The sequence below is a fragment of the Urocitellus parryii genome, chromosome 3 (genome assembly GCF_045843805.1).
Source record: "Urocitellus parryii isolate mUroPar1 chromosome 3, mUroPar1.hap1, whole genome shotgun sequence".
Taxonomy (NCBI): Eukaryota; Metazoa; Chordata; class Mammalia; order Rodentia; family Sciuridae; genus Urocitellus; species Urocitellus parryii.
In genome coordinates this window covers 183886147-183958235 of record NC_135533.1, presented here as the reverse complement: position 1 = coordinate 183958235, position 72089 = coordinate 183886147, and the positions used below count along the sequence as shown (strand labels likewise).

The 72089-nt window shown below is 35.5% G+C and overlaps 2 protein-coding genes across 3 annotated transcripts; one reads left to right on the top strand and one right to left on the bottom strand.

Annotated features, from left to right (window-relative positions):
- Positions 1 to 9620: 9620 nt before the first annotated feature.
- Oxsm (3-oxoacyl-ACP synthase, mitochondrial) lies at positions 9621 to 16293 on the bottom strand. Its single transcript, XM_026405823.2, has 3 exons — positions 16217 to 16293; positions 14421 to 15419; positions 9621 to 12239 (listed from the first exon to the last, which is right to left on the bottom strand). The coding sequence occupies exons 2-3, from the start codon at positions 15386 to 15388 to the stop codon at positions 11837 to 11839; spliced, it is 1371 nt and encodes a 456-aa protein (XP_026261608.1). The 5' UTR covers positions 15389 to 15419; positions 16217 to 16293; the 3' UTR covers positions 9621 to 11836.
- A 4254-nt stretch (positions 16294 to 20547) lies between these two features.
- On the top strand, positions 20548 to 71805 carry Ngly1 (N-glycanase 1). 2 transcript variants are annotated; one of them, XM_026406103.2, is made up of 12 exons: positions 20548 to 20711; positions 26691 to 26805; positions 32244 to 32489; positions 43200 to 43365; positions 52081 to 52303; positions 54766 to 54887; positions 55992 to 56137; positions 57465 to 57575; positions 58791 to 58955; positions 62967 to 63152; positions 70317 to 70494; positions 70895 to 71805. In XM_026406103.2, the coding sequence occupies exons 1-12, from the start codon at positions 20581 to 20583 to the stop codon at positions 71068 to 71070; spliced, it is 1965 nt and encodes a 654-aa protein (XP_026261888.1). In that variant the 5' UTR covers positions 20548 to 20580; the 3' UTR covers positions 71071 to 71805. The 2 variants fall into 2 exon arrangements, with proteins under 2 accessions (XP_026261888.1, XP_026261896.1); XM_026406111.2 differs by lacking the exon at positions 70317 to 70494 and having other exon boundaries at positions 70895 to 71053.
- The last annotated feature ends 284 nt before the right edge of the window (positions 71806 to 72089 follow it).

Sequence of the window (72089 nt, the reverse complement as noted above, 5' to 3'; positions counted from 1 at the left end):
AGGGCTGGGATTGTGGCTCAGTGGTAGAAAGCTTGCCTAGCATGCATGAGGCACTGGGTTCAGTTCCTGGTACCACATAAAAATAAATAAAATAAAGGTATTATGTCCATCTACAACTAAAAATAGATACTAAAAAAAGGTAGTGACAATTCAGAATATATTTTGAAAGTATAATCAGCTGGAAGTGCTGCATGATTAAGAAAAAGAAAAAGGAAAGGGGATGAATCCAAAATGACTTTTACCACTCTATGATCTGAGCACAAGGTGACAGCTGGAACAATTTCCTGAGATTTATCCATTTGTTGGTTCAACACATGTTTATTGAGACCAATTTTGTGCCAGGTGGTACTGTTCTATGCAACAGAAATGACAGCAGTGAAAGAATTAAGCTAAGGTCCCTATTCTGGTAGAATTTACATTCCAGGGTTAGAGAATAGGGAATATTAAAAAAAAGAAGCAAGGAATTTGGCAAAGAAGTTGAAGGCCATCAATTACTCAATCCTGCTGGGTTTTACCTGCTAAATATTTCTTGCAGGAGTTCAAGCTAAAAATGGATGGCAGTTTACATTATAGTAATATCCATGGATAGACTGGAAAGATAAAGTGAGGGAAAACATTTCCAGTAGGCAGAACTACATCTGGTCACTCACTTTGTACAGCAGAAGTGGCCCAAGAAGTAAGAATATGTTGAGAGCCACAGTTTAGTCAGAATGACGCTTGGCATTTTGCTAGAGGGAATGGTTGAAAGGTGACCCTGCTCCAGGATTAGGGCGGCTCCGGGATTAGGGTGGATCCTGGGGGGGGGGGGAATAGGGTGGCTCTGGGATTAGGGCGGATCCTGCTGGGGTTAGGGTGGATCCTGCTGCCTCCGGTGCCTGCTACTTTGGGTTCTGAGAGAATTGGCATGCGGAGCGAGTGTGTTCCCGGAAAGTGTGCATAGAGTGCAGTTAGGGAATAAAGAGTTGCTGTTTGAACCTACAAGGCTTTGTGGCGGCTCGGTTATTTTGTGCCCAGCCAGACTGCGGCAAGAATATATAAAAATTTCTGGGAAGGGTCCAAAGGTCTGGTGTTTGGTCAGGAGCCTAGAAGGGCAAGGACTGAAAGAGCAGAAGAATATTTTGAGTAGAGGCATGTGGATGGACATAGGCATTTTTATGAAGGGTAAAGACTTGTGGATGCTCTTAAGAAGGCATTTATCACAGTAGAGGGACTGAACAATCAAAGTGATAAAATGACTGCCAACTGACATGAACCAGGCTTTGTCCCCAAATTTGCACAAAGATTACATAAAACTTGCATCTGACAAAGAAAAATGGTAGAAATGGAGGCTACACATGAGTCCAACAATATAGAGTCTCACTTATCAAGATGGATCTAGCTTCTGATGCCTCTCAATGTCCATTCTACTCCAGAGGAAGTACCAAAGTTTTATCCTCACAGTTATATAACTTATTTCAGGTATGGGTTTGCCTTTCTTTCCCACAGAGTCTCAACCAGTACCACTATCTTCAGGCCTATGGGATACCTAATTCACAGACATGGAATCCCTTATAACATAGCATCTGACAGAGGAGACTATTGCACAACAAAAGGAATAGCCGATGGGAGTAGGGTTATATCAGCCCATGGGATCCATGGGTTGTATCATATATTGCACCATCTAGAAGCAACCAGTCCCAAAGAAGCTAGAAAAGCCTTCTGAAGCTACACATGAATCACCAGCTCAGATGCAACATTCCAAGTGGACATGATGCCATCTTCAAGATAGAGCACATTTGTAAATCAAAGACCTCTGCATGGGGCTGTCTCCAGTAAAAATACATGGGTTCAAAAATCAAGGATGTTGAGAAAGAGGAGTGGCCCCATTTACCATCACTCCTAATGACCCAATCAGGAATTTTGTGCTTTTGACCTTTGCAACTCTGGACTCCGCAGCGTTTGAAGTCCTGTCTTGCAAAGGGTACACACTCTTGCCATGGGACACAGCAGGTATGACACTGAACAACATGCTATATGCCATTAGAACACTTTGGATTCCTGGTGCCCAGGAACCAGAAAGTCAATATACTAGGCTATGATATTTGACCCTAATCAGCTGGAAAAGGGAATATTGTATTCACACAGTTAAGACAGAGAGAATACACATGGAATCCAGGAGGTCTTCGGGTACCTCCTGGTATTTCCTTACCTCCAGATTGCAGTGCTCTACAACAGAGACAGGCAGCAACCACTGTCTGAAAATGATGTAGTTTGATCACCAAGGGCTCATATTCCACAAGAATGAAAGCCTGGGTCACACGACCAGGGAAGCCATCAAGGCCTGCCAGGATGATATCTGAGGTTGAGAATGAATTATGGATTCAGGAGAAGATAAGTACCAATTGTAGACCTTGAACCAACTGCAACAACACAGGCTATTGTTTGCCTTAGGAATTTCCATTTTCTAAATTTTCTCTTAGAAAGAGAGGCCCACAGGAACCACAAAGTAGCTGCCTCATCAAGTCTACTTGGAGAAATAGATATCTGTAGTGCAGAGGGTGGCTTACCATGGACATGAAAAATATACAGATCTCCAGTTGTGCCTGGGCAACTCCCAACCAGTGGCCAAGCACAGTGTGGGTAGTAGAACATACCTATGCCTAATGTAGAACTCCTTTAATGAAATATTTTGGATCAACTCCCCAAAGCCTGGCCAAAACATTCTTACAATGGCACTTCAATCTGAGACCCTGTCTGTCTAATTCTTTCATTCCTGTATCATTCACAGGTGTCAGAATTTTATCATAGTCAGAAGAGATCTCTGCATTCGGCTAGCTTCTCCTTTATCCTACACGCATCTTATCCTAATAAATTTATTGGGAAGAAAATTCTGTCAGCTTCCCAAAGGACCTGAACTAATGTAAGAGCTAATTATATTGTCATTTTTATTTTCTTACATTCTTTTTCTTCTTTAAATGTAAATATCCACGTAAGGGGTGGGCTATTTCGATTTGAAACTAATCATACACTCTTGGTGCTAGACCCCCACAAGAAAGTCTCAAATTTCTACCAATGCTTGTAGTAAATCACAATAAATTTTATAAATGTTTGTGTATGTGAATCCTGTGAAATCCTTGCAAATTTCCTATTTTCAGGGGAAGAATTCTTTGCTTTAATATCCATTTTTATTTTATAATTTTTATAAGAGCATTATAGTTATTCCTGATAATTGGGTTCATTTTGACAAAGTCATGCATTTATGGAAGTTGATTTCCAAACCTGTTCTCCCCACTTTCCCCCTTCTCCTCCCTCTACTCTATTTATCTTCCTTTCATTCCTTTATCTATTTATTTTTGATTGATACTTTTTACATATACACAAAGATAAAATTCCCTGTGGTATATTTATATATGCCTATAACATAATTTTGTTAAATTAATTTCATATTTCCTCCCCTTTATCCTTCCATTCTTGCTCCCAATATACTCCAGTGATATTCCCTATATTTTTGTAATATATATATATATATTACAAAAATATAGGGAATATATATATATATATATATATATATATATATATATATATATATATTATGCACATATATATCATGTTTGTTTTCTTGATCCATTCATCTACTAATGGGCATCTGGCATGATTCCATAATTTAGCTATTATAAATTGTGCTGCTATAAATATTGAAGTGACTGTATCACTATAGTAGGCTGATTTTAGTTTCTTTGGATAAATACCATAAGTGGAGTACCTGAGTCATATGGTGGTTCCATTCCTAGGTCTTTTGAGGAAACTCTCCAGAGTGGTTGCATTAATTTGCAATGCTACCAACAATGTATGAGTACACTCCCTACTGACATCCTCACCAGCATTTATTATTATTTGTGTTCTTGATAATTGCCATTTTCATTGGAAATGAAATCTTAGTGTAGCTTTGATTTGTATTTCCCTGATTGCTAGAGATGTTGAACATTTTTTTCATTTATTTATTGGCCATTAGTTTATTTCTTTTTTTTTTCTTTGAGAAATGTCTGTTTAATTCTTTTGACCATTTATTGATTGGGTTATTTTATTTTTTGGTGTTAAGTTTTTTGAATACTTTATACATTTTGGATGTTAATTCCCCTGTCAGAAGAATGGCTGGCAAAGATTTTCTCTCACTCTGCAGGCTCTCTCTTCAGCCTCTTGCTTCCTTTCATGTGAAGAAGCTTTTTAATTTGATGGCATCCCACTTTTTGATTCTTGGTTTAATTTCTTGAGCTTTTGGATTCTTTAAGGAAGTTGGTGCCTGCACTTATATGATGAAGTATTGACCCTATGTTTTCTTCTAGCAGTTGCAAGGTTTCTGTTCTAATTTCTAAGTCTTTGATCCTTTTACATTTGACTTTTGTATAGGATGAGTGATAAGAATCTAATTTCATTCTTCTACACATATGGATATCCAGTTTTTCCAGCATCATTTGTTAAAAAGGCTTTTTTTTTTCTATAACATATTTTTGGCACCTTTGTCACGCATCAGATAGCTTGAAGTGTATGGGGTTGTCACTGGGTCTTCGACTCTATTCCACTGGTCTTCATGGCTATTTTGATGCCAATACCATGCTATTTTTGTTACTATATCTCTGTAATATAATTTGAGATCAGGTATTGTGATCCTGCATCACTCTTCTTTCTCAAGATGGCTTTGGCCATTCTGGGTTTCTTATTCTTCCAAATGAATTTAAGGACTGTTTTTTTCCCCCTAGTTCTGTGAAGAATGTCATTGGTATTCTGATGGAGATTTAATTAAATCTGTGTATTGCTTTTGGTAGTATGGCCATTTTGGCAATATTAATTCTTCCTACCCAAGAATATAGGAAGTTTTTTTCATCTTCTAAAGTCATCTCAATCTCTTCCTTCACTGTTCTATAATTTTCATTGTAGAGATCTTTCACCTCTTTAGTTAGATTAATTCTCGAGTATTCTTTTTTAGGGTATTGTGAAAGGAATGATTTTCCTAATTTCTTAGAAGAATCATTGTTGGAGGCTAGAAAAGAGTTGATCTCATAACCTGCTGCTTTTCTTAATTCATCTATCTGGAAGTCTTCTGGTGAGGTTTTTCTGATCATCTACATATAGGATCATGTCATTGGCAAACAGTTTGACTTCTTATTTTCCTATTTGTATCCCTTTAATTTCCTTCTCTTGCCTCATTGCTCTGGCTAGAGTTTTGAGAACTATTGAATAGAAGTAGTGAGAGTGAACAGCCTTGTCTTATTCGTAAATTTAAAGGAAACGCTTTTAAAATTTCTTCATCTAGTATGGTGTTGGCTTTGGGTTTATCGGACTAGTTTTATGACTTTGAGATAAGTTCCTTCCATTCCTAGCTTTTCCAGCATTTTTTAAATGAATAGGTGCTGAATTTTATCAAAGGCCTTTTCTGCTTCTAGTGAGATGATCATATAATTCTTGCCCTGAATTCAATTTAAGTGGTGATTTACATTTATTGATTTGCATATATTGAACCAAACTTGCATCCCTATGATGAAACCCACTTGATCATGGTGTATCATCTTCTTTATGTGTTTTTGAATATAGCTTGCTAATATTTTCCTAAGGATTTTTGCATGTATATCAGAGATATTGGTCTGTAGTTTTCTTTCCTTGATACGTCTTTGTCCAGTTTTGGTATCAGGGTTATACTGGCTTCATAGAATATATTTGGGAGTGTTCCCTTCCTTTCAATTTTATGGAATAATTTGTGAAATATTAGTGTTAGTTCTTCTTTAAGTATCTGGTAGAACATGGCTGAGAATCTATCAGGTCCTGAGTTTTCTTATGGAAAGGCTTTAATTGTTGTTTCAGTTTCATTTCTTGAGGGAAAGTGGGGTGAAGAGGTATGGAAATCAAATTCCATGCATGCATGATTTTGTCAAAATGAACCAATTAGCAGGAATAACTATAATGCTCATAAAAATTACAGAATCAAGGTAGCTATTAAAGCTTTTAATATTCTTTCCTTAGTTTCTCTGTTAGGCATTTTGATGATGATGTGTCTTGTCAAATTTCTGTTCTGATCCTGTCTAATTGATGTCCTGTATACTTTCCATATGTTTATGTCTATCTCATTTTTGATATAGGGAGTTTTCTATGAATCTGAGCTTTTTTTTAAAAAGAGAGAGAGAGAGAGAGAGAGAGAGAGAGAGAGAGAGAGAGAGAGAGAGAGAGATAATTTTAAGATTTTTTAGTTTTTGGCACACACAACATTTTTATTTGTATGTGGTGCTGAGGATTGAACCCAGCACTGCACTCATGCCAGGCGAGTGCGCTATCGCTTGAGCCACATCTCCAGCCCTGAATCTGAGTTTTGTTCTCTTGATGCTGCCCCAGAGTTCTTGTATATTCTAATCATGGTTCTTTTGTTTTCCTTTATTGCTTAATGAGTATTCAAGTTCATATACCCAGGCTTCAAGGTTTATGAAGTCCTATTTTCTACATTATTTAATCTGTTGGTGAAGTTTTAATTTGACTCATTGTGTCTTTCATTTTCAGGAGTTCTGGTTTCTTTTCTCTGGTTCTTTATTGAAATGGTCTTTCATCTCCTATATTTTCTTTCTTAATTCATTCCTTAGATCTTCTTTCATATCAAAATGTTCTATCTCTAAATAAAATATGAACTAGGGCTGGGGATGTTGTTCAGTGGTCAAGTGTCCCCGAGTTCAATTCCTGATACCCAAAATAATATTAATAATCACAACATGAATGAGGTAGAAATTATGTAAATTATATAATTCTATTATTTAGTAGAATTATAGTTTCTTACATGAAGAGAAAATAGGGTACAAAGGCAAGAGAGAGTTTAAATTCGTTTTTTAAAAAGTGAACAGAGAGGCAGAAGATAGGTAGCAGATTTGGGTTGTAAATGAGAAGGAATAAAGATTAACAAAAAGTAATAACTGAAAGAGGAAAAGGGAAAAGGAAAATTTCACTATTAGTGGAGGAAGTGATTGGAGAAATAAGATTTGTTCAAGGTGTAAACAAACAAGCAAATATAAGATCAAAACAACTCAAACCCATGTAATTATACTCCACCTGTCAAACCAAGACTACATAATAAACAGATGCAGAGGAATGCAATTAAAGTGAAAGTAAAATTATATGAATACATATTGTTTAACTTATCCACATCATGAGACACACACACACACACACACACACACACACACACACACAGTCTTGCAAAATGCAAAATAAAAAATAAAAAATAATTAGATGTGAAAAAATTTAAAAAGTTAAAATATTTTAAATAGAAAAGTAAAAAAATAAAATATATCAAAAATTGGGGAACATAAAAGAAAAAAATAAGAAAAATATTAATGAGAAATAAAGGGCTTATTTACTGAAGTTGTCATAATGGTTGGCAGGGATAAATTTTCATTCTTTATATTTATTTATTTTTGGCTTTGTAACCCTGGGGTCAAAGGCTGGGGGTTTTTAAAGACCAATATCTTTGTGCTCCTCACCTAACTGCCAGGTGTTGTGGCTAGGAGGAAAAGCTGATCAGAGGAGATCTCATCTTCTTATCTACCAGTTTAGGGTGGGATAGTCTGGGGGCATACTGACAAATTATGTATTCCTGTAGTGGGGGATGAGTGCAAAGTTCTTAATTGGAAGTTCATTAGTTGGGGTTCAGTCTTGACAGAATTGCCACAGCAGAACTTTGGAAATCTGTCTGTGTATATTTGAGAGTTGGTCCATGGCCCTGATGCTGGGGAGATGCTAGTCTCTGCAGGACATCTGGATGTCTAAAGCCTCTGGTAAAATTCACTGTTAGGACGTAGGAACTAAACCTCTACAGGCTTCACTTTCATCTCTATGAATATAAATCACCCAGTATCCACCCTGGAGTTCAGATGTTCCTCTATGGCTAACCTAGACATCTTCCCAATAACTCTATGGGGCACCAGCAACAAATGGAGTTTTTCCCTCTTTGTACCCAGAGCTTGTATGGGCCAGGTACAATTTTCTTTGTGGCTATTTCAGTCATTCTGATTCAGGAACATTCTGGGGGTCATGATAGGTGACTGCTGGCAACTTTCTTTATGAGTTCCTGATCCCCTGTCTCTGCTTTCTGTTGTGTAGAGCTTACAGGTGATTCCCGCACCAGGGATCCTGCTTCCTGCAGAACTATTGGCCACTGGGGTGAATGGTTTGGGGTGGGTGGGATAACTGAACAGTTTTCCCCATAGATTGTGTCCATTTGGACCAGACTTACCATCTAATCCACAAGTTTTCCCTCAAAGCCAAATCCTTCTTTTTTCTTTCTCTGAAAACCAAGTTGTCTTCTTTGCTTGCCTGTGTTTCCTACCACTCAGCCACTGCTACAGCTGCTAGCACCCAAGTTGGTGTGTTTCCTCACGTATTATTTCTTATATTATGGTCAAACTTAATGTATCTCTGTGGTTTCTTTCTTTTTTAGAGAGAGAGAGAGAGAGAGAGAGAGAGAGAGAGAGAGAGAATTTTTTAATATTTATTTTTTAGTTCTTGGCGGACACAACATCTTTGTTTGTATGTGGTGCTGTGGATCGAACCTGGGCCGCATGCATGCCAGGCCAGTGCGCTACCGCTTGAGCCACATCCCCAGCCCCCTTTCTGTGGTTCCTTTTAGAGTCCAGTAGTAAGTTTCAGTGAGTTCCCTTAGTTACCTACCTTGTTGAGGAGCAGTGTTCCTGGTTTGTAGGGCTGGTGCTGAGGTACTGCTACGATGAACACCCTTCCTCTAATCTGCCATCTTCACTCTTGGTTCTGTATTTTTTTTTTTTTTTTAACAGTGCTGGGGCTCACACCTACAGCCTTGAGCATGCTAGGCAATCACTATACCACTGAGCTCTACATCCCCAGCCCCCTGTCCTAGAGAATTTAAAAATTCCTTTTTTTATTTTTATTTTTTTGGTGTGTATGTACCAGGGATTGAACCCAGGGGTGCTTGACTGCTGAGCCACATCCCCAGCCCTTTATTCTGTGTAATATCTTTAATTATTTATTTTTCCGTAGTGCTGAGGATCCAACCCAGGGCCTCACCTGCTAGGCAAGCGCTCTATCATTGAGCCACAACCCAAGCACCCCTCCCCCCACCCCACCCTTTTTAATACTTTTTTTTTTTTTGTAAGACACAGGAGACCCTATTGCTTAGGGTCTCACTTAGTTGCCACGGCTGGCTTTGAACTCTCGATCCTCCTGCTTCAGCCTCCCGAGTTGCGGGGATTTTCAGGCACATACCACCCTTAAATTTAAAAGAGAATACATACTTGTTTAAAAAATAACAATGAGATACAGAAAATAATTTAAAAGTCTTGACCATCTATATGAATTGAATTAAAAAATTCAGCAATAAGAGGAATTAATTGCTGATAAACTCAATAACATGCATGAACCTCAGAAACACTGTGGAAGAGGCTAGATGCAAGATTAATTTTTGTATATCTCCCTTTACATGAAATTTGAGAAAAGGTAAATTTTAGACAGAATGATCTTCAGAGATGATGTAGCATTAGGGAGACACTAACTGAAAAGGGACACAAGTATTCTGGGGTGATGAAAACGTTCTTTATTTTTACTGAAGTGATAGTTAAATGTGTAGGCATTTAACTGAACTATACATTTAAAATGAGTGTATTTTATTGTATACAAATGATGCCATAATAAAATTGATTTAACAACACAGACGAGATTTTCAACTTTGGAAGAAACTTGGGTCAAAATATCCTGTTTCATCCAGACCACCATCTTTCCTTACCTAGATTTCGCAAAACCCTTCTGACTCTATTCTCCTATGGGAAACATGCTTCCCCCTGCAGTCTGTTCTTCACTGCATAGTCAAAGTGATGTTTCTTAAACAAAAGGTGATTGTGTTACTCCCAATATTCCCCATTCTTCTTCATATTTATCAGTCAGGGTTCAGTCACAGAAACAGAACCATAAAACTAGTGACAGGATTCTTACTGCCTTAATTTTTTTTTTTTTTTTGAGAGAGGAGAGAGAGAGAGAGAGAGAGAGAGAGAGAGAATTTTTTTAATATTTATTTTTCAGTTTTCGGTGGACACAACATCTTTGTTTGTATGTGGTGCCGAGGATCGAACCCGGGCTGCACGCATGCCAGGCAAGCGCGCTACCGCTTGAGCCATATCCCCAGCCCACTGCCTTAAAATTTGTAAGGTTCTGTGTGACCTGACCTACACCAGATCCTCTAGGATTATCTCTTAATCCCTCAATCTCAGAGTATATTTATGTTCAGAACAAATGTTCTAACTTCTAGACCATTCCACACTGAATTTCCCTTAGCTGGAACATCTTTCCTTCTGCATCTTCCCCTTTAACCTGAAACCTTTACCCACATATGTACACAGCTTCCTGACCCATTCCTTTATCACTGGTGACCAGTAAAACATCAGTCTATGCTAGCATCCAGTAAATCTCAAACAAATAAATTTTATCATGTATTAAAAATGATTATAGTTATGAGTAAATAATGGAATGCTAGGTATATGGGAATAAAGTACTGTAGTCACAGTCAATGGGTAGAAAATATAGCCAGCCTATTAAGATGTGGGAAACTCTATTTCTGCAGAAATACACATATTCCCTTTATCCTCTTTCCACTCAATTCTGTTGATATATAAATTCCCATTACAACAAAAATGTCCTTAATTTTGAGTTATTCAGAAAGCAGAGCCTACGAAAACGTGGTTTGTTTGGAAGACGACTCTTAGGAATAGTATTATAAATCAGGAATGAGGCATTAGGAGGAAAAATACCAGTGTTACTGGATTGGTTAATGCTGTGGGCCCCCATTTCATTGGGGATCCCTCTGAGGAACTGTAGAGAAACATAGTTATCCCTCAGAAAGGAGACTGAAGCACTTACCCACCAACTGTCATCCTTCATTGGTTGAGTGTTGTCTCTGGGGTACTTGTCCCCCAGTCTTCTGGGGATGAACGAGATCCTGATCCTTTGGCTTTACAGAAATCCCCAAGGCAAAAAAGGGACTACCAGCACTTGCGGCAGGAAGCTGGGAGAACCCAGGATACTATTACAGCTGCAATGAGGTTAAAGATGGGCTGAGGGCATATTGTCTAAGGCACTAACAATTTCTACTCCAAATATCCTTATCTCCATTAATCACTGGGTACCAGATTAAATACAAAAAGAATACGAAATACCAAACCAATTTCACTTTCTTCTTTTAGAGAATTGATAGCTTAGGAGTTTAGGGAAATTCCACTAATTTACTGAATTAAGTGTGGATGATATGAGCAGACCTACTTAGGCAAAAGGTAAATAGATTGAGCTATACTCCAAAAAAAAAGGTTGATCAATGATGCATACTTCCAGATATATATTGGTATTCCTTTCAATATACTATATGTGGATGGTGCACCTGGAGTTGTACCATGTAGCAACCCTGCCTAGTATAAAGTAGCTCTTTTTTAAATGTCTCTGAAAGGAACAGAAGATGAAATGTCAGAAAGCTGTTTGAACTAGAGTATTAGGAAATTATGGATCAGCAGTTTTCAGATGTGGGTTATTTTGTCCCCAGAAAACATCTGGCAATGTTTAGAGATTTCTGGTTGTCAAATTAGGGAAGGAATTGCTACTGTAATTTACTAGGAAGAGACCAGGAAGCTGTAAAACATCATACAATGCACAGGACAGGTCCTTTTTCCCCAATAAAGAACTATCCTACACCAAATATCAATAGTTAAGGTTAAGCAACCCTAACAGAGATAAAGGGTACCTGGATTTTGATACAGAAAAATATGCATGGATATATTATTTCCACATTTAAAAAATGTTTAATTAAAAATTACTATATACCAGCAATACAAAGTGTTGCATTAGTACCCCCAAAACCAAAAGAATTGGTGAGTCCAATACATCGTCTATCAGTTTTCCATTCCTGTGCCTTTAGCGGAACATAATTCAGATCAAATTCTGGTTCTGTGCAATCCAGATTTAAAGTAGGTGGTAGTTTTTGATAATAACAAGCTAATGCAGTAAAAGCTGCCTCAACTGCCCCTGCAGCTCCCAGAAGATGTCCTGTTGCTCCCTTCGTTGAGGAAACTGCAAGGGCATATGCATGGTCTTTAAAGAGATGTTTGATGGCTTTGTTTTCAGCAGCATCTCCCAATGGTGTGGAAGTAGCATGTGCGTTGACATAGGATATGTCTTCAGGTTGAACCCCTGCATCTTTTATAGCAGCAGTCATACATCTAATAAGAAAGGAAATTAAACTTATCAAAACTAAGTTAATTTTAATAGTTATTTTGTTATTGTTTTATTTTTATGGTACTGGTGATTGAACCAAGGGTATTCTACTACTGAACTACATTGTCAGCCCTTTTTATTTTTTATTTTGAGACAGGGTCTTGCTACCTTGCTAAGGCTGGCCTTGAACTTGCAAACCTCCTGCCTCAGCCTTCCAAGTCATTGGAATTACAGGTGTATGTCACTGCACTTGCTGACAGACTATTTACCTGAATGGTTTATGTGAAAGAAATATAAGTATCAGAGTACATTGGATGAACACCACCTTTCATTATCATGTGAGTTAGAATGCCATCTCTTTGGGAATAACGAGTCACACGAGCACCTTAAGATTCTTTCAACACCATGCATTAAACACACTAACTCATGGACTGTACAATCGCAAATAAAATATAATTCCATGTATTTGAACTGGCATTTTTCCTCAGGAAAAAAACATGTTGATGCAACACTAAAACAATTATTGGAAATTTTTTTTATGGGAAGGGGCAAGGTGGAGATTTAAAATATGGAGAAAGGTCTGTTTTAGAACTAGGGATGTAGCTCAATGGCAGAGCAATTGCCTAGCATGTGCAAGGCCCTAGTTTGATGTCCAGCACTGCCAAAAAAAAAAAAAAAGAACAATAAAACTTTTAAATTTTTTTTTCACATTTAAATATAAAACTTAGCATATCTACTACTACTTCAGTGCTTTGAATAAACTCTCAAAATCCTCTTTATTTAGGATATAAGAATCCTAAATAAATAATTGTGAAGCCAAAAAGTAAATCTAAAAACTTTTTTTTTTTTTTAAAGAGAGAGTGAGAGAGGGGAGAGAGAGAGAGAGAGAGAGAGAGAGAGAGAGAGAGAGAGAGAGAATTTGTAATATTTATTTTTTAGTTCTCTGCAGACACAACATCTTTGTTGGTATGTGGTGCTGAGGATCGAACCCGGGCCGCACGCATGCCAGGCGAGCGCGCTACCGCTTGAGCCACATCCCCAGCCCAATCTAAAAACTTTTAAAAAAATTCTCTGAAAGGGCTGGGGATGTGGCTCAAGCTGTAGCTCGCTTGCCTGGCATGCATGCGGCCCGGGTTTGATCCTCAGCACCACATACAAAGATGTTGTGTCTGCCAAAAAAATGAATATTAAAATATTTTTTTAAAAAAATTCTCTGAAAGAACCTTTTAAAATCTTCTGGATGTCAACACTTTTTTTAGTTCCTGATCACTGAGCTGCAATTTCTATTTATTAACAGACAGTTCAGGGTATAATTTTAAGTGTGCTAAAAGGATTCTCCTACAGATAACTATATAGCAGGCAGTAAACTATGGCTCTGTTCGGATACCTGCTTTTGTAAAAACTGTGCTTTCATTAGAACACATTCACACCCATTCACTTAGGTACTACTGTCTGAGGATGCTTTCACAAACAGTTACAAAAGAAACTCTATGGCTCACAATACCAAAAATATCTATTATTTGTCCCTTCACAGAAAAAGTTTGCTAAATCCTAGCTAATTTAACTAGGTAAAACTTATGTTTGAAAAAAGCTAAATTATTAGCTAATTCATTATCAAAGACTTTTTAAAACTGTAATTCATTACTTATCCTCTACCACAATTAACTCAATTTTCAAAATGTGGCCTTTAGGCCAGTAGCATCACTGCAATCCAGGAGTTAGTTTAAAATAAAGAATCTAAAGTGCTACCTAGATCTGCTGAGTCCGAATCAGCATTTTAGTAAGATTCTTGAGTGATAAAAAGGCTGAGAAGCACTGACCTGAAAAGAACAGAACTCAACCTAAAGCAACCAGATACATCTAGAAGGGTTCATTTTACTGTCCTAGTCTAATGGAAGAACAAAGGATTATAGGAGAGAGCATATTAATAGTTATTAAGCACAAACTGAGGCATGGAAAACTGGCAAAACACACAGGGTCTTCACAACTTCATTGACTAAAATCCAATTTATGTAAGGAGATTCAATCATGTCTTCAAATACTTCAAGAATTCAAAAATACTTTTAAGTCCAGAATAGAAAAACAATAAAGATACTGTGCATCAAGACCAGATATAATTTTCTCTAATTTGAGACTATAATAAAGTGTCTTATGTGAAAAAATTATTTTGAACTCTGGGTCTTTACCTTAATGCACCTTCTCCTTCAGGATCAGGGGCAGTTATGTGACCAGCATCACCTGAGAGTCCATAGCCCAAAACTTCTGCATAGATCCGGGCTCTTCTTTGAACAGCATGCTCATATTCTTCCAGCACCAGCACAGCTGCACCTTCTCCCATTACAAAACCATCTCTCTTTGGATGAAATGGTCGACACGCTAACTTAGGATCTGAGTTTGTGCTCAGAGCCCGGGCTCTGGAAAACCCAGCAAGAGATAAAGGACTAATACAAGAATCTGTACCTCCAGCCACCATCACATCAGCATCACCGTGGGCTATGAATCTAAAAGAGTCTCCCACAGCATGAGCTCCTGTGGTACAGGCTGTTGATACTGCATGATTGGGGCCCTTGAGATTATGTCGAATGCTGACCTGGCCTGCTGCCATATTAATCAGAATCCTAGGGACAAAGAATGGGCTGACTTTATTATAACCTTTTGTCTGAAACATCAAAGCAGTTTCAGAAACAACTTCCAGAGGAACCATTCCCATGCCAATTGCAACACCAGTAGCCACCTGATCAGCTTCTGACTGAGGATGCCAGCCAGAATCTTTCATGGCTAACTCTGCTGCCCCAATGGCCATGATGGTGGGAGAAGACATGGACTTAATATCTGATTTGGACACAAAGTTTTGTTCATTAAACTGACCTTCATCAAAACCTCTTGGCACATAAGCAGCAACACTACAAGGAATATTCTTATATTCTTCACCAAGCAGTGAAACAATTCCACTTTCTCCTCGGAGAAGACGATCCCATACCAATTGAGTTCCAACACCAAGGGGAGTCACTAAACCAATTCCTGTAATGACAACTCTTCTGGATGTTGGCACAGTTCCAAAAAACCTCCTTTCATTTATTAATTGTTGGCATAATCTTGAAGATAGAAAACGACTGCTTGTAATTTTTAGGAAATGTAAGGAGTTTGACAACATGGTTGAGATTCAGATGATCAGAAACACATTCCTGTAACAGACCACAACAGAGTCAGGAAGTATTCATTGTTTAAAGAGCTGAAGAGTTTAATAATGCAGAAGTTGGTTTTCTTTTTTTTTTAATACTTGATGTAAGCTTCTAATAAGCACAGAGAAAATAATGTAACATCATTTTAATCTATTCATCAGCTTGGACTTAATTCCCTTGAGTACTGCAGTGCTTTAGATTGTAAGCACCTTCAGACATTCGAAGTCAAACGAATTAATTATTTATTTCTTTAATAAAATAGAATTGCACAATGAAAAATGTGAAGCCACTCCTAAACTAATAGGGGCTGCAGAAAGCGTTTTGTTCAGGATTGCTAAAAACGGACTCTAAATAGTATTTCTGGCTTAAAGGGAACAAAAACACATTTCAGGGCCCTTGGAGGCGGGTAAGTGGGCTTTATCAATCCTCAATACCTAGGAATAAAAAGAGTTTCGAAAGGCCCCCCAGAACCAGGAGTCCTAGATTGAGCATCTAGGCACTCAGGTTGAGAATCGACTTTAGGGCTAGGCTTATGCCGGGAGGGCGGACAAGTCTCTCCACCTTTCTAAACCTCTCCTCTGCAAGAGGAAAATAGGATCAGCCAATCACTTCCGAAGAACTACGAAGGCCAGGGGCGGGGATTAAAGAGGCGTGGCCATTCCCTGCAAACACTATGAAGGAAACATGGCTGCACGAAAAGAAATTAAGCCGCGGGTCCTCTGACTTCCCTTTGGAAATTCAACCCCGACACGATTTGGGAACGAAGGGACTGAAACCCACGGGTAACGAGCAGTTGATACCTGTTTAAAGGGCTTTCGGCGACCGCACGGCCCTTCCGCCGCGCTGACTCTCGCGTGAGCATGCGCGTGCATACACGCACGTACGTTCTTACGCGCTCGCTCACGTGCGTCACGTCGGAGCGCACTGAGTCCGTTGACCTTGCACCGCGTCACCTTAGGTGATACCGGGCGGTCTGAGGTGGCTGGGCCCTTGAACGCGTGCGTGGAAAGACTCTTTCAAGAACCTCTGGGATATGCCCGAAGACCTGCGCATAAAGCGAAAGATAGCGTTTTCGCCCGTCATAAAGAAACTTTTTTTTTTTTTCAATGATAATGCCCTTCTAGTCTCATGTTGTCTACAGAAATCCTAAGAAAGGAAATTACTGTAGCCTCCAAGTTATTTGTAACAGAAAAGTAGAACTGACCAAAATGCCAACATCAGGAAATTAGTTGTGCAATTTGTAGCACATCCAAATGCTATGAAGCCATTAAAAATAATTCTATAGGTGAATATTAATGTGCAAAGATGTTGAAACTGTTAAATGCGAGTTACAGAACAGTATGCAGCATATCCGTTTTTAAAAAATAGTTTTTAAAGGTCTGCAAGGATGTACAATGATTATGTTGTTTTCCTTATTTTTTCTTAAGACTTTCTACTTTTTTTTTTTTTTTTTTTTTTTTTGGTTCCGGGGAATGAACTCAGGGGCACTCAGCCACTGAGCCACATCTCCAGCCCTATTTTGTATTTTATTTAGCGACAGGGTCTTACTGAGTTGCTTAGTGCCTCACTTTCGCTGAGGCTGGCTTTGACCACCTCCTCCTCCTGCTCAACCTCCGCTGCACCGCTGGGATTGCAGGCGTTTCCACTGAGCCTTGGCTGTTTTTACAGTAAACAAATAATGCTTTTATAATAATTGTTTCCCTAACTAGGCAATGCTTACTATACTATATCCAATGTCTGACAGGAATGGAAACAAGAATAGAGATGAATAGAGACATTTATTTCTAAGTGTTGGAAAAATTTATAAACTATTTGCTCAGACCTGGCTATGTATCTGTAAAGAGAAAATGTAACCCGAAAATATAAAAAGTGAGCAAGGTGATATTCATTTACCTTTATTGATATTTGCTGTTTCAGATGTTTTATTGTTGATCTTTTGATAAAGAGCTGACCATAGAATGTGTTTCTGAACCTTCTAGTCATATTTATGTTTCTTTCTGGGTAATAGCTCTTGAATCCATTGTTTCCAAGTGGAGTACTTTCCTTTCTTTCCCACCCCTAGAAAATAATTTGGGTCAAGCTTATCTTTTTCTTAGTTAGACCTGGATTTAAATGAGTGGAAATTTTCTTTATCTAAAATAGTTTAAGGAAGCCTAGTTTGACCTGGAGAAATCCCTGATCATGCCTAACCAGTCAGTTCTTAGTAAGACCCTTATTCAGTGAAAATAGAGCTCTTAAACACATGAGTAAAACTAAAACACATGTAGTTATATGATAAAGTTTGATGGGTGAGAGCTACATTCTCTTTTTTCATTGCAGTACCCTACTTTTAAATAATGTAAAAAGACTCAATGTTTTCTTTGAAGCAAAACTCATGAAACACAGTTTTAATATGCCGCTATATTTTTCTTTTTAGTACACAAAAATCATCTTGGACAAGAAATGACAAATCAATTAAAAATTTATAGAAAAGTAAAAAGGCCATCATTTTAATTTCTACCTCTGACCACTTTTACTTTCATTTGGAAAGGAGTGGGACATTTTCTGATATTCTAGTGGCTCTGTTTTCTAGAATATCATATTGCTGCAATGCCATAGTGTCTTTTTTTTATCCAAATCTTCAAATTGGCTCCACTTATCATAGGTTCCTGTAAAGATTTCTTAGGTTTGCCTTAAATTCTTTATATTCTGATTCAAAACTGTCTTTACAAATATAACTCCCATGTTCTGTTAAAAAGTTTTTGACCCAGAAAACTGATCTTCTCACTATTTTGTTTTTTTCCTGGTCCTAGGCATCAAACCCAGGGCCTCAAGCATTTCAGGCAAGCACTTAATCACTGAGCTATAGTCCCAAACCATTATCTACTCATTGATCCTAATTTTTCTCATTTTTATACCTGTGCTTGTATTTTCAACAAACATCCATTTATTTCCCAACCTTGGGCTGGAAGGTGGATTACAATTATGAATAGGGGTGTGGTTCCTGTTTTCAAGAAGTTCATAGTCTAGTAGAGGGATACAAGCCACGGAAACAAATGTGTACATACTGCTGAAATTGACTCTGTAATTGAAACATAAAATTAGCATATTATAACACAAAGGGGACAATAAAGTCAATGCTACCTCATTAAAATCTGGTAAATCTTCAAAAAAGTGATGCTTGAACTATATCTTGGAAATGAATAAATATTTGTCCAATAAATGCTTGGGAAACGGCCTCCTTATAGGAGTAGAACCAAGGCCTGGAGCCATAGTGTCAGGGTATCTTCCATATACTGTGAACTGGTTCAATATGACCAATGTCAAAATTGAGAAGTGGGAGTGGAACAAAGCAACCATAAAAGCATGAGAGTAAGGCAGGGGCCAGAACACAAAAGCCTTGGGTGATATATGGAGACCTTTGATTTGATCCTATAGGTCAGAGATCATATGCCAGCATTCCTGGTCTTAATTTTGAGTGTCAATGTTTTAATGATTCTAAATTCCCCTAGGAAGGACATGGTTAACTCTCATTTCCCTCACCAGTGTCTCCCCTACTACTTTTTGACTTGAACAAAGCCTCTTCATAATTTAAATTACCTATTTGGTATGGATACCAGTTGACTATAGAATGTGGGAAAGAGGAACCATCCAAAACTTTTACCAGGAGAATAACATGATCAGATGTCTGTTTTAGAATAAATCACAGCAGTGAACAGGACTGATAAAAAGGATGTGGGAATGGACATAGGGGAGAGAATTAAGATTGGATGTGAGGTGATGAGACCCTGAAATAAGGCAATGACAAGGAGGAGGATGCAGGAAATGTTGAGAAGGATACTCTTCTAGGATACTGACCTTGATCTGATTAAGTGTGGAGGGGTTTTCTCACAGGAAGTCTTTCCACTGCTCAGCTCCTTAATCTTTCAGTTTAAGGACTCTGTTCACATTGTCCCACCTCCATGAATCGTCCTTCTTCTGAATTAGCACTTCTCAAATTTTACTATGCATCAAGATCACCTGAAGGACTTGTTACTACAGATTGCTGGGCTTTCCTTTTTTAAAATAGGGCTCTAAAATTTGTCTTTCTGACAAATTTTCTGGTGACTCTGATGTTACGAAGTTCTTGAAGGACTACAACCCCTCTCATTGCTGATGGTCTTTATTGGAGTCAATATTTTCTTTAGTATGTGTGACAAAAAAAGATTTTGGGGAAATTTTAGTGGATTCTTTTTCCATTTGAGAATAATGCCACTGTGTCTCAACTCTAAAGAAATTTATACTCAATAAAGCTGAATTGGGGGGGGGGTTAATTATATTGCATTGACAAATAAAAACATAAGAAGTTCCAAGCTGGTTTAAGACTAATACTTTCATTGTTTGAAGCAATAATGGATATAAAGAGATTAATGTAGTTTAACATCTTTAACCTTTCTAAAGGCACTGGATAATCAAAATATCTTCAACTTAAGTGAAAGAAGCAGATACAAGAGTGTGACGAAGTCCCTTAATGTAATGAATTATCTTACTTCGTTCATAAATGGTGGTATTCAAAAGATGCTGTACTCAAGAACATTTCTTTTGCTTTTCTTTCTTTTTTTCCTGTTATTCCAAGACGTTACCAGAATGTTGGTAAAGAGATATTTTTAAGGTCTTAAATTTTAAGTGATTTTTAAAAACAAAATGGTGTTTTCAGTGATTTTGTGGAGTGTCATTTTTATTACAGTACTAATGCTATGACATTAGTTTCCAGACTGTAGTTTCCTATGGTCCCATCCTATCTTTCAAGGGGAAGGCTGAGCTGATACCATTCGGCCCCAACTGTTCCTGTCCCCGCTTTAATTCCTGAGCATTTCTCACTATAGTGTTTGGTATATAGAAATTCTGTTTTTATTTAAAATAAAGGGGAGAGGGTGTCTCGTCATTGCACTAGAGCCCCGTCCTCTGCTCCCAGCTCGGTGGCTGACTGCAGGCCCCGCCCCTCCGGGTCCAAGGCCCCGCCCCCGTGGTCAGACACCCGGCGTCTGAAACAGCCGCCGCCCTAGGCGCCGGACTCCTCCGCGGTGCTCCCGTCCTGCCGCTCGCCCCGCCCTCCCGGCCAGCTGCGGGCTTGGCCGCGCAGGAGGCGCCTGCTCAGTGCGGGACGCGTCGCGCGAGGGGCGGAGACGCCCGCGGGCGCTCAGGCATGGCGGCGGCGGCGCTGGGCAGCTGCTCCGGCGCGGCGTCCCCGGCGGTGGCCGAGCTCTGCCAGAACACCCCGGAGACCTTCCTGGAGGCCTCCAAGCTGCTGCTCACCTACGCCGACAACATCCTCAGGTGCGCGCCGCGGGCGACCGAGGCCCGGCCTGGGGTCGCTCGGCCGGGTTCCGGAGCGCAGCGAGGCCCGGAGGAGGGACAGGGGCCCGCGGGCCTTCAGGTCCACCCCGCCCGAGCAGAGGAAGTCCCTTGCAGTTGTGACTTGGCACTGCTGTCGGGGTGCGGGGCCAACTGCAGGTCCCTCGGGTGGGGCCGGTGGCGGGGAGGCGGGAGGGCGGGCCCCGGTCTCTGCCGCTCCCCTCCTGGTTAACTATCTCAAATGTCAAGGCGTTATCCGTAACACGTTTCCTTTCCAGTGCGTGGATTTTACCCGGCTGGGCGGCTTGTGTTTCCATATGCTTATCAGAAGTTAGTCACTGATACAGTGATGATGTCCTCCCATTTTGTGAAATCCCAGTACTAAAGCATAATACGACTGAATGGTGGATTTTCACATATTTTTGGCCTTTTTTTTTTCTGCCCGTTGTTGTTGTTTATTGAAACTCTATAAAGTCACAAACGTTGATATTAATGGCTGGATTCTATTTTTCAAACATGACCCTGTAAATGAGTACAGTCACCTTGGAAAGGAATCATTTGTTTCACTCTATGAGCAGTACTCTGCTAGAACTCTTGAAGGGCCTTGACAGATTGGGGAATTGGGAGGTAAAATTTGATTATTCGTTTTTGAGTCATTACCCATCTTAACTCTTCAGATCAAATGTGATGTCTTAAAGAAGGACATGGTGTGTGGGGAAGGCAGTGGAACAGGAGGTTAAAAGAGTTCCAGGTGCTTTAATGATTTCCCCTGTAGACCTCCATGATATCTAGGTTCTCTTAGCACCTTAATGCTAATAATTGATGGTATATTGACATGAAACCTAAAAGGAAATTCTCAAACTCAAAGCTGTAAATTTCATGTGACCCAATTTTTAGAGCAACTAGTTTTAAGTATAGTTTTTAAATCCTTGGCAAATTAGGGAACATTAATGATTTTTGAAGTAAATTGAAAACAGAACATATTGAGCCCTTGCTGTGTGTTAGATGCTGTGAGAGATGTGGCATGTGGCTTGATCCCAGCTACATAATTGTGACCTATGTGAGGATCACTTTCCTCCTCTGTGACACCTCAGCTTACATTTTCTACCCTGAGAAAACTTACAGCTCTTCAGAGTACAGAGGTGCTGATGGACTATGAATGAACTCAGGCTGGGTTCTCCATGTCTGATCTGCTGGAAAGCCACTGAACTCTCTAATCACCACTGTTTGGTAAAGGGAGGTGGCCTTGTAAAGAAGACTCCTACTTGCAGTCCTGGGAACCAAAAATACTGAGATTACGATGTTTTGAGGAAGGATATCTTTGCTTGCAAATGACTTTTGGCATCATAATAATCATCATCATTTACTAAATTTTTAAAAGAAACTTAGCCTGCTCTTAGTTCATGTTATAGTCTTCATTATAGCTTACATTTCTGATCTTGAAAGAATTTTTTTCCTAAAAAGAATTAGGTGTTTGGAACTCATACAATTGGAAATGGTATGAAAAACTACCCTTTTTAGTTTGTCTCAAGTAACTTTTTCAGGCTTGGGGGCAGCTACCCTTTTTTCCTTGTCTAAATCCCTAACTTCTTAACAAAAAAAACTTACCTTTTTGTCCCCAGCCATTACGGACATGCTCATTTAACTTGTTTGAGAGTCAAGAAATTGAGATTTTCTGTTTCTATTTTAAGATATCTGCCAGCAATAGAAGTGAGGTACAATGAAATGGGTATTGTCTTTACATCTCTTGCTCCTACGTCAGTCTGACATAGTATTTTATAGAATGACTGTTGAAATGAGAATTTCATCAGTAGATTTTTGTTTTGGAAACTAATTCTTGTTGCTTGCTATACACACTGAATCTCAAGTTAAAATGATATATTTGATTACATTTTAAATTTCTGCTTTGGATGACATTTATCTTATCCCCATCTAAGATTTATAAATCTAATTCAATTACAGAATAAAATATAGGCTAAATTATACGCAAAGATGCCATTCACTTCTAGATTATCTGTCTTCTGAAGGCTACTTTCTTAAAAAGCTGTAGTAATTTCACTGATGTTCTACATGAGCTAACTTCATTATTAGCTAACTTGCTCCATTAATTCCTTAAAATATAAAAATTTGATTTTCCACTAATTCATTTTGCAAACTGCACAGTTATTGATTATGAACAGCACTGGGTGTGACTGAAAATAGTCAAACAGAAAGAGGTTTCTCTTGGAATAGCATAAGTATATTGGGGAGAAAGACACAGGTATGAAAGCAGCTATGACATAAAAATCTAAAAATAATTCCGAGACAATATTTAAAGACTTATATGTTTATGTAAGGAGATGACAGGGAGACCTGATGTTAGATACTTTTGAGAATAGAGGTTTGGTAGGGTGGGACCAATTGATGGAGTTGTAGAGAATATATATGGTAGATAGTCCAAAGAAAGCAATGATAGTTTCTGGAGTCAGAGGCATAATGAAAAGTTTCATGAGAAGTAATAATATAAGAAGATATAAGGCATTGATTCCAGTTGGGAAGCTATTAAATAATCTTAAGTACAAATGCAGATGGAATTGAGAAAGATATTGTAGATAAGGATTGACAGTTCTCAATGACCAAATGCAAGGAGTGGAATTGGAGTGGAAAACAAAATCCAAACTATTTTCAGATTTCTAAACTAAGTTGTATTGCCACCTGGAGAAATTGAAAGTGAGTAGTTATTTGAGGATTGGTGAAGTTGTAGGCAGCTTGTGTGGTGGAAAGTATGTAAACTTCATCATCTGTAAGTTTAGATTGTAGTCTACTATTTTCTAAGAGTATGATCATATGTAATTTCTATTTTCTGCGTTTCATTTTCCTCTTTTGTAAAAGAAAAGTGCCTGTATGATGATATATGATGATCATTTAGTGATCTGGAAACCAAGGAGAACAAAATTTGTCTAATGTTATAGCAACAGAGAATGGTAGAGTTAGAACCAGAGATTGTTCCAAGGCAGGCAGATGTTTTTGAAAAATTTAGGTGTCTCTCGGAATAACAGCTTTCCTTAAAGATAAAGTTTTAAAATGACTTACAAACTGGCTTTTGTGATTTGTAAAAAAAAAAAAACAAAACAGATTATTGGATATACTCATGTACTATTTTTATTTATGCGAACCCTTTCTGAGATTAGGCATTCTAAAGAGAAATATGGCTAATAAATGATCAGATATATTTAGTTCTCAGCATTTATGAAATTCTGAAATAAGGATGAACATTTTTTTTCTGAGATGCTATTATTGTCTACTGTCTTACAATCTTAGAAATACATTTGATTTTGACTTTTAAAGTGAAAATTATGACTTTCTCACCACTCTTATAAAAGCAAAGATTATTTTACCATAGTTAAATAATTTAGTAGGTAACTATGGGATTAAGACAACTAAGAAGACACCAAAGTATATTCAAAGTGATGGTGCCACCCCCCCCCCAAAAAAAAATCCCCAGCAAAGATGCAAGGTAGTTGCTAGCAAGCAAGATAAATATTACTAGTGGTAGAAATAAAATAATGGACAACAGAGAGAACACTCACACACATCAAACAGTAAAACTGAGAAAACTAAGTTAATGGATGAAGATCAAGGAAAAATTACGGTGAGCCTTAGAGGGGGTACCTTATACACTCAAAGATGGTGGATAGCATGCTGAGATGATGCTAAAAAGTGCAGTTTTCTAAGGGCAAAAAATAGGATCTGATGTATTTGAGGTCTGGTGTTTCTAACTCCAAGTTCTCCAAGTCTTTGAGGACTTGAGAGGCAAACTTTTTCTATCAGTCTGTGCTTAAGACCATGCTGTCTGCTTAACACATTACTAGAAAAAGATGGGATGAGTAGAACTGTACATGACTGCCATTGTTGGATCCTGTTTGTAATATGAGCAAGACTAATATATATATGTATGTATGTATGTATGTATGTATCAATCATCCTGGTGATACTGACCTTTTTTTTTTTTTTTAAACCTTGTGGCATGTGTCCAGTATCATGAAAAGTTGTTTAAATTATCTATTATACTATTTTATAGTTTAACGTTTGATAAGAAATTCTGCTATGCACAGGGAAGCCCACCACAGTAATGGCCCCAAATGTCAGTAGGTCAAGATTGAATACAGAGTTGGGGGCAAAGAGGAGGATACTTTTTTTTTTCTTTCCTTTTTGGTATCAGGGATTGAACTCAGGGGCACTCTGCCACATCCCTAGCCCTATTTGTATTTTATTTAGAGACAGGGTCTCACTGTGTTGCTTAGCACCTCCCTTTTGCTGAGGCTGACTTTGAACTCCTGATCCTTTTCCTCAGCCTCCTCAGCCACTGGAATTATAGGCGTGCACCACCATGCCCACCCATGAGTATACATTTTTCTTAGTGTTTCTCAACTACCTATGATCCTCAAATTACTTGTGGTGAATAACTTTTTTGAAAATTTCAAATTCTTTTGGACCTATAACTTTTATAAAACACAATGAAAATATCAAATTGTCATGAAAATTATTGAAAACAATTCTATATTTCTTACAGAAGGGTAGCAAAGAGTTTGTAGACAAGCACTGATCAGTGACATTTTAAATAACACTATTTAGAATTTTGTCTCTGAGTATTTTGTATTAAACTTGATTAATCTCTGAAACTAGCAGAAAAGTTTAAAATGATTGATTTAGTATTTATGACAATTGGACAATAGGGAATTATTTGATGGAAGACTTGCTCATTTTGTTAAAACTTGCACAACTGAAGTGTTTGTTTTTCGGTTTTGTTTTTATATCAGATTATCTAGAGAACATATGTAGTTAGGATGTAAATCATTTGCTGGCATTTGCTTACTCCTGTTCAATACTCTGGGCAGATGGCCTTAGCCTTCCTTCCTGTGGACCCCTGAGGTAGCCACAAAATCCATCTTCACATAGTGCTTATGGAATACAGTCCTATTTTAAGGCGGTAGATATTATCCTAAACTGGGTTCTAAGGGTCTTTTAAGTTTAATACTGTGATTATCTTGTATTTTCTTTCTGGTTTTTAAAGTCTTTGTAAAGAAAAGTTATTAAGAGATTATTAAAAATCTCATGTTAAACCTTTTCATGTGGGCTGGGGATGTGGCTCAAGCGGTAGCGCGCTCGTCTGGCATGTGAGCAGCCCGGGTTCGATCCTCAGCACCACATACAAACAAAGATGTTGTGTCCGCTGAAAACTAAAAAAAAATAAATATTAAGAAAAAAAAAAAAAACCTTTTCATGTACTGATTACTCATCCCATGTATACTATTCAAAATCTCAGTTATGGTAAAATAATTTTTTAAATATTTTCCTTCCATAACCATACTTCCTGAAGCAGAATATATATGGAAAATGGTAATTAGTCTAGGGAAGAACGAAGATGAGGTGAGTATAAAGGTATATCCAAGTTCATGTTTGTTGGAAATAAAGTTTTTGAGAAACTAATTCATTCTTATATAGATTTTTAGTTTCTTTTGAATAAAAGAAATATATATTAACACAATTAACACAAATATATATTAACCACCATCTATGTGTCAGGCATCATACTAAATGATGGGGAATCCTTCAGAACAAAACAGACAAAATCTTCCACCCCCTATCCAGAGTGAATGTGGATTTTTTTTCAGAGAACCTAAAAAGACTCAAAAAAAAAAAAAAAGTATCTAGTAGCACAGAATTAAAGTATCTCATAAATTTTTTTTATGGTGGCATTAGTACTATTAGTTGTGAATTCAGAAAGTGAGGTTATACTAAATATATACCTAGGTAAGAATCATAAAATTTTGCTACTTTTCTGGACTGCTGCCTCTTTCATTAAAGTTGGAGTCTGATTTATCATGCAGAAGAATAGCCAATACAAAATGTGAAAAGGAATACAAAATCACTGAAAAGTATAAATTGTTATATGTAATCTAACTTTTGTTTTCTCTTCAGAAACCCCAATGATGAAAAATACAGATCTATTCGGATTGGAAACACAGCTTTTTCTACTAGACTCTTGCCTGTCAGAGGAGCTGTTGAATGTTTATTTGAAATGGGCTTTGAAGAGGTAAATATGTGTAAGGGTTTTCTCTCCTCTCTTCATGTACAAAGCAATCATTATAATGTTGATAAATATTTTTTTGCATAAGATAGTCTATTTTTATTAATTGATCATTTTGAAAATCTGTAGAACTAATTATTTCTTTACATATTAGGTTTTGAAAGTTACAGTAAATGTATATTAAAGTCAGAGTAAAATGACAACTCTCCACAGTGCATTTCTTTTAAATCTCAATACTTTAGGAAACATGAAACCCAGGGACTAAATGTGATTCACTTCTGACTTTTAGCAAAAAACACGATTTGTTAGTACACATGAATACTAGTTGGATTTAACCACCTCTCTCCAATAAGAAATGGAGAGTCTGAAATAAACAGAAGATCCAAGTTCATTTGCCACGCAAAAGGATTTTCTTCTATGACAGGAGAGGAGACTCAGTGTGCTTTATTGTCTTATTTTATAAGATGTGTGTGGTGTTTCTGGAATTTTACATAGTTTACTTTTATAATGTAATAAAAGTAGTTATAAAGATGGTGAATTTTTGAGCTGGGTATGGTGGCACAAACCTGTAATCCCAGCAGCTCTGGAGGCTGAGCCAGCCTCAGCAAAAGCAAGGTGCTAAGCAACTCAGTGAGACCCTGTCTCTAAATCAAATACAAAATAGGGCTGGGGATGTGGTTTAGTGGATGAGCATCCCAGAATTCAATCCCCGGTACACACTCTCAAAAACAAAGGAGATTATGAATTTTCTTTTGTTTATATCCTTAACAGTAGAACCAGATTATGTCTGTAGCAGTCTGACTGCTGAATTGTTAGAGCTGCTGTAGGATTCACTTTTCTTCCTGTCTGTACTTTTCTCCCAGATTTTATTCCAGGCTCTCATGAAACAGTAGTAAGCAAATATAATCTAATTGTATATGAGCTTGCATTCTAGTAGATTAGACAGCAGACATGGGAGCAAAGAGAAGTGCAAGAAGAAAGTTCAGGATAATGAAATGCAAACAACTAGAATGGCTGATAGCTACATAACAGTGGTCTTGAAGTCCTCTGATAAGATAAAGCCAGGATCTGAGTGATAAGAATCAGCTCAGGCAGAAAGGTTAATATAAGCAAAAGACTTTTTTGTAGGAGTAGCTGTGACATCATGTTGCTGTTGAGGTAGGCAGGCAGGCAGGAAGGGTTTCAAGACTATGGTAAACACTTGGACTTTATTCCAAGATAGGAGAACATTGGAAGGGTGTTAAGCAGGGAAGAATATTTTTAAAGATTATTCTAGGTGATTTAAAGGAATATTCTGGCAATTTGGGAGTAGAGGTAAGGAATGGTGCAAGAAGACCAGTTAGAAAGCTTGTTAGTTCACCTAAGGGATGGTAGTGGCTTGTATAAGTTCCTTGAGGGCAGAACTTTGAGTATTCTTTTGTTCCCTGTGTTGTTAACTCTTGGACTAGTGCTAGTGACTTATAAACTTAGGCATTCAGTAAGTATTTGTTGAATTAAGTACTAATAGCAGTGGAGATGGGGAGAGATAGATGGATATAGGATTTCTTTTGTAATGGAGTTAACAGATCTTGTTGAGTTGGATGTGAGTTATATAAGGGAGGGAAGGAATGGGGACTTTTAGGTTTTGGTTTGTGAAATTAAGTGCATTGGAGTACCACTAATTGAGATGGAGAATTCTTGGAGAGCATGTTTCAGAAGAGGAATCACTATTTACATTTTGGAAAATTATAACTACTTAGCCTTACATAATACTCTTTATGTATCCTTACATAAATACTCTTTATGTAAGGATATTAGGCAGGTAAGTATATGAACATTTAAAACATTTTTAAGAGTCAGTAAGTGGGCTGTATTTTTTACCTTTTCTGAAAATATGGACTCTTGATTAAACTTTTGGCCATATCTATATATTCTTTGAGGAGTGATTATGAAGAGATGGGAAAAAAAGGAGCAAGGCAAGAGCTTGCATCTATATCTTAGATGTTGACTGAGACCTAGATCCAGATGCCTGTCCTGCTGTTTTTCATATTTCAACTCAAAATTCCACCAATTTCTTTTTGGTAGTAGATTTCAATTTTGGCTCCATTGGTTCCTTCCATAACCCATTTGCCTGCCTTTTTGAGTGCTGCTAAATTAAAAGTATGAGATCAGATGTCTCTGTATCTGGAAGCCACATATTTGGTCTCTCTTCCCAGGCTTCATCATAAGATGCTAAGTGTTTTCTTTTTTTTAAACAATTTTATTAATTTTATTTTTTTATTTGATACATGATAATTGTACATTTTAATAAGGTACCATGTCATATCTTGATTGATTTGTAAATTAGGTAATGATTAAATCAGGGTAATAAGCATATCCATTACCTTAACCTCTTATTTCTATATAGTGAGTACATGAACTATTTTAGATATTACATGAATTGTTATCAACTATGTTCACCATGCTGTGCCATAGAATATTAGAACTTATTCTTCCTAATGGTAACATTGTACCATTGGCCATCTTCTTCCTAAATCTCTTCACCCTGGTTTCTAATGTTTGGAACATTGTGTTTGAAATTTTGCCTGTCATTTTGTATGTGATTATCACGGTTGTAGATGTGTTCTTTACCTCTTGCACTGTTTGTGCAAGCTTGTGGGTTTTGGCCTCTTTTTAGTAGGGTCAATTATAGCAAAACAACTAAGATCATACAGTTTGAGCCAAGCATGGACAACTTGTTGAGACTGTATTTCAAAATAAAAAGGTTCAGGGGTGTAGTTTAGTGAGAGCATGTCTGGTTCAATCCCCATTACTACAAAAAAAAGATGATGCAGTATGAATCCTTGCTCTGCTAATTATTCTGTAGCATCAGGTAGGTTATTTAACTTCTCTGAGCCTTAATATTTTCATATAAAATATGGGGATAAATATAACAGAGTGGTTTCAGTGTGATTGTGAAAATTGTGTAAAATGCTTGCATAGTACCTATATAGTAACACATTGTAGTGTTTTTTGTTTTCTTTGTTTTTTGTTTTGTGTTGTTTTAAGCTATTGTGGATAACACATGGACCTTGCTGTCATCTTCTAGCTTTTTTAAAAGGATTCGTCTGAAATTGATTTTCATATTATCATTGTATAATATCTTGGTCAATTGATTTCTGCAGGCCCTCCATCACCAGGGAAATAAAGTCATTCTCAAATGTGGAATTTATTTTAAATGGTCACGATCTTCAAGTCTTTCTATACTACATAATGCAAGAAACTTGTATATCATTTACAGTTGGCATAATTTCTTTTTATCACTGTTGCTTCTTAACATTTTGAAACTTGATTTTCAAAGTAAAACTTCATTTTACTGGTTTGCTTATTGTGTAATTTGCCAACTATCTTACATTGTGTGTTTGATTATGATATTTATTTTATCTTAAAGCCTTCTGATTCTACTGTGGATGTTTATTAAATGAACAAAAATATATTTTTATTTTGTTTAGACCACTGGGAAGGGGTATATATTCCCCAAAGATAAACTTAAAAAGTTTAGAGTAAAAAAGGTTATTTTAAGTTTATCTTTGGGGAATATATAATAATATATATTATATATAATAATATATATATTAACAACTTGAACATGACGCCAGCAGATTGGGCTAATGTGTGTAAAGCTGTGCTAAATGGAGGACAATACCTGTTATGGAAGGTTGCCAATGAGGAATTTTGCAAGGAGACGGCTAGGCGAAATGCGGCAGTCTGGCTGGGCACAATTCAGGAGCCACTTGTCAAAAGAAACGAACTTTGTTTTTGGAACCACACACGCCAAACAAAACAGCTCCTCAGGAAAACCTTCAGAGCCCAACTGCCACCACCGGCTTCCCACAAGCCTCTCCCCCAAACCCACAAGCCTCTCCACCTCCCACAATCCTCCTGCTTTTGAGGCCGATTGGCTGGGTCGCCTGGGCGGAGCCAAAAAAATCCCCCAATGAGCAGCTCCGTGGTCTGAAAGGGCAGGGAAACAGCCCAATGAGCATCTCCGCAGAGGAGCCAATCAGCTAGATGTTGCTGGGGCTGCTGTGAGCCAATCATCAGCTGGCAGTCCGAAAGGGCGGGGAAACAGCCCAATGAGCATCTACGCAGAGGAGCCAATCAGCTAGATGTTGCTGGGGCTGCTGTGAGCCAATCATCAGCTGACAGTCTGAAAGTTTGCTGGGGCCCCTTCAGCTATGGCTCTCAACAGACCACCTTTCTATTACTGTTAATAATCCATAGATATGGGCTGTAAGCTCAATAGTACAGCACTTGTCTAACATATGCAAAGCTCTGCATTTGTTTGCAAGCATTGCAAAAAAAAATCCATAGTTTTGAAATGACTCTCAGCAAATACTTTAAAGCTATTCTTTAAAGATTTATTTAGAAGAGTCAGAGGCTTTTATATAACTTTCTTTCTAAATATATTTTAATTTTTAATTGACACATAGCAATTATACATATTTACGTGGAACCGTGTGATATTTTGATATATGTTTACAGGGTGTAATGATCACATCAGGGTAATTGACATACCTATCACTTAGACAAATATGTATTATTTCTTTGTGCTGGGAACATTCAAAATCTTCTGTTACGGGCTGGGACTATGGCTCAGTAGTAGTGGGTTCACCTAGTATGTGTAAAGCATTGGGTTCCATCCTCAGCACCACATAAGAATATATTATAAAAAATATATTTTAAAAAATCCTCTGTTAGCTAGTTTGTCAGAGTATTCAATTAATTGTCATCAATCATAGTTATCCTACTGTGTTATATAAATTCTTATTGATCCTTTAGTATGACTATTGTTACTATTTCATAGGGAATTTCATAGATAATAATAGTATCATACTCTATTGCAGAAAAAATAGGAATATGTATTTTGAAACCCTTATTCCAAAAGATAATATATTTTTCTAAAGGTCTTTTGAGCTCTATTAAATAAGTGTTATTTTCTAACAAGACAAATTTTCTTAATTTTCTAGTTTGGGTTTAGGCATTATCTAGCTTTGTAGTAAAAAAAGAGTTATTGTGGTAAAAATAAAACCCACAATTGTTAAAATATGATGCATTCATTGATGTATTAGGCAAAAGGGAATGTTGGAGGAGAACTGCTCAGCTCCTGGTAGTCAGGAAGCAGAGAAAGAAGGGGGAATGAACTTTAGGGAAGATGGATCCTTCCAGGGCTTCCCCATAGTGACCTACCTCCTCTAGCCCATGCCCTACCCACCTACCTGCAGTAATTACCCAGTTAGTCCATTTAAACTAGGATGGATCTATTAGTTATAGCTCTCATAATCTAAACATTCCACCTCTGGATATTCCTGCATTAACACAAGAGCTTTAGGGGACACCTCATATCCAAACCATTACAGTTGACTTTGTTGTATATATTAGTATAAAACAAAGATTAAAAATTTTCCCAATTTTATCCATTCCAGGGAGAAACACATCTTATATTTCCTAAAAAAGCTTCAGTGGAACAACTGCAAAAAATTCGTGACCTGATTGCCATAGAGAGAAGTAGTAGATTGGATGGATCAATTAAGAGCCACAAAGTAGAATCATCTAAGCAACCTGCAACTACTACCCCGCTTCCTACAACACAGTCTTCAAATGCTAATGGGTTAACCCAACATGCAGGAAACCATCAAGGGCTGTCATCAAATCTACCCTCTGCTCCAAAGGTAATGTTAGCATTAAACTTTTCTTAACCATTCTGTCAAAGTATTGAAACAGCAAAAGCTTTAGACTATGTTATGATTTATTCCTGAATTTGTGGCGCAGATATTCTTGGTTCTTAGAACATATCCAGATTACTTCAGTGTTTTAAAATTTTCAAATGACTATCTTTTATTTATATTTTGAAACTTACAGCTTATTGATTCTGGGGTTTCTTTATCATTTATAAATGTACCTGTTGCCTTGCCTTATGACTAAATCAGTTATACAAATTAGCATATATTTTTAACTTAAAATAAATGGACTTGCTGAATAGGAGTATCACCATTAAATTAGGTTTCCTTTAATTCTCTGATGTTTTTATTTGGTGGTACTGGAGAGTGGCCCACACATGCTAGGCACACAATCTACCACCAAGTCAGATACCCAGCCCTATTTTATTTTATTTTAACACACATTGCCTCTAAATTTCCCACACTGACTTCAAACTTGAGATCTTTTGCTTCAACCTCCCCAGTTGCTGCAGTTACAGGTATGTGCCATCATACTCAGCTTAGCACATTCACATTTCTAATCTAAATTTTACCTGCTGTTATTTGCCATGAGAATTATTAATTCTAATAGGCCAACCACTGTCAACATCTTAACTGAAAAATTAGCTTCTTTGGGCTTTAGGTAAATAAAAATGCATTCATATATTAATAGTGGATGCTGGAAAATTAGTGAAGTTTATTTATTAGCATACATAGATATATACTTCAAAGAACTGAAATAGATTTTTGGTATTTTACAGACATTCTATATAAGCCTAAATGATCCCATTTATTAGGAAATAAGTATCCTTTTTATAAAAATTTCTTCTGATAGAGCTCATTAAGTATTCTCCCCCCCCCCAAAAAAAAAAAAAAGAAAAACTTGACCACATTTTATTTTACAAAATATCTTTGCTGGACTAAGTAGTATTTTGTTAGTATTCTGGCTCAGGAAAGAATTTTCTGAATCTTCTTTAATATTCCTTTTTTTTTTTTTTGCTTCTTACCCTTGCAATTAACCTAATGTACCATGTAAAAACATAATCTCATTCTATGGCTAAGACTAATTCTACAGTTTAGAAGAAAATAAACTTTCTCAAAGATGTATGCTATTAATAATCTAGTATTTCTCAAAGATATATATGCTATTAATAATCAAGTATTTATCAACTCTTACTTCTCTAGTCCTGGAAACAAAATATTTTTGTGTGTATTTCTTAAAGAAGTTGGAAAAAACTGAATGAATCTTATTTTTTATAGATAGCTCTTGGCTATTCATAGACCACTGGAATACACCTTTGTTTTCAATGTATCTATAAAGTTTATTTAGAGAAATAATAGGTCACCATCAAGTTGGATTCAAGGAATGCAATATATTTTTTATACTCTGTAATTTTTTTTGTATTAAGCAAGTAAGCAATGAGCAAGTCACTATATGCAGGAGTGTGGCACATAAAAACAATTATAATTATATAGTCTTTAAGGATCTTAAGAGCTTGTTGGAAAAACTAATTGAACAGTATAAGAAATGTAAATAATTCATGATATGTATAAGAATTAAAGGTACAAGGTTGCTTTTTTTTTCTTTAAGAGCTTTATAGTTATACATAGTAGTTGGCTTCATCTCAACAAACTCATACATGCATGGAAATTGATTTTAGTTTATTGATTACTCCATTTTCCCATCCCTTTTCCCTTCTTCCCTCTCTCTCTTCTTCCATCTTCTTCCACTACCCCGTTTGACTTCCTTTCACTTGTCTATTAATTTATATTTGATTTTTTTTATATTAACCTATCCTTCCCTCCCCCATTAGCTTCCACATGTGAGAGAAAACATTCTACCTTTGAGTTTCTGAGTTTGGCTTATTTCACTTAGAATGATACGCTCCATTTCCATTCATTTAGCAGCAAATGCCATGATTTCATTCTTTTTTATGCTAGAACTCCATTATATATATATGCATCACAATTTCTTAATTCATTCATCTATTGATAGGCATCTGTATTGGTTCCATGGTTTAGCTATTATGAATTGTGTTGCTATCCACATGAAGGTGACTGTATTGTTGTAGTATGCTGATTTTAGATCTTTGGGGAAAATACCAAGGAGTGGGATAGCTGAATCATATGGTGGTTTCATCCCTAGTTTTTTGGGGAATCTCCATAGTGCTTTCCAGAATGGTTATACTAGTCTGAAGTCCCCCCAACATTGTACAAATATACATTTTCCCCTACAACCTCACCAGCATTTATTGTTGTTCAGTATATATATTCTTTAAAAATATTTTGTTATTTAAACTTTTAATCACCATAAGTTACTGCCATATAGAACTTAATAGTTATTTTCTCCTGCTTTGCCCGTCTTAAGTGAGGACACTAAATAAGGTTAGGATGGAAAAAAGCAAGAGAGAGATTTAAATATTTTACCTGTATATAAACTAGATAAATCCTGATGAACTTGTATATTTCTTTGGTTACAACTGTATCAAGCAAAATTTTGAAAATATAAGTCAAGATGATAGTCATTGTTGAAATAGCTCTAGTGCTTTTCCTTTAAGATTCAAAACAGCAAAAACAATTTTTAAAAAACACAGAATTCCAGAATTTTAGATGCATTATTTCCAGTTTTATGATTTTGTCTAGATTAAAAACATTGTGAATTATGATTTGCTTAAAATATGATTTATTCAGTAGTTTTACACAGCTAGTCCAAATGTATGCTATTATTTGGTATATGACTACTATTAGAAGGTATATTAAATTAAGAATTTTTCATGAACTCTTAGTTACTGTTGCCTGTGGTGTGTATTGATATGTATTTATTTTTTATTTTTTATTAATATTTATTTTTTAGTTGTAGTTGGACACAATACCTTTATTTTATTTGTTTATTTTTTATTTGGTGCTAAGGATCGAACCCAGGGTCTCGTATGTGCCAGGCGAGCACTCTACCGCTGAGCCCACAACCCCAGCCCGTGAAACTACCACTCTTAAAGTAATACCTATATGCCCTTCATTAGGGGATTACTTAAATTGTAGTATGTCCTTATATTGGCATATTTGGTATCTGTTAAAAATGATGTTGGCCCTTTGAGAAGAAGAGCATTATTAAATGGGAAAAATGTAAACAGAATTCTAAAATTAAGCAACATAAATTGTGTGTATGTGTGTAACACATGAATTTCTCTTAATGTTTCTCCCTCTAGAGATAACATGCGTTCTCCCTTGAATATGAATCTACTTTTCCAAATAAACCACTACCTATGCCCTTTAGAAAGTGATAAAAATAAAAAAAATATATATGCAAAATATTAAAAAAGAGCACTACGTGGAGATAACCATAATTTCCTCTGAGTAGTAAAGTTATGAGTTATTTCATATTATTGGTGCCATTCCTGAATTTTTTACATTTCTTACTTTTTAAATAGAAAAAAAGTTTTTTTGGTAAGAAATAAGTTTATTGAATTCCAAGTTTAATTAAACGGTCATTTAAAATGTATTATTAGAACCTTTGTGTTTTAAAACAGACTTTAAATTTAAAAGCCACAAAAATAAAGGATACATAAAGGTTGAAAGAGCATTAGTGGGCCCATGGAGCCTTGATCCTTTACCAAAGAAGTGAATTTGCTAATCTATCTTCCACTGATGATATCACATGATTTGAAAGAATCACATGCATTGAACTTTTTTTCTTGTAAAGGCTTAAATATATCTCACACCAGAAACCAAAATAATTGGAAGTATGATTAGGGAAGAAAACATCTCTAAAACAGATTTCACGTTTTAAACTATCATTTATACTCCAAATAACTTTTATTCTGTCAGGCAATTAACTGCTGCCTTATGTAGCATTAGTACATGGTTACCCAGCTGCTGTAATCTCCAGGCAATCAGCAACCTTCTATTTTTATGGCTTAGTTGTTTTCAGAGTTGTGCCAATGAATATGTAAAGATATAAGGCAAGAAAACAAATGATTGTTCAAGATCATTTGAATGCCATTAAAACCACAATGAATGAGGTAATTTCCAGATTGAAAAGGATTAAATTGAAAATAAAAATACTCTGGATGAGTTCTTACCCTTTCAGTAAATGAAAATCTGCATTTAAGAAAAAGATGCCACTTTAAATGTCTCATTTTTATAAGAATTCTTCTGAATAAAAATGGAGACTTTTTTCTGGAGCATATTCTAAAGGAGCATATTCTTCTCCATTGTGAATTCCCTGTATTTCTTATCACCAAATTTGTATCAGATTTCTTCTGTCTGTAGTTGCATTCATCCCTTTCGTTTTTAGGGGTTTTGTGCTGATTTTGGGGGGGGGGGGTTGGGGGTATTTGTTTGCCATCCTGGGGAGTGAACCCAGAGCATGTGTTCTACCACTGAGTTATATCTCCAGTCCATTCTGTAGTTTTTATTTTGAGACAAGGTCTTGCTAAAGTGCCCAGGCTGGCCTTGAACTTGAGATCCTCTTGCTTCAACCACCTGAGTTGCTGAGATTACAGGCATGTGCCATCCCATCCAGCTCATCCCATAGTTCTTTATAATCTGTTTAAGCCAGAGTTTAGGCTTAAATAGATCATAAAGAACTTAAAACTACATCATATAGTCTATAAATTCATTTAACCAGGCACCTTTGAAGTTCTTTGTAACTGCAAAAGGAGGAAGGAGCATGCCATAGAGCATGTTACTTTTAACTCCCTCTACTTTGTAGCATTTTTCTCTCTTCCTCAGAATGGCTTCTCCAATCTGTGAGGGAGTGACTATTTGTCCAAATATTAAATATTATTATAACTTAATTGCTTTACTTCTGGGACAAAAAATATAAAAAGCTCTAATATTTTTTTCCCACATCCCAGTGAACTATTTTGTATTTGTTACCAGACCCAGGTTAGGAGGCTTATCCAATGGAAAACCCAAAGTCCTGGGGACAAGTGTTGAGAAGAAAGAAAGGCTTTATTCAGTAACTAAAGAATGGTGAAGTGGGAGCCCTTGCCCTTCTCAACTCTAGGGAGTTGAGGGATTATAATATAGGATAGGATTAATGAGGGAGACAGGGGCCATAAAGGAGAGAAATATTCATGTCTTTTCTGGGAATAGGTGCCCCCCTTTTTTTCTTCACTCCCTTTATGAAGGTTTGATGTTTCTAATCACTCTGACTGATAGATGTCTTTATCTTTAATGGGGTTGGGGAAGGGGTGCCGATGTCTGGGCTGGCACTGAATCACCAGCCACCACACACCTTGTAGATTCAAACAGCAATCCTTTATTCCCGAACTCACACCAGCCTCCACACACGCTCAGGGGAAATTCTCAATCTACCGCACAATACACGTCCTAAATACTTTTTCTCCACGAGAACTCAGGCAGCAGGCACGCCCTACTCCCAGCAGCAATAATCTTCAACCTCTAACTTCCCTAAAACTCCTTTTGTCTTAAACCGGGAACACCCTAAGGAGCTGGATACTTCCTCAAACCTGATCAGCTCTAAACCCGGATCCGCCTTGGTCCTTGAGCAAGGTCACCTTACATGCAATGTCAACAGTGAAATCCATTTAACATGGGGTACACTGGCAAGGAAATTTTGAAGCGTCATTCCTACTTGACAATGGCCCTCAGCAAAAGGGTGATGGTGGAGGGGATAGATCTAGAGTGATAAAGCAAGTCTAGGTCAAGTTAACCCTCTAGTGTGATATTATAGTTTTAGACAAAACGTTTCTCAAAAGATCAACATGTCTACATGCAGGGCTGAGTAGAATCTGACCTTCAAAGATTAAGCCTAGAAAGGAGATAGACACAGTATGAAAACTGAGGTGCTAAGCCTTTCATCCTATTCTAGTCACCCATCAACACTACAGTAAACGCATACTTTAGGTCCCTGAAGAGTAACCTAGTCAACTGCTGTCATCATGACCCACACATCAGAGGAGTACTGGTACAGCAAAGATATTGGGAAACTAATGTATTTCCCAGCTGTGTGACCTCCCAAATCAGTGATTTTTGTTTGTTTGTTTGTGATGCTAAGAATTGAACTCAGGGCCTTGTGCACGTGAGGCAAGCACTCTACCAACTGAGCTATATCTCCAAACCTAAATCAGTGACTTTTAAGTCAACTAAAAGCAAATGAAGCTAGAGGGTTAATTTTTCCCCCACTTTGGTAGCACCATGGTGTACTTAATCCACTTTGAAGCACCACTTGTACAACTCAGTCTTGTAGCTTTCTTTCCTTAATAACACTATTACAAGACTACTTATCAAGATCAATGGTCTTAGGCTGAAGCTGTAGCTCAGAGGCAGAGCTTGCCTATCACATGTGCAGCACTGGGTTTGATCCTTGGTACTACATACATACATACATACATACATAAATAAAATAAACAAATCCTTAGCACCACATAAACAAACAAACAAAATAAAGGCATGCTGTCCATCTACAACTACAAAAAAGTTTAAAAAAAAAAAAAAAGATCAACAGTCTCCACTGTTGCCAAATTTAATGTATTTTTTTTAGTTTATTTTTATTTGACCACTTAGTATCTTTAGCTCTTTTTGCTACTGTAAGTGGTTCAACTACTGACCCAGTTGCTCATGTCAAAAATCCATGGATCATTCCTAACATATTTCATTCCTTTTCTAACTGCTTCTGACTCCTGTACAGTCAGTCACCAAGATGTGTTGATTCTACTTCCTAAGTTCTTCTTAAATCCATTTACTTTTTCTACCAATATTATATGAGTTCCCTAGTTTAAGACCCCACCTTTCTTGGAGTTCTCCTATAAGCTTCTCTCAGATCTTCTGATGGCTCCTTTTCTACAACCCCCCCCCCCCCCACACACACACACAGATCTGATCTTTTTATTCCCTTGCTTAAATCTTTTTAATGTCTTTCTTTATAATGGAAAGAGACCAGAGAGATCTAGCCACTTATCAACCCAACCTAACCCTCAACTTTACTTTTTCACCATTTCCCACTTACTATATGTACTGAATGCCTTGATTTCTCTGAGTCTTCACACTATGCCAAGTATATCCTCCTACATATAAGCTCTCCAGCTGCCTTCCCTTGATTCTTCTGACAGGAGTGGGGTCTTTTTTTTTTCTTTTTTTGAGATGTTGTTTTATTTTATTATTTTTTTTATTAGTTGCTCAATTTTTTTTTATTAGTTGCTTAAAGGAGTGGTCTTTTTCCTTTTCCTTTATATTTTACCACAAATGTCATTTCTTCAGGGACGTCTCTATAGAACCCCAGTTGTAAAGTCTGATTTTGCCCTTTATATATTTGCTTTATAATTCTTAAATATCTGTGAATGAAGTTATTTAACTTACATTGTATTCCCAATACCTAGCAAATAAAGCATCAATAAATATTTGAGTAAATGAACATTGTTGTATTAGTATGTATTCATAGATTGCTTGCTCTGTGAAGGTAATGTTCTTTTTAGTTTGATCTTCATTATTTTTCCAATACTTAACACATTCTCACAGACAAATATTTGTTGAATTACTGTAGTGGTTCTGTCATGTAATACTTTTTCTGTCTTGCCTCCCATGCCAGTGCTTTACTTAATTGTATTTGACAGTGGTTTGCTTTTTTTTAATCAGCCTCTCTCTACCTTTTAAAATGCATATTTAACCAATTTACATTTACTGTAATTGTTAAACCTTATTTTTGTGTTTCTGATTTCCTCTCTACCTTTTAAAATGCATATTTAACCAATTTACATTTACTGTAATTGTTAAACCTTATTTTTGTGTTTCTGATTTCCTTGCTTTTCTGTTTTTTTTTTTCTTTTTTTTTCTTTTTGTTTTGTTTGGATCAATCAAGTTTTCCATTATTGCCACTCTAAGGGTTAGAAAGTTAACTTTGGTTTTCTAATTATCGACCTGAAATTTCTAATTCAAATATTGAATTTTATATTTTTTTTAAGGACAGTAACCTCTATTTTGCTCCTTTGTCACTTTGCTTATGAAAAGAAATTGGAGATTTTACTTTCCAGTTGTGACTGTGTATTTAGACTAATCAAAACTTAAGTTTTGCCAGTTTTTTGTTTATTTGATTGATTTTTATCCTACTCTTGAATGTCTTGTTCTATTTATACTTATTTATTTATGTAGTCTGTATATTTACATTTTTTTAATGGTACTGACATTGAACACAGTATATGATATTTTTTGACTAATTTACCTAATAATTCTTTTAGATAAGATTTTTGGAGTGATATTTTCTCTGTTGTAATACATCAGAAAGTGTATTTATTTATTTAACTAGGTATGAATTCTATTTTAGCCATTTTTTTGAATTTCAAAAATTTTGCTTCTTTACATGTTATGTTTCTGACTGCTTAAAGGCTTTTAGAAATTTCTTTTTTAACGTGGGTTGAGAATGCACCCTTATATGCCTAGTTTTTGTTTTGTTTTCCATTAATACTGGCTCTTCAACATAGAAGTGTGTTTCTTACATTGTTTCTACCCTCTTTCTACAATTCCTGTTAACCAGATTTGAAAACTTAGGAATTTATTTTCACTGTCTATTCTCTTTATGTCTCATTCTTAGAAAATGCTTTTGCTAAAATAAGGCTTTTGATTGATTGATAATTCTTTTGTTTGTTTATTCTACTGTTTGGTACCATCTACACTTTTTTTCATTTTGTTTTTAAATTTTTATTTCCACAATCCATAATTGAAACTTTGAATACAGATAGTTTGATTTAAAGATTTTTCCAGCTTTATAATGATGACAAAGAAATACAATATATATTCAGTGAAAACCATACTTGGAAATCTGAATTTTGACCCTTCTTGGGCCTGTGATGTGCAGTATTAGATTCTTAGGTGATGCTGGGCAGTGGCAATAGCAGTGACCTGCAAATTCCAGTCAGCCATGCCATCACAAGTAAACAACTTATGCTCCAGAATACCATCTTGCTAAATGTCATGTTCAGTAAGTTGGGTGTATGAAATGCATTTTCAGTTTAAGGTATTTTTAATTTATAATAGTTCATTAGGTCATAATCCTATCAAATCCAGAAGCATTTACACAGTAAATCTCAAAATTGCTGAAGATATACTTTTTTTAGTCTTTCTTTTTCTTATTATTTTTTAGTTGTAGATGGACACAATATCTTTATTTTATTTATTTAGTTTTATGTGGTACTGATGATCGAACCCAGGGCCTCACCTGTGCTAGGCTAGCACTCTTATCACTGAGTCATAAACTCACCCCAGTCTCTTTTTTATTTTTGCTGGTATTTCTGTAGGATTAGTTCTTCTGATATTGATACTAATGACTCTTCTTAACAGTATATGTTGATTTTCTTTCTTTTCTTTTTTTTTTAACCTTTGAGGTATGTATATTTACTTTCATTATATACTTATACAATCAGAGATTAAAAGAGCATGTTGGTAAGTTGTCCAAGGGTATGTAGCTATTAAGCAGAGTTAACAGGTATATAGGTATGTTTTTTTTAAATTATTCTTATTTGTTATATATGACAACAGAATGCTTTATAATTCATATTACACATATAGAACACAATTTTTCATATCTCTGGTTGTACACAAAGTAGAGTCATACCATTCATGTCTTCATACATGTACTTAGGGTAATGATGTCCATCTCATCCTCACCATCCTTTTTACCCCCTTCCTCTCTCCCTTCCCCTCCTCCCTCTGCCCTATCTAGAGTTTGTCTATTCCTCCCATGCTCCCCCTCCAACCCCACTATGGATCATCCTCCTTATATCAGAGAAAACAATGAGCATTTGGTTTTTTGGGATTGGCTAACTTCACTTAGCATTATATTCTCCAATTCCATCCATTTACCTGCAAATGCCATGATTTTATTCTCTTTTACTTGCTGAGTAATATTCCATTGTGTATATATACCACATTTTCTTTGTTCATTCATCTACTGAAGGGCATCTAGGTTGGTTCCACAGTTGCTTTTGTGGATCATTATACACAAGTTCTTGCTTGTCTATATGTAAATAATTGCATTTGTTTCCAGCAACCTTGAGGGGGTCAAGGCAGGCTGCATGGTGCAAAGTGTCAGAAGCAACTGGTCATGACTTGGTTATTCCTTTTCTTTTGAGACCTTAAGCATGTAGCCTTACAGCTCAGAGGCAAACTTCTTTGTTGATGGGATGCCAATGAGGGAAAAGCCAAAATGACCACATAGTTCTGCTGTTGGAACTTATGGCTTCTTTGTCCTTGAAATTATTTTGAAAACATTTTTGACCTTTCATCACCATTCTGCTAGGGGCGAATGTTGCCTTGGTTTTTTCCTTTATTCTATTCATATCTACCTTTCCTTTTAGGAGTTTGTATAATTCCTGATCCCTTAAAATCATGTCACCTTTCCTAGTATTACAAGCATTTGAAGTCAGATGCATTATTCAGAGCACTATCTTGATTTAAGCAGTGGTCAAGAATTCCACATATTTCTGTTAAAGTATGTACTCAGTAATATATTTAGAGGGAAAAGTAGATATATGTTAGATTCTGAACTAATGTGGCTATCTTCTAAGAGTATTGTAAAGGTAATTATATTTAGGGTGTAATTATTGTTTCTCAGGGAATCTATATGTTTTACTTTATCTGTGAAATCATAGACCCATAGGGGTTTTATTATGTTGTATTTTTGTAGCATATAGTGAAAAGCTAATTTCAATTTTTTTTTTCTATTAGGTTACTGCTGATTCAACCATTCTAAAAGTTCTTCAATCCAACATTCAGCATGTGCTGCTGTATGAAAATCCTGTTCTCCAGGAGAAAGCATTAACTTACATTCCAGTCAAAGAACTAAAAAGGAAATCACAAGAAAAGTTGTCCAGAGCCAGAAAATTGGATAAAGGTAGTGGCTTTCCATAAGAATTTATCGTTAAATATGCATCATTGCTAAATAAAAACTGAAGTAGTGCCTTTTTCTGAATACACTGTAAATAACCCGTTACTATATAGATTTAAAAAAAAAAACAACTTTTCTTGTATGTAGTTGTGTATGGACAGCATGCCTTTGTTTGTTTATTTTTATGCAGTGCTGAGGATTGAACCTAGTGCTTCACACATGCTAGGCAAGTGCTTTGCCACAGAGCTACATACAGCCCCAGCCCCTAATATATAGATTTTTAAGTTTAATAATAGCATAATTATAATAAATATCTCTTAGCTTGTTAAAAATTATTATATTGTAAAATACACATACCATTCTAACCACTTTTAAGTATAGAGTTTAGTGCTGTTAAATATATTCATGATGTTATAATAAAACCGTGACCACCATCTAGCTTCATAACTCTGTTTGTCTTATAAAAGTGAAGTTCTGTGTCCATTAAAATGATCACTCTCATTTTCCATCCTCCCTGTCAGTCTTTGGCAATCACCATTCTACTTTCTTTCTCTATGATTTTTTTTAATGTCTCTACAATTTTGACTGCTGTAAATATCTCATATAAGTGGAATCAATGTAGTATTTGTCTTTTGGGAATTGGCCTATTTTCCTTAGTATAATTTCTTCAAGATTTATTTGTTTTGTAACATTGCAGAATTTTCTTCCATTTTAAGGCTGATTTCTATTATGATCATATACCACATTTTGTTTATCCATTCACATAGTATTGATACTCAGGTTGCTTGTATATTTTATCTGTTATGAACAATGCTGCCATGAACATGGGTATACGAATATCTCTTTAAGACTCTGGTTTCAATTATTTGAGGTATATACCCAAAAGTGGAATTGCTGGATCATATGGTGATTTTGTTTTTAATTTTTGTGAAGATCTGCCGTATTCTTTTCCATAGAAACTATACATTTTCTTTCTTCAGTGTCCAGGGGTTTCAGTTTCTTTACATCCCGATAGCACTTACTATTTTCTGTTATTTTGTTTTATTGTTTGTTTCCTTTATAGTAGCCATAATAAGGGTGAGGTGGTATCTCATAGTAGTTTTGATTTGCCATGAGGTTGAGCATCATTTCATGTACTCACAATCCTATTGTTATTTAAAGTCTTGTTTTAGATCAAGTAAGAATAAGATAACTTAAATTTTACCTTCCCTTAATTCTTCTCTAGTGTTATTCATTTCTTTATGTAGACCCAAGTTTCTGACCTATATCATTTTCCTTTTCCCTAAAGAACTTCTTATATTTCTTTCATGGCAGGTCTGCTGGAGTTGAAGTTCCTCAGTTTTTGTTTACCTGAGAAAGTATTTATTTCTTCCTCACTTTTGAAGGATAATATCGCCAGGATATAGAATTATAGGTTGGTGGGTTTTTCTTTCATCACTTTAAATATTTCATTTTATTTTTTTTCCTGCTTGCATTATTTCTGATGAAAAGTCTGTTGTATTTTCTGTCTTATTCCTCATTCAAGATCTTCTCTTTGTCTTTGGTTTTCTGCAGTTTGAACAAGATATGCGTAGGTGTAGATTGTGTATATTTTTCCTGCTTGATGTTTTCTAAGTATCTTGGATCTGTGGTTTGGGGTATTACTTCAGATATTCTATGCTTCCTTCTCTCTTTTCCTTCTGATATGCCAGCATATATTCTATTTTACCTTCATTTATCTCTGTGCTTCAGTTGCTAGAGTTCTTAGATGTTCTGTTTAATTTTGAAATTTTTCTAGAGTTCTATTTCTTTTTCTGTCTTTTCCCTTTGCATTCCAGTTTGGGAAGTTTCTGTTGATCTGTCTTCAAGCTCGTTGATTCCTTGACTATTTCCAGTCTGCCCCTGAAAGGCATTCTTCATTTGTATACAGTGTTTTTGATTTCTAGCATTTCCTTTAGATTTTCTTGTTAGAGTTTCTGTCTCTCCACTTATATTACTTATTTGTTCTTACATGTCATCTACTTTTTCATTAGGGGTCCTAACATACAAACAAATCAATAATGTAAACATATAAGGTGGTTATTTTAAATTCCAAAATATATGCTGTATCTGAGTGGCCCTAATATTTGCTTTGTCTCTATAGACTGCTTTTCCTTCCTATTTTACATGCTTTGAAAGGTTTATTAAAATCTGATCATAATATATTAGGTACTAGGAGCTGAAGTAAACAGGACTTTTGTATAAAGATTTATGTTAATTTAACCCAAAGGCCATGTTTAATGTATGTTATGGCTCTAGGAGTCACTCAGATCATACTGGAAACCTGTTATTGTTTCAAAAATGGTAAGGTATGGGGATGGTACACAGGATCCTTGGTTCAATCCCCAACACCTAAAAAAAAGTACAGGGGAGGCTCTATAATGTTTGGACTAAATCTCAGTGTTTTAGTGGGCTTTTAGCCCTGGGTGTTACCCTCATACATGTTGTAGCTTCTCTCCCCAATAGGTAAGACAGGAGGCTATAAGGAGCTAGATTCAGGGAAATGGCCTCTCCCTAGTTCAGATAATGCTCTGGTAGAAGGCTTTTCCTAGCTGTGGGCATAGTTCACAATTCTTATTCTTCCCTTCTCTTTTCACAGAGCCATAAGGGTCTTTTTTGTTTGAGAACCTTGAGGTTCCCAAAAGCAGAATGCACAGAAGTGTGGGGAACTCTTCCCGTACTGTATTTCTCACTCCCAAATTAGACCATACTCAGTCTTATACTCTGCATTTTGTTTAACATTGTCATTTAAGCTGGGTAGTGGCACGTACCTGTAATTTTAGCTACCCAAGAGGCAGGAGAGTTGTAAGTTTGAGACCAGCCTGGGCAACTTGGTAAGATCCTGTCTCAAAATAAAATGTTTTAAAAATGTTTGGGAATGTAGCTCAATGATAGAGGGCTGGCCTAGCATATAGAAGGCCCTGAGACCAATTCCAAGTACTTGGGGGCAGGGTTAGAAGTTCTTAGAAGTTTATGGATCCAGGTAAGCACATGTTGGCCACAATCCTCCGAGTTGGTCTGTCTCTTAGGATTTGGGGGTGACCATTGGCTCTGTGACCTCAGCTCTCTGTTGGTTCCAGGAACAATCATTGATTTTCAGTTTGATGATACTACTTGGAAGAAACCAGATCAACAACTGAAAATGCCTGTGAGGGTTAGTTTGGTTTTATTTATTTATTTCCTATTTTAAATCCCCCCCCCCATCAGGGATTGAATCTAGGGATGCTAACTACTAAGTCACATTCTTAGCCTTTTTTATTTTTAGACAGGGTCTCACTGAGTTACCTAGGACCTCACCGAGTTTGCTGAGGCTGGCATTGAACTTGGGATCCTCCTGTCTCAGTCTCCCAAGATGCTCGGATTACAGGCATGCACCACCATACTTGGCCTTTTTCATCACTTTTTCCATATGTCATTTGCTACCCCTTGTATTTTGGTGGTCTTCATATTTTAGTGTTATATTGTTCTGTTTTCAATGACTGGCCTGAGCCTTAGACATAATTCTGCTTTCATTCTGCTGACCTTGAAACCATTCTTTTCTTCTTATAATAACAGATTTTTTTTTCTAATGTAAAGTAACAGTGCATGATGTGATCATAAGGTCCTGTTGAGCTTCGTGAACTATCCATCATCTTTTATGTATCTTATATAAATGCCTATTAGGTACTTATTGTATACATTCTGTGTTTGAGTCATTGGCTGGGCCATGCTGAAAAGAGATGATAATATAGCCCTTCCTTAAGCAACTGAACAGGGAACACGAATTAAAATAAGCTAACAACTGAGTGTGAGGCAAGTTCCAATAAATGTAACATGTGAAGTGCGAATTTAAAAAAGAATATGTTGCCAAATGAATAAATTTCTGTGAGAAATATATCAGAGACAGAATGCTTTAGTTTTGTTCAGCACATTCTTTCTCTCTAGGCAAATAACATTTAGGAAATTGCTCAAGGAACAAGAATTCGCAAAAAGGAGCATCAGGTGAATGGTGTGGTTATCCTGAGGTATTGGTCTATTTGTCTTCACCATGGGAATGGTTGTGTCAGTGTACTGAGAACCCTTCAAATCCATTAGTTTAGACTTTAGGTCCATTTCTCATAAAATCTATTGATGGTCCCTGTTGACATTTGTCTCCGAATTTTTTCCTCTTAAGTATTGTAAATGTAATTGCATAGGTGTGTTTTGTTTTGTTTTGTGGCAAATAGGGTGAAGATAAATAGTTCATAACTTCATCACATAGGAATATGACTTCTAAGATCTGTATACTCTTTCACACTTAAGAAGTTTTAACTGACATAAGAAAGAAAGAAAGAAAGAACACATCAGTTTAGTAGGATAGTATGACAAATCAGTAAAAGATTAGGCTTTTCTTTAAGGGCCAAGAAAAATCAGTGGGATTTATAAGCTGTCAAAGGACATAACAGGGTAGGAAACTGTAGTGAACAGCATGCATGAAGGCAGAGGAATACAGGCTATTTGGGAACAATACTACAGTTTGGCCATGTGTAGGGAAGGGTGTATGTAAAGCAATAATGGCAGATCAGGTAGGCTGAGACCTTATTTTGGTTGATTTTCAGTCTCAAGTAGATCAGTTGATATTGAATTTGTCTTTAATTTTTCCAAAAAGAATTGGAGTTAAAAAATGAAACAAATGATATTTCTAATAAAGTTTGAAATATAAAATAAGGACCAAAGAAATTAAGAGGAAGCACATATCTTAGTCAGATAACTAATCCATATTGTTACTGTGAGTGCGCATACAGCAGATATGATATATAATTCATTCATCAGAAAAGAGGAAATAAAAGTTTCTTAGGAAGTCACAATACTTGATTCAGTAGGCTTAACTGTTGAAGCTTTAATGAGGAGCTTCCGAACTGTGGTTAAAGAAGATTCATCTTTAACAGCTTGTAAGATGAACAAAAATCAAGAGAGAAAGGAGAGAAGAACTAAAACATGATAGTAATGGAATTTATATAAGAGTGTGAACAAGGTGACTGCAGGGGAGAAGGCAGATATGAAAGTTGTTTTGGTGATAGAAAATATGATACAAGAGGCTGGGGTTGTAGCTCAGTGGTAGAGGCATATGTGAGGCACTGGGTTTGATCCTCGGCACCATGTAAGAATAAATAAATAAATAAAGGTATTGTGTCTATCTACAAATAAAAAATTTTTAAAATAGAGTTATATATACATGAGGATGTCAAAGATGACTGTCTAATTTTGAATCTAGAAAACTAGAAAATGAGAGGAGTCAATGAAAGCAGGTTTTGAAGGAAAAAAAGCTACTAGTTTAAGGTATATATTGCATATCATCTGAATTGCCAAGTGAAAACGCAGGCCTGGGGTTTTGATAAGAGGTCAAGTCTTGAAAGGTACTTTAATGTGGTAGGTAAAGCCACGAAGGAAATGAGGTTGCTGAGAGTGAAAACAAAAGGATTACAGAGGTTCTTTAAAACACTGTAGCCTTAGCCTTGTGTGGGTATTTGCATTTAAATTGGTTTAAATTAAGTGAAATTAAAAATTAGATTATTTAGTCATATTCAAAACATTCCAGGTACACAATAACTACAGGTTGTTAGTGGCAACCCTGTGGGACAGTGCAGTATGAAATTATTTCCATTATTGCTGAAAGTTCTGTTAGAGGGCAATGTTTTAGAAACACAGAATACAGGAGGAGAAAGAGTAACAAGTGAAGGAAATTTGAACATTTAGTAAAATAAGTGGTATTGTTGATATAATGAGCGTATCAGCTAGGTGGGGTTTCGTTGGGCTGAGAGTAATAATGACTCCAGTGGCTTAAGGATTATTTATTTTATCATGTAAAAAATTACTGAGATAGGTCCAGGTGCAGTGGCACCTGTAATCCCAGCAGCTGGGGAGACTGAGGCAGGAGGACCGTTGAATTCAAAGCCAGCCTCAGCTAAAGTGAGGTGCTAAGCAACTCAGTGAGACCCTGTCTCTAAATAAAATACAAAATAGGACTGGGGATGTGGCTCAGTGGTCTAGTGCCCCTGAGTTCAATCCCCTGTACCCCTACCCCCAAAATTACTGAGATAGAAAGTGTGGTGTTATTGGTGTGCTGTTGTCAAAGACCTACATGCCCTTCTGCCTTTTGGCTCAGGCATACACAGTTTTCATCCTCCCCATCACCTCATTGCCTAAAATGTCTGGTGGAGTACCAGCCATCACATTTGTTGACCAGACATTAGGAAATAAGAAAGGAGAAACGGCAATAAAGTTTACATACCTCTATACTGAGCCTATCCTCTTGAAGTAGCCCTTCTTTGGAGTCATACAAAGCCTAGTAATTTGGCCTCTCTTAGATGTAAGAGAGGCTGGGACCTATAGTCTTTTAGTTGGTACATTGTCCTCAAAATTAGAATTGTATAAATAAAGAAGTAGCAAATGTATATAGTATGGCAACTAGCAGTTTCTGCCCTAGCACTTAACTATTCGGCTGAGATGATGACAAAGCCTCCACTGGCCAGGTTGGTAATGTTCTTTCATTTATGCAGTGGATTCTTTTGTTCCTTTCCAGACAAAATCTCACTTGAATTTATGAACTAGCACCAATGTTCTTATTTGAAGCAGAAGTGTAGTCCTTATTGCCCTATACACTGCTAGCGATAGTTAAGGCTCAGAAGCATGGTTTGATAATCAGCCTGGTAGAATAAATGTTTCCCTTGATAAAGTGCTTCAGACACAGGCAATACTTTTTGGAGAAGTGATAATTTATGTTGGCCTGCTGAATTGAATATGAATACATGGTGTGCAGAGTGTTGAGCTTTAAAGGTGTGTTGAAGGATGTCTACTGAGGATTTTTACCTGTTTTCTCCTCTTCTCTTTCCTTTATACACTGATACCATAGGTTTTCAGGGGATAAATTTAGGTCCTAAAATTGTTAAATTTTGTTACTGGGAAGTTACTAGAAACCCATTTACATTTATATGGAATCTTTGAAGATACAAAATTTGTAAATTTGAAGTCTTGGTTGTGTATTTTAAGCTTTCCATTCTCTAAATAATGTCTTCACAGGATTTATCATCTAAATCAGACCTCCCTTTAATACTTATTATCTCTTAGATGCCTGAGTGATTATTCTGTAGATCCATTTTTCAGAGCTGCTATTAAGAATATTATTTAACCTAACCAAGTAATACTGACTCTCAAGTGGTCCTGACTTTGGGAATCATACTTCCCAGAAATACAAATATACTGTCTTCTTTCTTTTCTTTTCCTGTCTTGATAATACCTATTTAGGGAACAATATCAATTCAAAATAATATCTTGAGACTTTTCTGTTACATTGTTCATTCAGATATGTACTGAGCATCTCATGTAGCAAGCACAGTTCTAGGTGTTGGGTACATAGCAGAGAATGAAACAGAGGACCTGCTATCATGGGGAGAAATAGCCAAAGGGAAATAAACCAACAACTTAAGTATTTCAAGTAGTAATGAGTGCTGGGAAAATAAGTCAGGATAACAGAAAGCAGAGTGAGTAACTAGGAAGAATGTTGTTTGGTATAGAATTATCAGGGAAATTCTTTCTGAATAGCAGTGATTTCCCTTTCCAAGAGAGAGCAGTAACAAAGGGGCCCACTGAGGTGAGAATGAGTTTGGCACATTTGAGAGATGGCAAGGGAAGAAGGGAGGGTGGGCATTGTGGCTGTAGAATGAGCAAGACAGATGAGAGAGTATATCAATTTCCTATGGCTTACTACAACAGATTACCAGAAACTTGATGAATTTTAAAAAACAAATTTATTCTCATAATTATGGGTGCCAGAAGTTTAAAAATTGGTATCACAGGGCAAAATCAGTGTCAGCAGAGCCATGCTCCTTCCACAAGGTAGAATCCTTTCTTTACCTTTTCTAGCTTCTGGTTACTACTGGTAATCCTTGGTTTGTGGCTACATCGCTCCAGTATTCACAGCCAGCATCTTCAGAAAGCTCTCTGCCCCATCTTCACATTGCCTTTCTCTTCTGTGTGTAAAATCTTCTGCTTTCCCCTTATGAGGATACATGTGGTTGCATTAGGGTCCATCCATATGTTCCAGGATAATATCTGTGGTGAAGATCCTTAATTTCATTACATCTGCAGTTTTCCCCCCATATAAAGTAACTATATAGGCTCCAGGGATTAGGATGTGAACATCTTTTGAGGGTCTGTATTTTAGCCTACTACAGAAGGTGAGCTGGAAAAACAAGGATAGAAATTTTGAATTTTATTCTGAATGAAGTGGAAGAAAACCAGTTTATGGGTTTTTGAGTGACGTGATCTGGCTTTTCTCCCCACTCTGGTTCTGGAGATGGAACCCAGAACCTTGAGCTTGCTAGGCAAGTGCTTATCACTGAGCTATGCCCTGACCCTGGCTTACATTTTTAATATGCTCATTCTGTCTGCTAAATGTAGGGACTAGACTGAAGAAGAGGATGGCAGTACTTTTTTTCTAAAAGTTTGTTTGTAATGAAACTAACTCATTTATAGATTCCTCATGGAAAACTTCCATATTATACAGGAACTCTCAGTTGGTCCCATTCTTCTATAGATGACAGCTGTTATTTTATAACATGTTCTTGTTCATGTCTTGTGTATTCATACATGTAAATAATTACCTATAAAAATAAATTGGGGTTTACATAAAATTTTTAGATTTTCTCAGCTTTAGATCTTACTTGGTTCTCTCTAACTTCTCAGGTACTAATATAAGCGATGAGGATTTTCTTTTGCTGGAGCTTTTGCACTGGTTCAAGGAGGAATTTTTTCACTGGGTGAATAATATTGTGTGCAGCAAATGTGGTGGACAGACTAGATCTAGAAATAAATCATTATTGCCCAATGATGATGAACTGAAGTGGGGTGCAAAGAACGTAGAAGATCATTACTGTGATACATGCCAGCTCAGCAATCGATTTCCAAGGTGGGTACCTAGAAAATAAAATCGGAATAATCTCTTAATAAAATAGTTAGAAGTGAATTTTTATTAAATGAACTTTTTAATCTTTTTATTAATTATTAGAAATATATGTCTCTGGAACAGAGGTCTGCAAACTAACTTGCAGGCTAAATCTAGCCCACATCCTGGTTTTGTAAATAAAGTTTTAGTGGAACATAGCCATGCTGATTCATTTACTTATAGTCTGTTTTCAGGCTGCAACAATTGAATATTGATGATAGACCATATATATGACCTGCAAAGTCCAAAATATCTACCGTCTGTCCTTTCATAGGAAGTTTGTTGTATCTTGCTCTAGATTTTGAATTTTGAGTGTTAGTGAAAGAAGTATTTTTAATCCTGTAAATCTTGTACTTTTAATATATAATTTTACTTTTCAGATAACTAATACTGATATCAAATAACAATACTAATAATTCTGATCATTGTGATGGTAAATATAATATGCTATATATGCTGTACTTAATCATCAAATAATAATATGGAAGGTAAAAGTATATAATAAATTGTGATCATATTTTCTTAACAAAGAAAATTTTGTTTTAATTAGAAATTTCTTCCACCCAACCTCAGCTACTCCTTATGGCTCTAAATTTTAAACTACGGAAGTTTTATTGTTGCATTAACTTTTTCCATCCTTTAATATATAAATGTACATATATTTTATGTATCAGATTTTCTTATATCAGACTTTCTTAATTGATACTATTTAAAAAATTTGGTTGTATTATCAGGCAAGAAAAGATACCATGTTTTTGAAGTAGTGAATTTTGGGAGCTTAGGGGCTCATTTCTGTATCTAATTTGGAACCAGCTCTATGTTATCAGAATCTAATAACCAATAATTATCTAAAATTAGTGTTATTTCATCAGTTAGCATTTATTTGCATAGCCCCTTTATAGAGATTAGTAGAGTTACGTGTGTGTATGTGTGTATATCTGTATGTAATATGTATGTATGTGTGTGTGTGTGTGTGTGTGTGTGTGTATATAATTGAATCCTCTTCATAAACTATTTCTAGGCAGTTAGATTTAAATTAATAATGCTGTGTGTGGGATGGCAAAGACTAGCATAGATATTTATGCAAAGTGTTATTTTTCTTTCTGATTTTTTGCTTGTTTCAATGCTAGCTGGTCTTTATAGAGCTTGAATAATAAATGCTTTTGTTTTTGCAGTGCTGGGATTAAACCTCAGGACCTCAAGCATGCTAGTCAAGCATTCTACCACTGAACTATATCCTCAGCCCTAAACACTATTAATTAAAAGCCAGTCTTGTCTTTTTGGTGCTAGGGACTGAACCCAGGGCCTTGTGCCTGCTAAGCATGAGCTCTGCCACAGGGCCCTTAATCTGATCCACTTGACTTTGGCAGCAGTAGTGTATATAGAAGATGGAGACATATGATGCTCTAATTCTGTTATTACCCCTTGATGTAAATTTATACTTTATTTCAATTACTTAATTACCTAAGTTCTAAATCCATTTAATGTAGCATCAGTTTAATAAACTTATTATTACAGAGCCAGTCCATTCATGCCACTGTTTCCTTTACTTCCCAGGCTCATGGCTGACATCTCTGCTCAGCTCGGGTACTTGTACCTGCTTAGCTGCATCAGCTCAAACTCCTTCTCAAAACAATATGCAAAATTTGATGTTCTCAAAGTACCATTTTTTTAAATATTTATTTTTTAGTTGTAGTTGTCATTTTTATGTGGTGCTGCGGATCGAACCCAGGGCCTCCCAATTGCTAGACAAGCACTCTACCACTGAGCCACAACCCAACCCTGAAAGTACCATTCTTATGATGCTTTTATAATTTTTTAAAAGAATGCTTTTAAAATTTTTAAAATTAAAAATACTTTCAAATTAACAAGATACTAAATACTTCAGAAGAGTAACATCATAGTCAATATCATTAGAAAGAAAAATACCTTTTTAAGTTAAACTAAGCTGAAATCCTATCCTCACTGAGTAGTTATTTACCTTTTAAACACAACAAGCTAATTATATCACTTGCTAGAGTAATGTTTAATACCTTAAGCAGATTTCCTAGAGAATCTGCATGTACAAATCTTATCTTTCTTAGCCCAGTTCAAATAGAAGCTCTCTTCCACAACCACGCTTCCATAATGTCAAGTCTGACCTTTTGTATGTTTTTTATCACATTCTGCTGTATAATAAAATTATTCATGTTAATTTCTTCTTTCTCTTAGGATTGTAAACACCTTAAAGGAAATATCACTGTTAAATCATTTTTCACCAAAGATTCTAGCACAGTGTCTTATATACTCCAGGCTCTTTAATCAATATTTTAAAATAAGAAATTAAGAAACATGATTAATGTTTAGCATAGAGGTAATATAAATTATTTTGAAATCCTGGTTTTGATAACTCAAAGCTGTTTTTCTTTCTTGTTGTTTTACACCAGGTATAATGATCCCGAGAAACTTTTGGAAACAAGATGTGGACGGTGTGGCGAGTGGGCCAATTGTTTTACACTGTGCTGTCGAGCTTTAGGATTTGAAGCTCGTTATGTTTGGGATTACACAGGTACAGATTGTGGTATAAGAGTGGAAGTAGGGTTTTGTAGATTCACTTTTCAGGATTTCAGTCTGAGCCCATCATTTTTTTACTCTCGGGCCTCGTTATTCTGAGCTTCCATTTGCCTTTTGTAAAATCACAGCAATACCAACCTTATAAGTTTTTTTTTTAAAGGAATCACAAGATTTTTGTAATATTCTTAGCATGTATACAAGTCTTTTATATGGACATGTACTTTGTACTCTAAATATTATTTTATTAAAACTTTACCATAGCATTTATAATAATGCTATTTCTGTATAGTAATGTGCTATAAAAATCTTTTTCAGAGGGATTACTATAAATGATTTAGTAAATAAATTATAGTATACAAAAATAATATAAGAAAAGCCATGTATTTGTATTGTCTTTGTTTAGAAATGATTCATTGTCTACATGTTAAAAATTTGTCGTCTTTGTTTAGAGTTTTACTTGTGTTTCCATTGATTTCTTGACTCAAGTGAAACCCTCAGTTGATGGTTCTTCTCTTACAGTCAAATACAGAGAGCATCACTATCAGGAGATCCTGTTAGACCTTCTGGTTCTGAGTCTTAGGGTCCAGAGAGAGACTACAAATTGAAAAGTAGTATTAATTTCTTTTTTCTTAGTACTGGGGGTTGAACCCAGGAGGAGTGCTCTACCACTGAGCTGTGTGTTCCCAGTACTTTTTACTCTTTATTTTGAGACAGGGTCTTCCTAAGATGCCCAACCTGGACTTAAATTGTGATCATCCTGCATCAGCCTCCCAAGTCACTGGGATTTTAGGCGTACATTACTGCACCCAGCTAAGCCGGATGTTTTTGATGCTATTGTTTAATACATTTTTCTTCTTTAGAGTTACAACACACATTTTTAATTAAAACTAAAACCGTATGGGAATATTTCAGCAATGTTTTCAAGGATTTTAAAGAGAAAGAGAAATTAACCCAAGTATGCTCATTCATAACTAAAATTTAGAATATTAATTTTCATTACATAATTTGTAGGAGTTTGAATATAGTTACTGGAAGTTGTTCTGATTTTATAAATTTCATTTTATTTCCTTATTTTTGTTCTCTTGTCTCACTTGAGTAGACCATGTTTGGACAGAAGTCTTTTCTCCTTCTCAGCAGCGGTGGCTGCACTGTGATGCATGTGAAGATGTCTGTGACAAACCACTCCTTTATGAAATAGGATGGGGCAAGAAGCTTTCCTATGTCATAGCATTTTCTAAAGATGAGGTAGGGCATGTGAGAAAATTATTTGTCAAGAAAAATATATATATATTGACAGTTTAATATCATATAATCAGCTGCATATATTTAAAGTGTATAATTTAGTACATTTTTGTCATTTGTATTCACCCATAAAAATCATTATTACAATCAATATTCCACTGTGTAGATGCACCATAATTTGTTTATCCATTTACCTATAGATAGATATTTGGGCAATTTCGAGTTTTTGGTATTTTAAATTATGCTGCTGAGAACACTTATGTATACAAGTCTTTTTATGGACATGTACTTTTCTCTTTGCTTAATGCCTGGGAGTGGAATGACTGAATCATGGTAGGTATACATATAACTTTTTAGAAAACTGCTGACTGTTTTCCAAAGTGATTACACCATTTTACATGCTTACCAGCAGTATGTGAGAATTCCCAGTTTTCCACATCCTTGCTAATTTTTAGTATGGTTTAACCTTTTAATTTTAGTCCTTTTAGCAGATACATGTAGCAATATATTATTATGCTTATACTTTTCTAATGACAAATATTATTTAACATCTTTTTATGTATTTATTTGCCATCTGTATGTCCCCTTTGCTTGTTTGTTTTCCATTAATGAGATCTTACTATTGTGTTTTGAGAGTTTGTCATATATTCTTAAATAAGTCCTTTATCAGATGTGTTTCACAAAGGTTTTTCTGTCTGTAACTTTTCATGTTCTTTTGAAGAAGGAAATGAGAAGAAATCAATGAAGTCCAATCTACCTATAGATTTTGCCTTTTTGATGTGGCTAAGAAATTTTTGCCTAGCTAGCTCAAGGTCATGATTTTCTCTCATTTTCTTTTAAAAATTTTATATTTATAGTTTTGCATTTAGTGTGTGATCCATTTTGAATTAATTTTTGCATATGGTCCAAGGTATAGGTTGATATTCATTTTCAGTATGCAAATAGTGAATTATTGTAATATCATTTGTTAAAAGACTTCTTTTTGCATTGAATTGTCATTTCACATTTGTCAAAAATCAGTTGATTCGTAATATAAATTCGATATGATAAAAATGAAAATTTGTTTAGTATTGTGGAATCAGCTTTGTACATAAATCCTGGCTAATATTCTGAAAATTTCATCTTTTAATGTTGGAATAAACCTGTACTTCTTGGAAGTACACATGTGCAGAAAAAAAAAATTTTTCTTCACTTTCCTTCATGGGTTTTTAAATCTTAAAGGATAATATTTTAAAAATTGTATTTAAGAATCATGCATCCTAAATGTTTATCAAATGAAAATAGATGATTATAATCTTTTAAAATATTTATAGTCTATAATTTATTTCAGGTAGTTGATGTCACTTGGAGATATTCTTGTAAACATGAGGAGGTGATCTCCAGAAGAACTGAGATTAAAGAAGAATTACTTCGAGAAACTATTAATGGAATTAATAAGCAGGTATGTGATGGTTATTTGTCATTTTTTGAAAGAACATTATAAATTTTTTATGTAATCAAGAATAACCATATTTTAACCCACTGAAATGTTTAAAATTATAGCATTATTTTGCAAGTATGAATATTTTAATATGTTAAATGTCTTTTTGTTCATTGAAAATTTTGAAGACTCACTGAAAATATGGGTTTTATATTTTTAGATTGAATTGTGAAGGTCAGTGAAACAATTTTAATATTTGTCATACTTGACATAAAAGTATATTGTTTATGAAAGCAGCATGCCTTTATAATAATATATACTTAACGTTTATTTATGTATGTATATACATATAAATACATTCATGTACGAAAGTTTCTGAAATAAGGCCAGGAAATCACTATGACTGTTTCTGAGGAGAGGAAGAACTATCATCTCTTTGGTAGTGTTGAAATTTTAAATTTTGTTTTTTTTTTTTCATAATTTAAAAATAAATAAATTTGCTCTGGCTAGCAACTAGAATAGGGCAGATAACCTTAATCCATTCATTGATTGGCCTTCACAGTTAAGTTTCGGTCCATTTTAATTTGATCTTCTAAGAATTCTCTTTCCATTTGCTCTTAATTCTCTGTAGTCCTTTAGAGATCCTACCCTGAAAACTTGGAGTATTTTTTAGAGCCCCTTGTCTCAGAAGACTCTGAACACCAATTTATTTTCTTCATTGCACTTTGATTTTGCTGAGAATTTTGCTTTGGTCTTCAGCACTTATGTCCCCATTTTGTACTTCACTTCCAGGCTGAATGAACCTCAATTCATTTTTTCCCTTGGGATCTTGAGTTCTCAGGTTCTGGCTGCCTTGGTAGCTTTCTGTTGCATCCAAACAGGTGTTTTATATGTAAGTGTCAGTGTGTTTCCCTAGCATTTCTTCAAAAGACAGTTGGTATAACATAAGCTAATCCATCACAGCCAGAAGCAGAAGGTGCTACCTCCATTTTAAATCTAAACTAACAGAGGTTGTGGTGAGTTAGAAGTAGGTGTTAAATGATTTCTCAACATAAAATTTATAAAATTAAGTTTTCCAGTTTCCTTTTTATTTTCCAAATACTATATGTATGGAAATAACATTGGTTACATTTTTCAAGACCTCTTAAAATGCAAATATTTTAAGTATATTCTTGCTTGGAGATGGACTTCTACATTTCCCTAATCTTAACTTTGTTTTTTAAACATTAATTACAGAGGCAACTATCTTTATCAGAAAACAGAAGAAAAGAACTTCTCCACAGGATTATTGTGGAGCTTGTTGAGTTTATATCTCCCAAAACTCCTAAACCTGGAGAACTTGGTGGAAGAATATCTGGGTCAGTGGCTTGGAGAGTAGCACGAGGCGAAATGGGTCTAGAGGTATTTAATTTTTTCTAAAATAATAATCTTTTTACTTTCCTGCTTCCTGTAGTGTGCTTACAGACAAAATAGATTGGTAATGATCTTTCAGTTAACTTTGCAAAGTAATTATTTAGAAATGCAACATTTGACAAAAACCACTAATTGTATAATCACATAAAAAGCAAAGCATTTTAAAACGGAATTTTTGTATTGTTTACCTTTTTAATGTTTTTAGTGTAGGACAACTTATACTAAAGAACATACAGAAAAAACTGTATTATGCTACTTCACAAATTTAGCATCCATGTAACCACTAACCAGAATAGGTAGTAGAATACCAGAACCCTAGAAGTAAGGATGAATTCTTTCCCAGTCACTTCCCCCCCTAAAAGTAATTGTCATCCTGGCTTGTAACATCATATTTTAGTTTTGCCTGTTATTGTGCTTTATATAAATGGAATCTTGTAGTATGTACTCTTTCTATATAGCTTTTTCCACACAATATTATGTTGTTCTGTAAGATTCATACATGTTACAGTGATACAGTATTCGTTCTCATTGCTATATAATATTCCATTGTGTGTTTTAATTTATCTGTTTCACTGCTAATGGGCATTTGGACTTGGGACTTGGATGTTAAAAATTGTTTTGCTGCCAACATTTATATAAGTGTTTTCATTGAGTACATTTATGCATTTCTGCTGGATATATACCAGGAATGGAACTGCTAGGTAATAGAGTATTAGTGTGAACACTTATACTTAGTTCATACTGCTAACCAATTTTTCCAAAGTGGTTGTGCCACTTGAATGTAAACTAGTAAGTACTAGCAGTATGAAAGATTTTTTCCACATCTTTACTGACACTTAGTATTGTTTACCTTATTCAGTTTAGCAGTTATGGTATATAGTACCATTGCAGTTTTAATTTGTATTTTGGTGATGATTAATGAAAATGCATGCTGATTCTTAACATTTCTTGATATCTTTTGTGACATGCCCATTCAAATCTTTTAAAATAATATTGTAGTGCATTTAAAGGAATCCTGTTTTACTTTTTGTTTCTCCCCTAAGAAAGCTTTATAAAGCACAGTGGGGAAAATATAGAATTTGGGTAATTCAGATAATGAAAGTGTATGTTTCTTAATACATGTTTGAATATATCTGGTATTAGCAAAAAATTATTGTTGCTGTAATGACTTGAATTATCAAACTTTTGGATTATCATTTGATTAATCTTGAAAAATTAAATAATTAACAATGGAAATTTAATTGGTTAGGTTCTATAGTCATACACCAGGTGAAAGACAATGTGCTAGATTCTGTAATGAACATTAAGAAAGTACAATGGGTTATCTCTTGCCATAGGAAGTTAAATCACTGGAGAGTATTTAATATAAATATCTAGGAAGCTACATAATGAAAAATATGAAAGGAAAATAACCCGTCACATGTTAAGATAAACAATTCTAAACAAATTAAAGTTTTATGTTCACTTTCTCTAAATTTGCTATTGTTACAATTCTTTTAATGAAGGAATACGTCCAAAAGGAGTGATCATCCCCAATAAATTTTATGTTTGCTTTTTTTTAATGTCTGCTTTTTAATTTGTCCCATCATCTGTAGCAGGCAGTTAGAAGTATTGGTTCAGCCCTAGAATTACAAAACTAAACTCGACAAATAATTCAGATTTACTGCTGATGCAGTGCAAGTTACAAGTATAAATCTAAATGAAGCCACTTAAAAAGAGCTAATTTAATTCACAGCTGTGTTCACTTTAAAACATGGATATTATTTGGGTCTCCATTTCTTTTTCTTTTCTTTTTTTTTTTTTTTAGTGGATCTGTGTGCTTTTTCTTGAAAGGCACATTAAGTTGATTAAATTTTAAAAATATAAATTGTGTCATATATCCAGATTGTTTTCCCTTTTGAAAGTTTTTAGAATTTCTCAATTGCTGAGGAGCCATCTTAGTGCCATGGATTAAAATAATAATAATGTTTTCCCCTTTAGAAACAAATGTTTTATAAGGGCATAGAAAAATATTAATCCTAAACCATTTTAGGAACTAAATCTTAGAATCATTTGGAAAAATTTCCAGGAAGCAAAGGTTTAATCTTAGATTAAAAACATTTTATGAAGTGTGTTACTTTTACCCCACAATGCTTTGAGTAGTTGTGTACCCGTATGCAGCTATGTTCAGTTATATACATTTTTTTTTGCCTTTAGTGATTATTATAATTTATAAAATAGTAGATAGTCCTTCTAAATTTTATTTTCATTTGGTTTGTATCAGCACCCTGAAATGTATTTTATAAAGATGAGAAGAGGGTCTGGGGATATGGCTCAGTGACAGAGCTCTTCCCTGCATGCTTGAGGTCCTGGGTTCAATCTACAGCACTGCAAAAGAAAAGAAGAAAAAATTGGAAAGTGTTGTTACATGCTCATTGTGACTTGTATGTAGTATACTAACTAAATCATAATTATAAAATAAATTCCCCCAAATAATAAATTACCTGTTTACCTTTATGGCAGCAATATTTAGGTTCTACTAGAGAGTTTTCTTTTCTTTCATACATTTAATGTTACTGTTTTCAAATTCTGACAGTGATGTTGATATATATAGAGAGTTTAATAGATATATATCTCTCTACTTGTGTTTAAGATCTTTTACATTGTGCTCAGGTTTTGTGTACATTTGATGTTTTTCTGTTTTTTTAATACCTAGTGCCCAGAATTAAAAAAAAAAAAAAATCTTGCCTCCTTTCCTGGTCAGTTAGTAAACATTATAGCAAGATTTTGACATAGATTATCTCAACAATGGATGATTTTGTTTTCTGGGAACCCTTTAGCATTATCTAAAGACACTTTAGTTGTCACAATTTGAGGGAGATGTCTGTCACTGGCAACTAGTGAATAGACGCCTAGGATGTTTAGCAACCTGCCCTGCACAGGACAGACCTTGATACAAAGAATATCTGACCCAGAATGCTGTTTGTCTTTGAAATGTTAGAGTAACTCAGTGGTTTCAGGAAGCAGGGGTTATTTTAAATTATTCAAACATGGATTTATTTTGGAATAGAACACAAATTGCCAGTAATTTTAAGGTAAAACTTGAACTTTTATAGTAATTTCACACATTAAGAAGACTACTTTAGGGCTGAGGCTGGGGCTCAGTGGTAGAGCACATGCCTAGCATGCGTGAGGCACTGGGTTCGATCCTCAGCACCACATAAAAATAAAATAATAAAATAAAGATATTTTTCCCACCTATAACTAAAAAATAAAATATTTTAAAAAAGAAAAAGACTACTTTAAGCCTTACTTCTCAGACATTCTCCTACCTTAGAGTATCAGGAGCGGAAACTGATGAAGTAGCTTTAGGTTGAGACCTAAAGAATGAGAAAGAATATCAGCCTAGACAGGAAGCTACATGTGCCAAGGCTCTGAGGTAAGAACAGCCAGACCTTTTTGAGGAACTGAAGGTAGAGTAATGTGATGGGAGCCTAGAAACAAGGAAGAGTAACATGAGATTTCACTGGAGAAGTTGGACAGGTGGACAGGGATAGAACACATGGATAAGTCTTGGTGGTGAGCTTAGAGTTTAACGACTGCATGAAATCAGTGAAGTGAGTTAAGCAATAGAGACATAACCCAGTTTATAATTTTTTAAAAAATCACTTTCATCACTTTCAACATGGATAGAAGAGTTAAGAGTTGAAAGCTAGAAGTCAGTTTTCAGAGATTTTTGGAGTGATCCAAGTAATAGATGGTAGTTCTGGAGGTGGAAAGGGAGAATAATGAATGAATTTAGATCACAAATCATAAAAATTAAGGCAGAGCTCATTGTTTTTTCTCTAGTAATGTTTGTTGTTATATCAGCAGTCATACTCATATTTAACCTATATAATTTAACCAATTTGAATTTTCCATTGGCACAAATTTTTTTTTCCTTTTCAAGTTGAAGAAATCTCTTATTTCTAGACAGTAGCTCCTCTAATGTTGAAAAACTAATTCTGCTTTCTTTTTAAGAGAAAGGAAGCCCTGTTCATTCCCTCTGAAAGTGAGAAGATTTCTAAACAACTCCACCTTTGTTACAATATTGTGAAAGATCATTATGTTCGAGTTTCAAATAACAATCAAACCATTTCTGGATGGGAGAATGGTGTGTGGAAAATGGAATCCATATTCAGAAAAGTTGAAACAGACTGGAACATGGTAACTTAATACATGAAATTATTTAAAACTTTTGTCATTGTTTAAATATAGATTGACTTCATTTTTTAGTTGTGTATAATGGTAAAACTGATATGTCAAAATTGTTTTTAGTACTTCTTTAACTTAAGAAACAAAGTCCTGTTTCTAATGTGTAATCAAAAGTACACTAGGAATTCTTGCATTTATATCAAGAAAATATCCATTTTCATCAAAGAGGCTAAATTTCTTTCATGGGAAACAGTCATCAGTTCATGTGATTGTCTTGCTTGAATACATAAAGTGTATTGCTGTTTGATTCCTTCACAGATGTATGTTACATTAGGAATTGTAGTAGATTTAGTCCAAATGTCCAGGAAGCTACATCTAACAAACTTTCATTACGTAAAAATGAGAATGAGTAAGCAACAGTATTGGTTATTTTTTTCTCTGTGTCTTAAAAAAATTGAATAAAAGGGGGCTCAGACCATAGTAGTTCTTATAATATTAGATTGCACATTATTATCTCATTATCAGTAACAAGAGGCTTTGCCTTTAAATATCCCTACACCTTAGAAGCATTCCATAAACAAACTCTGAGCTACTCAAGTGACCCTAATAGATCTGAGCATATTATTGATAAATTTTCATAGGAGCCAATTAACTTATGAGGAGCTTTTAAAGTTAACTTGCTAAGATATTTAAACAGGAGGGAAATTATTCATTTGTAAGATGTATTGAGTAAATTTAAAAAGTGAGTCACAGATGACGGGCTGCTGGTGTTTATGAATATTACTGTATGCTGTCACTGTAGTAGGCATTAATCAGATACAAAAGATACAGAAATAAGGTTCCTACTTTCTTTTTTCCCCCAATCATAAGATTTTGTTATAAAACTTATGTGGTACTTAACATATAAATATCCAGTTTAAATCACATTATATTTTAATAAAAGTAAGGAACTTTTTATACTAAAGTAAGAATAACAGGATTATTAAAATTCCAAATTTGGGGATTTTCTTCTTTTGCTAAAGAAGTACGTAAAAATTTTAAAATTTCCAGGTGTGTATATCTGTAGTTTATATAGTTAATGAGAGAATTAACATCTTTTGGAAGACTATCTTTAGCCTAAAAATCTCCTAATCAGAAAGCCAGGGTAGAAGTATTATATACTGCAAATCACTGTGTTGCTAACTGAACAACAATCATGCATTTCTTTTTAACCAACCATGTTAACAAGGAAAGTAATAGTGGAGAAAATAATGTTGTGTTGCAGAAGATATGATGTTCTGATAAACAGGGGGGCCCTGAGGCATATTTCTTTTCTGTCTTATATATTTATTTGTCCAAATCAAATATTTACTGAGTATGTAAATATTATTTGTGCCAGGCATTATTCTTAGTCACATGAATAATAAGATGAAGATACAGTTCCTGCCCTCACACTCTAACAGGGGAAACTGGAACGTAAGCATCCCTCTTCACCACCATGCAGAGTGCTATAATAAGAATAATCAGCACATTACTATGGAAACACAAAGGTGGAGCAATTAGCTCTGGCTATGGGAGTTGGGCGCAAAGCTACACAGAGCAGGCAACGTTTGAGCTGGATGCTGAAGGATGAGTAGGTGTTTGTTAAGCAAGGAAACAGCAGGAAAAAAGCATGAAGTACATAGCATGTTTTGAGATCTCTAAATAGAACACTGTGGCCAGAGAGAGAATATTATATTAAAAAAGAGTTAGATGATATAAATGAGATGCAAAGGCCATTAAGTGGAAAACAGACCCTTATTTGAAAAAAGCTAATGCCTTGATAATACTTTCATACAAGGCATCATTTCTTAAAACTTGAATGAATTCATTTCCACTTACAGTACTTCATATCAGTGAATAAAAATACTAGAATCTCATGAAGAGTGACAACCCAGAAGTAACAGACATCATCAAACTTGTATATTCCATTTAAAAATTGGTAGTTCTTTACTAGCATGTGTGCAGTTAGGAATTGTCTAGCTCTACATCTTTCCTCAGTAATCTCCAACCTCATATCATGACAGATCTCTTGTAGCCTACTCTTGGATTTTTAGAACAGATTTTTAACCCTCTCAAAGAGGTATTTTCCCAGAGTCATATGAAGTTGCTAAATTTTCTACTTGGCGAGTGTACTGTTCAGTGATACCTGAATTGAAAGGGATATAGAACACTAACTAAATCAAGGAGACCAGTATATTTTTGGGGGGGAGGCAAGTGATAATAGTACCTTAATAAATTAGGTTAGGATGTTAATAACTTCCTAACCAGTCTCCTTCATCTGCCTTGGTCCTTTCATATTTTTGGGGGGAGGCAAGTGATAGTACCTTAATAAATTAGGTTAGGATGTTAATAACTTCCTAACCAGTCTCCTTCATCTGCCTTGGTCCTTTCAATGATGTGCTTCATTCTGTGACTAGAGAAATGTTTTTAAAACCTAAATTGTTACTGAGTACTCTTAGGATAAGAAACATCTACAGGTCTCTTTTGGAGACTAGCTCCCTTCTGTGACCTTGCCTTGCTTTATGCTACCCATTCCTCTGTGCGTTGCAACTGTACTGTCCATCTTCTCCACAGAACCTCCTTTACTTCCCTTTTTAAATGACTAATTGACTCCTATCCTTAGAACCTCATTTAAACTTCATTCCAGTCCCAGCTAACTGAATCCATTTCACCCTTTATAGATTCATTGTACCATGAACCTCTCCTTCATGATATTTATTCAACAGATACATGTAAGAATAGACTATTTGTCTCTTTTTCCACTAAATATTTCTCAAGCAAAGACCTTACTTGTCATTTACTACCTTGTTACTTTTGTACTATGTATCAACTATAATCCTCATCCCTAATAAAAGATTAGTAAAGATTTTGATTGTAAGAAGGAATGAATGTATGTGGACTATAGATAGCCAATATTATTCATCATCCCTTGGTTGATCTTAGATACTTTTGACTTTTGAGGAGTTTTATCACTCTCTTTTTCACTAACATCATTTAGCACTTTTGGGTGCATGGCATTATGTCAAGAATTCATTAATTTAGTCGTTCAGCAAACATGCACCTGTCAAACATTGTGCTTGGCATGCAGGGAGGAATGACTAGAAGAAGCAAGTCTCAAGGTGTACATTGACTAATGAAAGACATGGGGACCAACTGTTGAGATTTATGGAGTAAGTGCTAGAAGAATATGAATCTGCATACGATGCTTAGGAAAAACAAAAGGAAAAGCTATTGAATTCCTGAGTCAGAGAAGTCCTTGGAGCAGGAATTATGTTTGAATTGCTTTTACAAGAGGAGAAAGAGAATTTCTCAGTATGAGTATAGAATGTAGAAGGAAGGTTTGGGGACATGAGAAATAGTATGTACAAAAGCACCGAGGTAAGAAACATCTGATACATTGGAAAAAGTAGGTAGTAGGGAATATGAAGGAGAATAGTGGGAAATGAGATTAGAGCAGTAAACAGTTGCCAGGTCCTAGGGATTTGATTAGTTGACAATTATGTAGTAGGAAACTATGGAAAGGTTTAGACAGGGGGGAGACATGATCACACTGGTGTTCCAGAGAAGTAATTCCAGAAACTATAAATGGAGCAAATCAGAAATACATAATAGATGTAATTATAGTGGGAACTGAAAAGTGGATTCATGTTTAATTTCAGTGATAAAATGGAAAAACCAAAAATAAGATTCATGAGCAATACCAGTTTACCAGCATTGAATTAAAATCCCTTGAAGTACAGCTGCTCTGCTGGATGTCTTGTAGGAATGACTGACTGCAGGGTGCCTGCTGTATAGTGAACTTAATTAGAGTGAATCTTAGCAACCTAAGCAGAATAATTTTAAGAGAGTACTGAAGAATGGCTTCAAACAGCGCACTAAAAACTAAACCTCCAGGAAATCATAGCAGCCTGATAATGTAGTAATCGGAAAATCTTTAAGCAAAGGTCTTCTGTATTCCACACAAAATACATAAAGAAGCTATATGCAAATTGTTCTCAGTCCCTAAAATGGTGATTACAGCCACAATCCAAAGGACAAATTCTGTTATACATTGTGAGTAGTATGATTTAGACCTTATATCACAGATATACTGGTCTTGTTCTCACCTACAAGTCACGTATGCATAACTTACAGATGCCAAAGAGGGGCAAGGGTGGGTCACTGGTGATGGGGTTGGGTGATATATAGAATTCCGTCTAGAAGGGACAAACTCCATAACTTCTGATTTTACTAACACTCTTAAAGTAAGATAGCAACACTTAACTCCTAAGTAGATCCGCAGATTGCAAACTGAGCATGTAGAACTGTACACAGTAAATTAAACCTGTGAATTTAAAAAATTAATAAGGCAAAAACTTGTCTATCAGATAGGAAGTTAGGATCAATCAACAATTATAAGAAATGATTTGTTCCCCTCTAGGCAAGATTAATATTTTTCCCTCTAAAATAAGTTATAGTCCCTGGTTTTATTGATATTTATCATATACGGACAAGACCATAATTGGAGGTTTTTATATAAATCCTATTATTTTGGCCTATTTTAAATTACCAAACTGAGTATCTTCTTCATCACTTCCTACCATCACCTCTACATAGTTTCTTTCAGTTGGTTAAAATGCTATAGACAGAATGTATTATGTTTAAAAAAAAGATGGATTTTCAGTCTTACCTCATTTTCTAGCATAAAAGATCTCTTCATTTGCTCACAGTATATTTGTATATTTAAACACTTAAGAATTCAATCATAAACTCCATTGCATCCTTTAACTTTTTAAGATCTTAAAAGCTAAAGCCTTTGGGACATAATTTAAGTCCTCAAACAAGCATTTATTTTAGGTGTGTTCAGGAGCTACCTATCACAACCTTTCAATTACAGTTATAAACACAGTTCTGACGTAGACCCATATGGTATAATTAAGGCAATTCTTGGAGTAAGCTAGAAATCTGAAGTTGACCTGATTTCAAACTATCACATATCCATACTTTTGGGGGGACATTCATAAACTACTGAGCTGTGAAGATACACAAGACCTAAAATTACATATTGAGACATAAATTTGAGTTTAGCTATTTCTGCCTTAGGATTACTTGCCCCAAATCTTCTGGTTTCATCCAACTCTTTCTTTCAGGAACTCCTTTGTTTGGCTCATCTTTTCCAAATAACCTCCTCTAGTAGCCAGTTCCTTGAAAGAGTAATAAAGCCATTGATAGTCCCTAGACAGATAGCCAGAAGTTTAGGGTTGGTGAAACCAGCAACTCTAAAGGAGCACTCATGTAGTACTGAGCCTCACATTCTCCTTACATACAGCTGTAAGAGGAACATATAGTAGGAACATGTCAGCATGACAGAGTGTTATAGTGGTGGCTCTGAATGTTAGGGGAGCAGTCGACAGTCCATACATCAGGTTTATCAACAATAACAGTTGGCTATACACTTGTGTAGTCTAAGAAGTTCAAGACCATTTTCCTTGGAGAGTGATTGTTCAGTTATATAATCTCTAACTTACTGATACTAAAAACTTTCGAATTAAATTAACCTGGTAGAAAACAGATATAGGTTGCCAAATAGAAACTAGAATGCTAGTAGTGATTTTTTTTTTAACCTGATGAGTAAAGACTAGAATATATAGTAAAATATTTCCATAGCAAGTGTATTTTATAATGGTACTTTCAAACATGTTTGCCTTAGAGCTAAAGAGAGTGTGGGTTAGGTGTCTCTAAAAGAATGGAGTTTAATTTGAATGTATACTGTGAAAATAAACAAATTACATTCAAATTTTTAATAATTAATATTTAATATTTCCTATGCTATATATACAAAACTTGTGCCTCCAGAGAGCCTAAAAATTGGTTAAATTAAACCAGACAAAAACACAGGTAGGGCTGGGGTTGTGGCTCAGTGGTAGAACACTTGCCTAGCATGTCATGAGGCACTGAGTTTTGAGTCTCAGCACCATATATAAATAAATGAATAAAATAAAGGTTCATCAACATCTAAAAAAAATTTTAAAAAACACATGTAGTAGTTATATTGAGGTAAGGAAGTACTGGCATTTCAAGGTGAGATGAAATTATGGAGAAATTTGAAAGCTAATAGTTTGGTCTTCAGGCAGAACCAGGTACTTGCTGGGTATTCTAGACCAGACGGATAACATGAAGACAACGACATTTTTAAAACATTTATTTTATCAGAGCACTTAGCATTGATCAGTATAGGTAGTTGTAGTAAGATGAATAAAATTTTAATATAGTGTAAGTAGGAAAGGTTTTTTTGTTGTTGTTTTTGAGACATTTTGAAGAAGTACATAGATTTTTGTGGGAAGGTAGACGTAATGGATAAATAAAGGAGTATAGATGAAATTATGAGATGGAATTAGCTGGAAGCATCCCATAGACTTGGATGCCTTAAATTGTGAACCTTTAATGTGGTAAGGAGTAGCCAAGCCCAGTGGTACATGTCTATAGTCCTAGCAACTCAGAGGCTAAGGCAGAAGGATCATAGGACAACCTCAGGAACTTAGGCCATAGCAATTTAGCAAGACACTGTCTTAAAAAATAAGAAGGGCCGAAGATATAACTTAGTGATAAAGGCCCCTGTGTTCAATCCCCAGAATCAAAAATAAAATGGTGAAGGGATATTGATGAAAGAACAGAGAGCTCACTGGAGAAGTGGGTGTGTTACCTGTTGAAATAGTAGTTAGCAATGGTAAGGTATCTCAATTTAGAGACTGGCCTGTCTCACTCTAGAAAAGTTTATGTGGTGTCTAGTCTTAGAAGATAAATTAAGGAATAATTACATTTAAAATAATCCTTCCTTTTAAAAGCGGTATTCATCATAAAGTTTATTTTAAATAGCTTAATTTAACTTCTTAATTTAAAAGACAATGATTTACCAAAATTTTATTATTATGTGGGCTTTAGAGCTGCACTTATAGGGCAACTGCATTCAGTTAACTATTCCAGACCAAAAGATGCTATAAAAAAAGCTGTAATAAAGTGGGAAAAAAATGTTATCAGGAAAAATAGTTTCAGTGGGGGAAAATTCGTTTTTAAATAACTGTACATTGTGCCTTGTGGCAATAAAAGACTTTCCACTGTTTTCTACACTATTTGATCATTTCTGAGAATTCCTTTTCTCCCCTCCCTACCTTATAGGTGTATTTAGCCCGAAAGGAAGGATCATCTTCTGCTTATGTTTCCTGGAAGTTTGAATGTGGGTCAGTTGGCCTAAAAGTGGATACCATTTCTATTAGAACAAGTAGTCAAACTTTCCAGACTGGAATAATAAAGTGGAAATTGCAGTCTGATACAGCTCAAGTAGACTTGACAGGCGGTAAGTAAGCATTTGACTGGAAAATTAATTATGAAGTGTTTATTTACCACTCTAAGACTGCTTGTATTTGTAGCTCTGACTTTTTCATACTGAAAGTTATTCATACTTTTGAGGCAAAAATGGTTTTTTTTAAAATAAAAACCTGTTTTTAAATCAAAATCAGTATCAGAAAGGCTGATGTTTTTTGTGGTTGAGCATAAATGCAAGAAGAAAAACTATTTCTTTGCTTCAAAGGATGCATTTCCCCCATAGAGAATAATATGCATTTGTTTTTTTTAAGGGTTGATTTTAGCCTACAAGTCACCCTATAGAAAATGCATTCTAAAACTATTTCTTCTATTTCTTTATGTCTGTAAAAATACCAAAAGCAAAGTGTTAATTTTTTTTCCCCCTCCAACAGATAAAAGTCTTCGCTCCTATCATGATTTTTCTGGTGCCACTGGAGTTATTTTGGAAGCAGAATTAAGCAGAGGAGATGGTGATGTTGCTTGGCAACATACCCAGCTGTTTAGACAAAGCTTAAATGACCATGAAGAAAATTGTTTGGAGATAATTATAAAATTCACTGACCTTTGAGAACCTGAATATTATAGAAAAGCTGGCAATAATCAAGAACTTACCATGGCCTAAAGTAGTCTGTTGATTCAGTGCATGCTTAATTGGCAATTTACTACCCTCTGCTAGCATATTTCTTTTGCTGGCTCTACATCATGTAACCCTTGTTAAAATATATCTTTATACTGTGGACCATAATGAAATCTTGAATTAAAAACTCCCTTCCATACGTGATTATAATTTGGCATAACATCTTGTGCCCCCATATAAGATTTTAATCTAAATAATGTAAGTATAGTTTTAAAAGTAAAATGATGGTATTCATGATTATATACTGTTCATGATTGTGATAAAATCTTGGGCTAAAAGTAATTTAACATTTTCTGATGAGCCATTAATTTCTTTATAAGTGGTTTGAATTAGATTTTCCTAAGGTTCTTAATTTTTAACAAATGTGAAAGTACAGTATGTCATAAGTTATATAATGCATGAAAATTTTTATGATTGTAAATATGTAGGCATTTAAGAAATAAAGTGAATTATTTTACCTTACATCTTTTTAGTAGTTACTTTGGCCAAATATAAATCTTTACTATGTATGCCAAACCTTGGAAGACACTTAATAGACATGAACTATGAGAGCATTTAACATTGGCAGCATGAATCAAATAAACATTGTAAATTCCATAATATGTGGACACTTAAATGCTTTACCTTTGAGTTGTATTTTTATCTACCTCATTGAATAAAATAATCTTGACTTTGAAACTTTGTAACTCTATTTTACAGTACTTATATACTATATGAAGTTTTTTCTAGATGTTCCATATGCCTCTCCAATTAAATGAACATTAATTAAGTACAATGTACAAAACATTGTGATAGTACTGTGGAGGAAGCAGTAGTGAAAAAGACACAGTCCCAGGCCTCCACATTCTTTTGTGATGTTCAGTAAAGTAAGTTCTCAACTCTTCATGCAGGAAAAGGCAGTGCTCAGAGATTTTTCATCCTATGCAACCTCAGTAGAGCATGATGTTATT

Coding starts and splice junctions, on each gene's coding strand:
- Oxsm (XM_026405823.2), bottom strand. CDS start 15,388: ATGTTGTCAAACTCCTTACATTTCCTAAAAATTACAAGCAGTCGTTTT. Junction 12,240..14,420: donor GAAGGAGAAGGTGCATTAAG/GTAAAGACCCAG, acceptor CTTTCTTATTAG/ATGTATGACTGCTGCTATAA.
- Ngly1 (XM_026406103.2), top strand. CDS start 20,581: ATGGCGGCGGCGGCGCTGGGCAGCTGCTCCGGCGCGGCGTCCCCGGCG. Junction 43,366..52,080: donor AGCCAGAAAATTGGATAAAG/GTAGTGGCTTTC, acceptor CTAACTTCTCAG/GTACTAATATAAGCGATGAG. Junction 58,956..62,966: donor GAGGCGAAATGGGTCTAGAG/GTATTTAATTTT, acceptor TTTCTTTTTAAG/AGAAAGGAAGCCCTGTTCAT.